At 39.3% G+C, this 72089-nt stretch overlaps 1 protein-coding gene and 1 long non-coding RNA gene across 2 annotated transcripts; one reads left to right on the top strand and one right to left on the bottom strand.

Annotated features, from left to right (window-relative positions):
- The first annotated feature begins 12102 nt into the window (after nt 1-12102).
- Nucleotides 12103-62868, top strand: LOC137153228 (uncharacterized). Its single transcript, XR_010919725.1, has 3 exons — nt 12103-12280; nt 15391-15491; nt 62721-62868. It is a non-coding gene; the product is annotated as an uncharacterized lncRNA (long non-coding RNA).
- POU3F4 (POU class 3 homeobox 4) lies at nt 30182-32525 on the bottom strand. Its single transcript, XM_067548364.1, has one exon. The coding sequence runs from the start codon at nt 32306-32308 to the stop codon at nt 31223-31225; it is 1086 nt and encodes a 361-aa protein (XP_067404465.1). The 5' UTR covers nt 32309-32525; the 3' UTR covers nt 30182-31222.
- Nucleotides 62869-72089: the final 9221 nt, after the last annotated feature.

Here is a 72089-nt window from a genome sequence, read left to right as displayed (position 1 = left end):
GCATGTGATGAGACAATCAGATGAATAAAATTCCTTTTATTGTAACAGATTCTGTGGGAGATGTAACTTACCACAGAGTCTCTGCAGCTGTAGCTTCTTTTAAAGTTTGTCTCCAGTTTTTCTGTCCCCGCAAGTAGTTTAGCTACTTGTAGCATACCAGACCTCAACCCCTCCAGGCTATGTTTGTCAGCCTCTAGTTGACTGATTTACAGTTCTGTCTGCCCTAAAATATCAGCGTTAGACAGAATCAAACTCTAATTGTTTGTACATAAGGAGACCCAGTGCATCTACTTATTGGCTACAGTAATCAACTATGCATAAACTGAACCCTGTAGAAAGAAGTAGAAATTAGAGATGGGCTTTTTTGCGGAAAAACCACACACCAAAACCACACACCAAAATTCAAGGGTGTTTAGCTGCAGGACTCCAGGTTAACCCCTTGTAAAGAGTTGCTAATCAAGAAACATGGATCTGGTTTAGGTGGGGCTATTAACCACAACCATATTTCAGGCATGTTGAATTAGGGATTCTGGTGCAGTCCATTTTTACTATAAACTAAAGCTAAAGTGAATATGTCTATTCATTGTGTAATGGGAAAATATTTACATAGGAGTTTTATTCATATAATCTCACAGGTCTGCCTGGCATTGTATGTAGACATATAACGAGATATGACATTTTAGATAATCTGGCGGCCTTTTCTGGCCTTAAACTCCATGACTTGGTCTGTCCTATGATCTCCAGTAATGTAGGCAGATAACTCAGTGAAGAATGGCAAGGACGTAGTGAAGAGAGTGGAGTGGAGAGGCAGCACTATACAGTGGGAAAGGAATATACAGTAGCTGCTGGGATATCATTGTCCCAGGAGGAAAGTAGATTGTGTGTTAGCTGGTATTTTTACATTTGTCATTTATAAATGTTTTTATGTCTGGGTCCCAGAGGAGGAGAAGATAGTGTTGCAGTGGGGATCAGCAATGGAAAGCTAGCCAAAGGGGTTGAGTTTTGAATTTCTTGTGAACAGGACTAAATTTATTGGGAGACCAGAATTTGACTGGCTAGGGAGAATTTGACAGTTCTGAAATTTCCTAGGCCTCATTGTTTTCACTGAGCATATGCTGATGGTGCAGATATCAGTTTGAACAGATGGACTAAGGGCAAGATTTTCAAAGACACAATGAGCAACTCCTACTGAAACTCACTGATAGTATTGCTACTCACATCATCTCCCTGCCTGCCACGCCCCCATAGATGTATATGCAAATTTAGCAAAGGACTTTTCACCGAATCATCATCTTCGGGGGGGGGGAGAAAGAGAGAGAAAGTGTGTGTGTGAGTGAATATTTCTACTGACTTCTTTGGTGAGCTTGCTGATTGTGGCAGAAATATAGTGTCCGTACATAGTCTTGAGCTGAATTTGTATCACCTATTCAAATGATATCTGCATTCCAAAGACAAATGAGGCTCTTTTAACCTTTTTTATTGCTTTTTATTCAAGACATTATACAATTTTCCTGGGTTGTACTTTCTTTATAAAAATAAATGAGAGAGAAGTAATAGCTCTACAAATAAGAATAGAACCTATCGGTGTCCAATCTTTAACCTATTAACTGCTTTTGAAACCCCTGAATATACAGTGAATATAATATACAAAGTTCCTGTCTGATGACATTTTGTCGTTTTAAAACAAAATAACTTTTATTAACCTCATGCATATGTGACAACTTGTGGTCTTGACATTTTAGGAAAAAACCCATAAAGGAGTTAATTATGATTAATCAAATCTATTCAGTGGTATTTCACATAACTTTACTAAATCTTAGCAATAGTGTGCAGATCAGTTTCACTATTGATAATGATAATTATGTCTCTTAGAGGCTGTCAAAAAAAAATAAAAAGCATCTTTTGTACAAGTCATCACAGTGCAAACAGAATGCACAGGCAGGCTCTACCCTCTATACCAATTGGTAAACAATCTTTGTTAAGCTAGTCTTGATAGTCTTACTTTGTTGCCACATTTTAATTACTCATCCTGTCTGTTTATATTCCATTGCATTTTGCTGAAGATACAAGCTTTAAAAATCATTGGTATTTAGGAAAATCCAAAGCTGGGGTGATGCATGCTCAGGTGCTAATTTATTTACATCAATTAATTTCAGGCCCCTGATGTAAACCAATTAGTATTCAACACTTAATGGAGTCATTATCTGTCAGATTAGCTTTTAGAAATGCTTGTCACTACTACAGGACCAGGCAGCAGAACTTTGCTAATAAAACTAGCAGAATTAATGGAGTGAACAGCATAGATAATGACTTAATGTGGAACATACAGTATAGAAAAGAGACTGATCAACTGTCTCCAAGAAATGAAGATATCATTGAGGCAGCTACTTTATTCCAAAAAAGGGTTTAGACGATGCTATTCATAAACATCAAGGGTGCCTGGCTAAGCCTTTGCGAAGTTGTGTGTCATAATAACTAATTTTCAACCTTTGCACTCTCTCACACACACAATCTTCCTCTGCAGCATGACATGGCATGCAAATAAAAGCTCCGCATTGTATCTACCCACTGTAATTTGAAGATGTGAATTCCAGAGGAATTAGGGGTTATTAGAAATGAAAAAAATCCAAGTTACTGATTGCTAGGTGGGCATTATTTCCAGATAGTGTTGTCCATAACCTCTTTAGGTGAGATCTAATTTGGGAAGAGACATTTTGCCTGCCTTCAGGGGTGTGGGACAGTGGAGAATTAATTTTATTTCACAGAAAATATCCAGGAGATTAAAATACTGCAGATGAACAATACAGGCATATCACTCTCAGTATTCCGATGAAGGGAAATCTCTCTATAAATCCACAAACAATAATAACCCCCTGCAGAGTAGTATCAGTGATATATACACTTTTCTCATGGAGATAAGATGACTGTATCTGCATATTATTTGGTTATTTGGGGTTTTTTTCTTTCTCAGAATTAATTGGGACAAAACTTTGCAAGCTTTCTACTGATAATTCCAGTTAGTTTGCCTGTGCATCTTTATTTATAATTTCAATGAGTAAAAAGTTCTATATGTGTAAATTTTATGTATGAAATTCACCCTTATGCAGAGGACAAGCACAATGCATGTACACCACTTAAATTCCACGCAAACTTTCAAAATAGGATAGAAATGAGACTTAAGTAATGCATAGACATTGTGCTGGGCCTCTGCACAGGGGTGAATTTCACTCCAAGTGAGAATTGGAGCACAGAGGAATACACTGTAGTGACCAATCTAGTGAGGTTTTTTCCATCTGTAATTTCTATTATTATGTTTGGCAGAAAATCTTGGAAAAGTTTTGTCTGCAGTGCCCGGCTGCATGCATATCATAATCATTATTGCATGCATTTCTGTGATTCCGCCTCCCCCCGATATATCTTGAGCACCCTACACCAGGAGTAAAAATACAATGCTACAGTACTTCCCTCTACTCCCTGAGTCATAGCCACTTCTTAAGGAGACCAGCCTTTCACTTTCATTAACGTTATACTTCTTGAAATTCTTAAAAAAAAGAAAAGAGAGAGGAAAAAAAGAAGAAAAGAAATAACTGTGAACCTGTTTGTTAGGTGGGTATTTGTAAACCTTCATCTCTTCACATTTACCACAGTCCTACTCCAATTTTTCTTTGGGGATTGCAAACTCCTACTGAAGGACCAATTCTCAGTTTCATTCTGGTTCCTTTACATCGCTCCACTGGATCCTGAGGAAAAAGCCCTCACATAAGGGGTTTTCTGTGTCATGTAGACTTGGCAGAATGACTCTCTGTTGCCCTCCTCTCTCTCTTTGTAGGTCCAGTTTAGAGCCAGATCCCAGACTGTGGCCAAGGATGGGAGGCTTGGCCAGTGTTGCTGCACCCTGGCTATTCTTGGCTGTCACAACAGCCCCAGTGGGGTCATTGCAGCCAAGCATAAATTAGAACAGCTTTGAGACTGTTCTACAGTAAGCCATTGGGGCCAACCAGGCCAAGAAAGTGCAAGGCATAATAGTGGCTTAAAGCTACCTTTGCCCCCAGTCCCATTGTTCCAGCACCAAACAGAACTTAAACAAAACTGAGAATCAGGCCCTTTATTTCCATATTTGCTAAGCAGTTCACTTCTTAAATATTCGTTTTCCTGGAAGTCTGGAAAAAGCCCATGTTCTGACAGTAACAGTGTTATGACTGTGTGCAGTACTAGTAGATTAGGAATTTGTGCTAAAATGTAATCACTAGTATTGTACACCAAGTATAACAGGAGAAACCTATAAAACAAAGCTCATCATGAGATCATTCTCAGTTACTCTAGACTAGTTTTAAAATAAGGAATATAAACCCCTCCTATTTCTGAGCATAAGCCAGTTACTTCCTGCTGGGGAAGTGGGAAAACATTTTTCCAAAAGGCAGATTATTTCTCGAGAACTACCACAAAAGGAGGAATGGTCCCTCCATATCTCCACCCATAAGAAAATCCTGGAGGGAAGAGCTTGGCCGGAGTGCATGAGGGGATGGCTGGCCAACCTCAAGATGACGCCACTGGTAAAGAGGTGAACATTTGAGGTGTGGTGGGAGGGAGCTGTCAGCAGGAGGAACTGGCAATTATGGGCCTGGAACACCACTTGGGTTGATGAACTTTTCACACATCTGAGCTACATTTTGAGTTCTGGAATGAAATCTAAACCTAGGTTAATTTTGAGTAGGTTCAAGTTCCTCTATGACTCTCCATATCCTCTCCTCATCTATGTTCCAGGGTGAGCTGTTCTAACATACAATTGCTTATGGTATCAAGAATTTGTTTCTGCAAGTCATGTTGCAATGTGATATTAAAAACCAGCCAGTTTATATCTGGGTAATTGAAATCACCTATGGTTATTGTACTGTTCTAGTAGGTTTTCTTTTCTCCTCCTTGGTGTTTCTCAATAGTCTCTGCATTTACCATCACTATTCTGATCTGAAGACTTGGTAGTTCAACCTCATTGTTATGTTGTAATCTATTTACAATGTGGGATTTCTATCCATATGGATTCTACTTGATAGTCCTGTCCAACAGAGATGCTCTTCAGAAAGAGTTTGCATAACCCTTTTTGGACAGCACTACTCTCCACTATGGAATGCATAACACTGATATTGTGCTTTTACATTTTCAAAGCACAGTAAAACAATTTACTAATTAATTTACAAATATTTACCAATTAATGCTATCTAATGGAGGTGTTGGTCTAGTGGACTGGCAGTCAGGAGACAAGAGTTCCATTGACACGGGGTGTGTCCCTGGCTGTGACTCATTTAACCTCTCTCTGTTTTCCTATCTATAAATGAGGATAATATTTTCATTTTTATTTTATTCTTTCCAAAGTGCTTTGAGATCTACAGATGCAAAGTGTTATGGGAAGTGCTAGGAATTATTATGGGTAAAAATGAATCCTCACAACAGCCTTGTGGGAAAGGCAGGATCATTCTATAATTCCCAGATTCAGATGAGGAAAGAGGGGTGGTGACATTCCCACACCCACACAGTGTGACAGTGGCAAGGTGTAGTAGAACTGGAAATGAAAAGTGCTAATCTCTTTTCTTGCTCAGTCCATTGTCCGTCCCTGCAACCTAAGTTATCTTTCCTTTATAGTTCACTGTGAAGAATTATGTGGGATACCACTGATTTGCACTCATCCCACAATGCCTCAGAAAGATATTTAGCTCTTCACCAGTGCCAGACATCCCAGCTTTTAGCTTCCCTTCATTGCTATAGAAGCATTTGTAGCTCTTATTTATAATGTGTGCCCATGTTATTTACCTCTTTGGGATGAAACTGTTACCTGATTGCGGTGATTATTCTGTCTCCTGCTCCAGGCACAATCATTATTTTGTCCTTATTGCGTACAACTAGAATCCTCAACTATATAGGTCTTTGAGTGCAGGTTTCAGTTTTTCCTTCTTTATAGCTGGGCTCTATACAGCCTCTCTGTGAGACAACAATAGACATTCTTGTTAGGTAAATGAATTTTCACACAAACTCACTCTCTTCCTTTGTGAAACCCATATATTTGTAAACCGAATAGACAAAAATGGATTCTGTATGGTTTTTGGTTCTTCCAGCACCAAGCAGTGTTGCTACACCTCATAAACAAAAAACACAAAGTTAATTAATTTTTCATTTGCACTCCCATCTAGGTATGGATTAGTGAGGCCAGCATTACTGAAAAGCTCTGAGTTATGGAGGGTTCCTACAGAGATTTCCCCCTTTTTAAAAATCTCTCTACTCACCTTTCCAAGCATAGTCCCTCTCTGTCAAAAGGGGTCTCCTCACCTTACAGCCTAAGACAAAGGGTCCCCTTCCCATCTACAGCATGAGTGTGATCATTCATTTTATTTTTTTAACAAGGAAAAAAAGGGCAAGATGAGTATGAGGTTCAGGCATTCTCTGTCCTCAAAGAAAAACAGTAGTTATTCTTTTCATACCATAACTCAGGTCAGAGCCTCACCTAAAGAGCTGTCCCGTCTTTCTTTTCACAGAATGCCAGTTGTCAGTAAACGTCCTTTGTGGCTGTAAAACAAACAATTAAAACGTTTAATAAATATATTATAAGCAAGTCAAAATGGCAAAATAATTTAGAATTCTTTCCCTTTGCCCTCCTGTAAATGTCCAGGGAGTGAGAGTAGTTTTAATCAGTAACATGGATTTGTAGAGTGGATTTTTGATGGTTAAAATGTGTGGATTCTGTAAAAAGTGACATGCATGATTATTAAAAAAATAAGTTGCATGCATTCAGAATTGCTTTGAATTCCTAATTTTCCAATCCAGATTAATAATTTTTCACATGAACTCTAGACATGTAATAATTTCTCATTTTTAACAGCTTTTTTCAGTAAATAACAAACAAAAACGTACGTGTGTGTGTGTGTGTGTGTGTGTGTGTGTGTGTGTGTGTGTGTGTGTAAAGCTAGTACATGTTTGGTGGAGAATGGTTATTGTGCTTTTTTGCATTTCCCAATTCTGTTTTATATCCCTTATATGGCAGTAGGGGGTGCTATTGGAATATAGTGCGATAGCTCTTCCTTGACACTTCTGTGTACTGTAGGAAGAAATCAAAACAGTTCTTCTGTTGTTTTTATATTAACACTTAAATTTTGATGATTGTAATCTGAGTGATAAAAGTTGAATTCCAAATATATATTAATGGCATTCCTCTCCCATAATATATAAAGCAACTGGTAAAATGTCCAAATTCTCCATTGCAGTACACCTGATTTAGAAATAGTTATGATCAGAAAAGGGCCTAGTCTAACCTGTTGTGGTAAGCATGGGAAAATTTCAGAATAAGAGTATAAGTACTAAAAAAAAAAAAAAAAAAAAAAAAGCTGCTTGTGCTTGCAACATGTAGGATCACATCAGTATTTTGAACTATAGCCCCACAAGGGAAACAAAAAGAAAACATAGAGAAGTGGTGCAGAATGGGGAGAAGGATGACAGATTGTAGAGTGGGAGTGAAGGAAAAAGACAAAGACAATTGCCTGCAGCCATTTGTTTATAAGAACATCTTACCTGTGATCTGTCCCTACATCTGGGAGAGGTATGATGCTGTCTTGGTTATATTTATCTGTTTGCCTACAGCCATATCACTTGGGACTGTGATTTCACCACAAATTGCAAGCTAACAAGGAAGAACCTCTCAGGGAAACTCAGGATGATGCTTGCAAGTAGTGGTATGGAGTTCAGTAGGCAGCATGCTTCCACTCTGTTAGTACTGAATCAATGACCCAGCATAATGCTAGGATACTGTGCTGCCAGAAAGGTGTCTTTTGCATGAGTTATAAAAAAGAGATTTTGACCACTTGTCATTAAAAATCCTATGACACTTTTCACAATAGAAGAGGTGTTTGCTCAAGTCGCCTGGCCAAATTCCAGCATGGCATTCTGCCTATCTTAATTTCCTTTGCAGTTTAAGCTGGAGATGGCATTTGTTTTAGCTTCCTGCCTTAAACTGTTAAGCAGTGTTGCTATGTGCTTTTAAAATAGCTGATGTGTTCTACCCCAGTTAGAGATGCATTTCAGTAGCAGATGGATTGATTTATGTAAAAGTTTGCAAAGGGCTTTGGGAAAGAAGTTGCTAAATGATGAAATGTAAAATATGTTTTCACACATTTGCCATGTCTGAAATCACCAGTAATAAAGTGAAAGCAGTATGTGTCTGCATTTCTTTATGAAACTTACATACCATCTATAGAAAACATAGAGATGAGTTTGAGCTGTTTTGGTTCAGGGCCTTTTTCCTTTAATGGATTCTCCTCCCATTGTCCTTAAATAAATTAACTGAAAAAAGCAGCATTTGACCTATAATGTAGATGGATGAGAAATAATAATAATTGGTGTAAGCTGCCTCTGTGCTCAATACACAGACGCTGTAAGAGTCTCATCCAGCTCTCAGCTTGCGACCCTGGGGTTTGAGCTCAAAATTCATGGTTTTACCCATGGAAGTCCCTGGTTCGATCCCCAGTGTCAGTCAAGATGGCAGCTGTTACATAAGTGGGGTATCTAACAAATTTTGTCAAAATACTTCATGAAGGGGAGTTAATACAATTTCCCCTCCTCTGCAGAAAGGGAAAGAGAAACATAAGGTGACTGGATGATTTGCTGAAGGTCATTCAGTAGGTCAATGGAAGAGCTAGGTCTAGAACCAAGTCTCTGTACTCCCAAGCCTAGCCCTACCCACTGTATTAGACTGCCTCCGACAAGGGCTGAGATAAGTGATGTTATGTAGCTGAGGTGTTGTCTGCAATGCTAGTTGGTTTCACAGAGAGAGAGAGACTTGTCCATTTTTTCTGATCACACACGTCTTTCCATTCCAGAACTGGAGTTTACTGGACTGGTTTACCCCCTCTTCAAGTGGAGGGATGTTTAGTATGTTGGAATTAGAGAAAGGAACAGGTTGTGTCACTTTAAAAAATTTTCTTGGTTGTAAACAGGTCTTGATAATTTCATGGAAAAGAACTGAAGGGACAGGAACTGCTTGCTGTTGTTCAACTGCATGATTGTTTTTCTTAATTGACAACAACTGGCAGTTTAGAGGCATGGATGCGCTACGGATAGCAGCCAGTCCAGGTTCTAAATTTACCAGAATTCTTATATTATGTTTTGAAAACAGGGCAAATAACCTTGGACATACTTCTGCCATAACAAACTTACAGGTCGGGTGGAAAGGGAGTTCCACAAATCACATAATGGCGTAAGTTCTCTGACTCATCTAAATCAACTGTTTAAAAAATAAAGAGGTACATTTCTCCTATCATTTACATTTCACTGAATGGGGAGAATTTTTTCCTACTGTTTTGTTTTTTGCATAGCAGCTTCATTCTAAGTTGTGCTAACGACACACGGCAGTGCTGGAACAAGGAGTAGTAATAACAAACACCACATACATGGTTTCCATCATCAGCACCCCACTATGATAATCGTCCCAGCACCTGTGACTACAAAGTCTAATATAGGAAACACCGAGGGGCTCAGATTAAATCTGCCACTTGCAGTGAAGGCACCAAAACAGAGGCGACATGTAACTGTTGATACTGGGGGGGGGGCACAATTTAAAGGTTCTGGGGGAGCATGTAACTGCCCCATGTGTTGCCTTTGGATCTAGAACAGAGGTTTCCAAACAGGAGTGTGGGCCCCCCAAAGGGGGGTGCAGAGGGACATTCAATGAGGGCAAGTGGTGACGCCAGGCAGCTTGGGCCAACCCTACATGGCAGGGCTCAGGGAGGGAGCACACCTTCACTCCCGACTCGCCTTAGAAACTATTGCTAAACAGAAGGCAGGGCAAGCCCCACTGCAGTACAAGGGGAGCAGTTGCCCCTGAGCAGATCACTGCTATAGGAGTGGGAGAGTGGCCTGTGCCCTGGGAACAGGTGTGGGGCGTTTGCCCCAGGGTGGTCTACAAAGCAGGCAGCAGGAAGTGCTGGGACACCAGCATTAAGGCCGGAGAAGCAGCAGTGCAGCTGGCTGTGGGCTGTGCATTACCCCTCTCTCCAGCCAGCTGCCCTGCTGCTTTCTTCCTCCCTCCCCATGCTGCAGGGACACATGGTGAGTGCCACTGCCAGGAGGAGCTGCTGCCTCCTCACTGCTGGGCATCCCTGCAAGAGATGACCTGAGGCCTTGTGTACTCCCACTGGCCCAGGGGGCAGAGTCTGCAGCAGCCCTTCTGGATGGGTCCTCACAGAACATTTAGCTGTTACTCATCCACTCCCCCCTACACTCACACCCATGCCACCTCTGCACTAAAAACTTAAAAAATATCTGAGATCTAGGTCTTTTGTGATTTCATACATATCTGAATTAGAGAAAGACCCAAAGTGCAGAGTCTGATCTCAACTTCCCTAGAAATTGAGGGTGAGAATCTAGGTTCTAGGTTTGGTCCATGATACAAAGAGATGCCAGCTGCAAAACTGGCTGCATGGGCCTGGAGCTTTGGTTCAGGTTCGTCCTTTATATAAAAAAGTAAATGCTGCTGAAAACTAACCAGGCCTACTTTGCTCAATGATATTTATACACCTAAAGTGACACCATCAATTTGCCACTTAATGCACAGCTTTAAAACTTGTAAAACCAAAAGTTTGCAAGTGCAATTGCAGGCACGAGAGCATGCAGTTGCTGGGAGATGTATGCCCTTGATGAGTGCTGGAGACAAAGGGTCTTTGGTGTCACTCCTTGCTATGTGCTTGAGGCACGCATTCTGTATCTCACAACAGTTCCATGCCCTGTTTTGTGTTAATCCTCACAAGTAACACTGCTGCCTGTGCAGCTTGTGATAAGGCAGTGAAATTAAATTGTTCCTCTGTCTGTTCAAGGTACAGTGCTGTATTTAAACTATTTTATAATAAAATACCAACCCTGTAATGGTCCTAAACAAGAAGAATCACCAAAACCACCCATTCCTCATCTACAGTGGTGTTGCTTGGGGCATAAATGAGAGCAGAATTTGGACCACACTATTAAAAGGTATAATCTTGACTACAGTTCGTATAGGTTTTTATAAACTTAACTGAGACAGTCAGTTCTTCTATTAGAGTGTACATTCTTCAAGACAAGGACTGTATGTTTGTAGAGCACCTAGCATAACAGGGTCCCAGTCCTGACTATGGGCATTTAGGCACAGTACAAATAATCTCTAATAATAAATTCTAATGTTCATGATATTGTGAAATGGCTTTGAGATTGAGTTTATATTGCTTACTGAGTCCAAGTGACAAGCTGTTTCATCAACCTGACAGCAACTTGAACACCAAATTCCTTTCCCCAATACAAACAAAAGCCGGTATAAGAAAATGGACCCCCCCCCAGCCATGCAGCACAATCCTTGGATGGCCAAAATGACATCTCTGAATTTCCACTTGTACTGCTCAAAGACTGTGTGGCTTAATAGAGAAAGTGCATATTTTATATTCCACCTGCTGTAAGTTCAACTCTTTTTAAGGCTGATAAAAAATTACCCACCACTTGCTAGCACAAGAAGCATGCCTGCTAGCTTCCCTCAAAACCTTTTCCTGCTTCTTTGCTTCTGCTCTTGGACTTAGGCCTGTCACCCTGACCTGGATTAAAAAAAACCCAACAACTATAAATTCCCTCCTTCCCTGCTCCTGTTCTTTTCCCATGTGACCTTGTCTCCTTCAGCTTCTTGCTTCCCCCACATGCCACTCCTCAATTGGGAGTTCCAATCTGATTTTGCCCTGGCTTCCTTACTGCTTCAGTTGCTAGCTTGTAGACTGGTCCTATAAGCAAGCAGGCAAGTGAAATTTCCACATCCAGCTAGTAGGGGATGATTTTCCAGCAATGCAACTCTAAATTAATTCTTACTGTTTTTCTAAAGCAGCACAATTACCTGCTCTGAAACTTTTGTCACTGACACCCATGTTAGAAATGGTTAGTTAGCTATTTAAATAGACACAGATGGACACTCCCTCCCAATTTAGAGCTCACACATGTATATTGATGAGTCCAAGGACTCTAATTATGTCTTGTTGATTATCTAATCTTGACCATTTAACCAGTTACCCCACTGATGTGCTGGAGGGAAATCTCAGATACCTGGAAACACCTAATTAAAATTCTGTCACCAAACTGAAGGAAGGGTGGTATTGCTTGTTCTGCCCCATGGAAGTCTCAACTCTTAGTTCCCCAAATTTCCCCTCCTGCAGAGAATTTAATGCTGGATTCATGAAAATATTTCTGAAGCTATTTTGTTTGCCTTTGGAATGGGCTAGATTGTACTAATTGTCAGGTGAGTGTATCTTTCAAACTTTTTCTGGGAGGAGATAATCCCAGAATTAATTAAAACAAGGAACTCTCCAACCATTGCAAATCACACAAATTATACTGCAGTCTATGCACAAAGAGACTGATTCTGTCTCCTACTTGTGACTCTGGCAGCATAAAGTGGGGGTGTGTGTGTGAGCGAGAGCGAGCACATCCCCTGGGAATATTTCTCCCCAACAGTTTATAGCATATATAAGGGATGTCTGCTAGGCTTTGTTTCCAGCCTCCAATGTGTGGGACAGGCAGGGCAGGAGCCAAGGCTCATGGAGATGGAAGGCAAAGAGTGGACCCTTGATGTGACCAGTGTGAATTGTTTTAAGGATGTTTTCAGGCTCCCAGCCTCGGGGCTGCTCTAACTGGTCTTGGAAACCTCTGTCTGACCCAAAATATGGGGAGAGACAAAGTAGCTTAACGTTGTCTTTAGCCCTCCCCAGGCCTGTACTCAGGAATATAATCTGCCCCCATCTTTGCTCCTTTTACTCCTTTCCTGGATTAAATATACTATCTCCAGCAAAGTGCAGATTTATAAATGATTGTTTGCTGAATGGTGTTTCCTTCTTTTTTGGCAACCCACCACTGATTTACCCCTTTCAAAGGTAGTTGCTTTAGCTGACTGTATCTTTACACATTTGAATTGTTCCTTTTCTGACTTTATTTTTTTTAAATGAAAAGAACTTTTTAATCAAATATTACTTATGGTGTGTACATTTGTCTTTGGGGCATTACTCTTCTTTACTAGCTGATGTGTAAGTAAAATCAACTATTGGTAATATAAATACACCCCTCAGTTGAACAAAAACTGATTTCCAACATATCAGATCAGAAATATTTTAAATATGGTACAATTACAGTACAAAAATGTTGTTTGTGTTTTTCTTGATATTTCTATATTCATTACACCCACAAACAATTCATTATTGATAATTAATATTCATTTCAGACATTTAATAGACAGTATTACCAAGGGGTGAGTAGATCAGCTTCCCAGTATTAAATAATTTTTGCCAATTTGTACTGCTCTGCTTGCTGCTTTACTGATTTCCCAGTTGCTTCATCTCTTCTGCATCCACAGTCAGACACTGGGGGAATCAGAGCAGCTCAAAATCAATAGATCAGCAGCTAGAGCGAGTAGAAATATGTGGATTTGCTGTGTGACCATGCACTTCACATGGAAGATCTATGAGATGATATATTTGCTCATACTTTCCCCCTGAAACACTAGATATTTGCACAAATATATTACTCAGAAAATTGCATAGATCTTAAACACTGTTAAGAAAGTGCACTTGTTGCCTCATCATGATCTGGTCTATCCAAACTGATACTCTTCATTGTCAGTATCATGCTGCAGTCTCTTTATCATTCTGATTTACAATACATTTTTACAACAAATCAGTATAGTTTTACATTGGTGCAGTAATATTCGAGCAGGATGGTTAAAGTTAGCGGTCAATTTGCATTTGTGTTAAGCCTCTCTTTTGAATGACTCCTAATGAGACCACAAAAATAATGTGTAGACTGAATATTACCCCTCAAAATCTGAGACCAAGAACAATTGCTTTTATTTTATTTGTTTATATATGTGAAATATTTTTGGGAGGGGGGGGAGTGTTTTCCTCTAACAAGACAATTTAAAAATATTCCAGCTTTAGGATTTTGTTTCTATTTAAAAATATACCTTACTGAAATCTTTGAAGGCTGTTTGCTATGATGAGGAAGTAATTACATTTCAGAAAGTGAGTTCAGTGATCATGAATGTGCTGGATTGCTAGCACAGGAAACCAAAGGCCTGTGTTAATCCACATAACAGAAACTGTGTGAAGGCAGTCTTGGCACTATAAACTATTCTTCTGAAAAGTGGGGATGTGTAGTGTGTCAGTATCTCACCCAGTAGAGCAGTGTCCTGTGTTTGTTTGGTGCCATAATTGTTTGTGTTAGATACAAAAACACCCCACACATTTTTGCTGCTTTCCACTCCTGCGGCACAGTAGAACCATCAGTGCTGCAGCAGAGGCAGACCTGGGAAGTGTTGAGTGTGACTCTTCACACCCGAGTGTTGCCGGCTCTGGCACTTTTGGCTGGGGCTGGACTCTACTCTGGCAATGTGGGCAAAAGCTCCAGCCCTTTCCTGAATTTGAGCCCTTTGGCTGCCTGCCTCAGTTGTCAGTCTCCTGGGGCTGAACAACCAATCAGAGCTGCTGCAGACATCATCCTCCCTTCTGTAAAATTGAAATCATTCTCACTGGACTGGAAGGAGCTAAAGAGCCCCTCAGCTCAGGGTGATTCTCCTGTAAGCAATGGGGACAGGATGTTGAATCTGTTTCTTCCCCCTCCCTTCCTGCAACGCCTGTCCTAGGAAGGGACGGAGAGGGGTGAAGAGCCTCTGGAGTCACTGTCCCCCCCTTCTAAGATGAGGTGTGTGTTAGGGACCCTGGTGCAACTCCTCCTGGCCTGGGAGATGGGATAGAGAACCTCAGGAGGAGCAGAGGCGAGGCTGGAAGGGTGCAGAACTGCAGTGGGGTGGGGTGGGGCTGAACTGATGTGAGAGCAGAGCTAGGAGCTGCTTTGGAGGCTAGTGGGCAGAATTAATGGCTGGGCAGGGGACAGGCAGATGTGAAGGTGAGTGGGTGCACAATCGTCTCACCCGATACATTTGGGATAGTGAGTAACACTAATTGTCTCTCTCATGCTGGGGATGGACAGGGACAGATCACACATCACAAGGCAGACCAAAACCACAAAAAAAAATGTTTTAAAACATCTCATGATTTTTTGGCCTGACTCATTATTTTTGATGTCTTGAGGTTGGCAATTCTGTGCTTGTTTGCACCAGTTGTCTGCCTTCTGGGATTAAACAGCCAATTGGAGCTGCTGCAGCCATAGCCCTCTTCCCCTGCCCCTCTTGTCCATGCGTTCCCAGCAGCCTTGGTGGACTCTCACACGTCCAGTAAGGCTGCAAGGACTGAGCAGGATGTTCCTGCAATTTCATCTCTGGATGGTTGGGGGCTGCTGCGGGACCAGCATTGAAGAGAGCCACAGGTATCTTCTCTGCCTTCTCCCCCCCGCCCCCTCCAGGTATTCCCTACATCTCCTGGTGGCTAAAGCTGGCAGAAGAGAAGGAAGGAGGCAGAGGACCCCCCAACTGCCTCAGTCACTGTGTTCAGCTGCTGAGAAAGGTGAGGAGCTGATGGGGATGGGCTGAAGGGTGGGACTGGATTGGACTGGGGATGGAGAGGGGGGACAGGGACTGAGCATGGCTTGCGAAATGGGGGAGGCTGAAGTAAGCTCCACAACTCTTCCACCCAAACCTAACATCTACCTTCCGGCTCCAGACGTTCTCATCCAGCTGTACCAAACCCTGCCTAGCCCCTCCTACTGAGAAATCATCTCATTAGACTCCCCTGGCACCTGCACATCTTCTCCCTCATTGAGAGGTGCAGGGAATTATTTCCTGCCTGTCCCACCCTAGCTCCCATTGTTGTAGGGATCTCTGGGAGCAGAACTGGTGACTGGTCATCTCTGGTATGAAAGGCCCCATGTGGAGATGCACCGAACTTGGAAGCCATGTTGAGGAGTCCTGAATTTAATTTGAAATTTCCCAATATTTGAACACAGCTTGGAGAATCCTAGCAATATATATGGGTTATTTAAGAGACTGGATTAAAATTTCGGTTTTGTAGAGCTTTGTTTGTAAAATGCCTGCTTTTCATAAGTATTTGTGAAATGAAACACACAGCTTCTGCAATGACCTATTTAAAATATATCCCTCTTCTTATTTAACTAAATAATCCTTTCTGTCCTGTTTTTTTTCAGTGACTAGATATCTCACTTAGTCCCCACTGGATACAGCATAGTATTTACATTTAAATACATGGTTTGAAAGTTAAGCAGGATAATTCTCTTTTTGTGGTTACACTACATCTTTTAATCTTTTGACATGTATAATATTTGATTCATATAGTTCTTTTTACTCTTTATAAAACAAATATAAAATGATGCTAGTACTACAGCACATAATATAATAAATTGAATACAATGTTTGCCATATTTAATGTCTTATCAATGTTTCTATTATAACACAAATTTCAGTGGTTTATATCTGCCATTTTAAATTATGCACCGTTTACAAGGCGAAAAAGTTGTCAGACTGATATATTTTTAAAATTAAAAATGGAGTAATTTGGAAGTCATTTGATGGCTAATAATTTATTTTAATGAATTTTGCCCGTTTTCCTGTTTTGCAAATTTTCTGTGAACAGACGTTTGTAGAGGGAATTTGATGTTTGGAATTGTTCAGTGAATGTTTTTTGTAAATATTTTACCAATAAGTAGATGAACCATTTGCTTCAGCTATTTCTTCAATTATTTATGGTAGATAATTAGCGCTTTTTTTTTTTTTGGGGGGGGGGGGGGGCGGCAGGAGAAGTTAGGTGTTTTAAGAAACTGGATTCACCATGAAATTCACAAGGCAGTTACTGTATTGCGGAACCTAGTGTTTTTGTGTTCAGTGGGAGGTCGGCAGGATTTGGTCCTTACTTAATGTCTCTTTCAGGATTTTACATTTTGTTAATTTCTCAGTATATTCATGAAAGTTGGCATAGAGATTAAAAGCCTAGATGTAAATTGTTTTTATAGAAAATACCATAAATAAATTGAGGACTTTCAAAATGAAAAAGCAGAATATAGATATATAATATAGAATAGATGACTTTTTGCTAATCTCTTCTCAAAAGCTTGATTCTACATCTGCTCTGTGGGTGGATTGTCTCCAAAAAGCAATTTCTATAATGGAGGCGTTTAAAAATAATAAACTGGGATATAATACTCCACCTATCAGAGAACCCACAGGTACCACCATCACATTGCTGGGTATAATTGGGTAATCTAGAATTGTACCCCTCAAAAAATAGAAAGTTACATTTTGTCAAAAGTGGTTAAGATATGAAATTAATAATTCCATAGAAATTGAGACCTATGATGGGTTAACAGTATCTTATTTACACCTACCTCATCTGAGTCAGTATAATATGTAAGAAGAGATTATAGTTGCTGTTAAATTTAAGTAGCTATAGATTTAAAAAAAACTTCTTCACTCAATCTTCAGCACCATTTGCACAAAGCATAATTCTACAGTTTTGGTGAAATTCATCCAAGTTCAGTGAACAGTAGTTAGAAAAAAGGACTGGGTGTCAGGTCCTGTTTCTTAATATTTTATATTCTGTAAAGTTTTTCAACTTTATTGCTCCATATAATCTGAAACTGCAAGGTAACATAAAAAGACCTTCAAAGAATGAACAGTGGTTCTTTGTGTGGTTAAAATGAATTCTGCAGAAGCAAGAAAGTTAGCATTTGACAATCAGTCTGCAGCTGACTAGATAATCTAGTTGTTTGGGAAGCAAAGTTGGCTGTTTTTGTGATTTAAAAAAAAAAGAAATACAAAAATAATTCGAACATCTTCATAAGAAAGCTATGCAAATTCTCCTTCAACCCCTCGCAGCTTCCATATGAGCATGCCCTATCACTGAACATGGAAAGTTAAACTCTGAAACAGATAATCAGACCCAGTAAATCTTAACTTCCAGAGTGAGAGAGACAATTAAGTAACTGAGTTCCAGATCAGGTAGTGCATTAGAGATTGTAACTAACACATTGACCAGCACTAGGAAACGAGTAGTAGCCCTTGCAGGTCACGGAGAACTGGTATTGTTCTGTTCATAAAGGCTTGCCCAACTCAGATGATGAACTCTAGTGCATGTTCTGCACTGACTAAAACTTATGAGTCCTCTTCAAGCATACAGTAACCCTAGCTACAGCACATTGCAGTAATCTAGCCTTCAAGTTAAAAAGGAATGGACAACTATAGTGATGTCTACATCCAAGAGGAATGTTTGGAGGTTTGTGGCCAATTATAAATGGAAAAAAGACCTTGTGTGCCATAATGTCACTGAGCATCCAGAAGCAGTGATGGATCCAAAATGATTCAGAGACAGCATACGATTGGTTGTGCATGTACCTTTTATTTGACGTTTATGTCTGACTTTTGTCAATCAGTCCAAAGCCTTTACATATGTTGTCATGACAGAAAATCACTAAAACACTTCTGGGTGTTGTTTATACTAGGTAGGATTAAAATATGTATGTGAAGGATATAAACCTTCATGCTTCAGGACATAGCCAAATACTAAGTGGTGGGGGCTAGGCAGAAACATTCCCTGTGGAAGGTCATTCTACAGTGATATACACCATCTTCTGAAGCATCTGGTTTTGGGCACTGTTGTGAACAAGGTAGTAGGCTAGATGGAGCACTGGTCTGATATGTTATAACAACTTCTGAGCTGCCAGCCAATGCTCTCTGAGTAAATATAACACTTTGACTCACATAAATTCCATGATATGGTGATTTAAAGTTTTCCCCTCTAAATATTGGTGTATTGTGTCCTTTCCCCTCACTATTATTTGTTCACTTTTGTAAGATATGTAGGTGTGTTCTGAGTTTGTTTGGGAGAGGAAGGGATGGGGTTTTGACTCTTTTTTCCCCTTGACACTTTTTTTTCTCAGTGATGCTTTACAGTTTGAGGTGTTTTGGCAGAATAGTGCCCCAGTGATTCTGTCTAGCAATACCCAGTCTGTGCCAATCCTCTCCTGCTTAACACATGCATCTAGCCCTTTATGATTCTTTCCTGGCTCTCCTAACTGCTCTTCGTGCCATTCTAGTTCTCTTCCTGATCTTCTCACTACCTTGCCAGCCTCCCATCTTCTCACCTGGCCAGTTCTATTACTCTGTCCCTCTCCTCATCATTCTCAAGCCCTGCCGCCTTTCTCCCATGTTTCCTGATTCTCCCACAATTCTCATGCCTCTTTGGTACTCGAGTCCTCTCCATTTTATAATGCTCTAATGTTGCCCCTGATCATCTTTGACACTCCATTGGTCCCTTGTGCAAGCCTCAATCACCTTTGCACGCACACTTTGCCAGAGCTCATCCAAAATCAATATGCATCTCACATTTAATCTTACAAAGAAATTAATATGTCTTTAATTTTGTGCATAACTTCTACTGCCCAATGTGCTGGGACTGTCCAGATAATGCTGGGGTGCATCTCCTTCCCTTGTTTACCCCCTCCTCTTTTTTTTTTCTTCAAATGCGAGAGGGTAAGATTAGTTTATCCTGATTCATCAGAGCAGATGAGGAAATGCACAAAGCTCTGCCTCCAGGTTAGTCGGAGTTCCCAAAATGAATAATTTCATTTTTGTAGTTTCATTTCTATTAAGGCAGGAGCAGTTTAACAACTAGTTTCAGAAGAAACAGCCGTAACCCATATTTTCAAAGAAGGATGTTAAAAATGCTTAGAGATAAGAATGGGGTTGGGATGTTTCAATATGTTGAAAGCTGTTCAGTTTGTAAAGGACTAAGAGGAAATATGGCAGAAGTATGAGAAGTACATCATAGAGAAGGACCGCTTCTCTCATACTTACCCTGTCCTCTTCATACAAGAACAAAAGGCCCTCCATAGCTGCTTTTTGGGACCCACAAAACTTGCAGTTGTCTCTGATTTTTGGGATTCTACAAATCATCAAGCATAATATCCACTTTTTTATTGCCCCCCCCCCCCCTTCAAAACTGATGGGTTATTCACGAAACCCCTACAGGCCCCCGCCTCTGGGGCTCATTGAATCCATGGCTGCAAGTGATTTTTTTTTTTTTAAATGGAGACTACAAATCCATTTGATGAAGGTGGGAGTGCATTTGGACCGCATCAAGCTCCTTCCTGTCTTCTAGCCAGCTGTCTGCACGTAAGCTGCCTCCTCTGCTGAGCTCCTGGGCATCTATCTTTCATTTTTATTATGATTTTATACTACTGCCCATCATTGTAGTATCTGATCACCTTCCATGTAATATTGATTACCAAGAACAAAGTCCCTAGTAGACTTCTTGGTGTCTTTGCTCTTCACCCTTTTGGTGCTGGTGGGAACAGGGGAAAGGCAATAAAAGCTCTACTTAAAGTGGCATTATGTTTTTGTTTTGTGGGGGTTTTTTTAGGACAGTCATCGAGGGATGTTAATGATGACATCTGGCCTGGTAGAATAAGCATTGGGTCTAATGAGGAATTAATGCATTCTGAGCCTGACAGAAACTGGTTAAGTTTGGCAAGGGAAAAAAATTGAAACGTAAAGGTAACATATTTAAAACAGGAAATACTTTTCTACCCAATGTGTAATTAACTAATAGAAGTCACTACCACCTGAAGCAGTGAAGCAAAGAGTTCAGTGAGATTTGAAAGAGATTAGGCATTTGCGGGAATAACCTTATCATGCCCAGTAACACTGTCTGGGATCAATAATCTTTCCAATGTTTATCCTATGATATTAGGGCATAACTAATCACCAGCTAGAGATCAGCAAGAAATTTTGGCTACAAGTTAGGTTTCATAATTTCCTGTGAGGCATCCAGTATTGGTCAGTGCTGGAAACTTGAGAGTGGATTAAATGAACCCTGGGTTTGTTCCATTATGGCAAATCTTTTGTGATATGTAGATTTGCACTACCAGTGGGTTAGATTTGCACCACTTATCCATTCCTTTTGCTACTATTATCAAAGGAGTGAATTAATATTATGCTGTTTTTGTAGTCTTATTGCAAATTTTGCCTTTAAAATGGATTCATGTTTTGCCATTTTTCTGTTCTCGTTACAATGTTTATTAAGAGAATGAGATATCATAATTTTAATGCCCAGGATAGTCTGTGAAAGACTATAAACATTTAATAGACTCATAAACATAGACTTTAACCTTTTCAATATTCTGTATTTTGATTGGCTACCCATTCCACTTCATCCCTACAGGTTACCAAGGCTGTAAACAGGAAAAATGGGAATGGCTAGTGAATCAAACAGCAGAAATACTGAAAAGGTCAAAGTAGTACAGTTTACTATTTTCCTCAGAATATATGAGGGCTTACAATTTTGATTCCACGTTCTTGTGACTTAGATTGTGGCAAGAAGAAGAAACGGGACACAACAAATCTTCGTATGAGCATCATTATAATGTGGATGGAAACTGGAACATAATTAACTCATTTTTCTTTACCAATTTATGGTGGTGCTAGGTTTCTGCACCTCCCTTTCATAGCTTGACAGATACTGGACATCCACAGGAAGCAAAGCTGCAATTTTAGAACAAATACTTCGTTTGGTTATGGAACTGGGAATATTTCTCCCAGACTTGGCCTAGTGCTAAAATCATTATTCAGCATCCTTTTATTCTACATAACTCATTTCATATAAAAATATATAAAAATATCCAAGTACTTTTTCAGTCAAGGATTAAATAAATGTTATGCAGTGGAAACACATTGTGAATTTGAAACCTCAGATAGGCTCTAAACAGAAATAAACTGAAATTAGTGCACAGTATGGCAAATGGACAAAATACCATATATACCAGGCAATGTCAACCTTTGTTTTCAATCAGATATGAACACTAAGGCACTGTAACCAGCACTCTGATTTATTAAATTGGCTTTGGATTGCTACTCACACTATTTTTGTTCAAGGAACAATTTCTGAAGCCATCTAATATTACCCCTGTTTGGGAAAGAAAAAGCACTCAGACAGCAGGTCAGCAAGTGAACTTGTTGGTAGTGCGCTGGTGAGCTCTTCGTAAGTAAGGAGGGGCATAGTATTCGGCTTAAGAGGGATAGAGGAAACAAACAGCTCATCTCAGGTTTACTATAAGATTTAGAGATGGTGGATTTAATCCTTATCTCTCTAAATACAAACAAGCTATAAAGTCAGATATGGGACTACAGGGATCACAAAAAGATGAAAACACCATTTGGTTTTAATTTCAATAATAAACTAAAAGATGGAAAATTAAACATATTCTTAACTTGTGTTACTGTAAACTTATGTAATTAATTGCATATCTTGTTTTACCAAATGCATATTTAAAGAAAAAGTCCCTCTTTCATACCTGTCTGCTGCATCCTGATCTAGGTCTGAACCATGATAAATCTGTGAACTTGAACCCTTGTTCCAAATCTGATCCAGATACAAACACCATGGCCTCAACCCATCACATGAGCAGTTATCTCATACTTAGGCTGATAAAACATTTATCTAGAGAGAGAACATATAATAGTGTGATACAAAGTATATATTTTTATACAAACAGATTGTTACATTATACAATAATTTCATCACATTTCACCAAAGGTCTATTCTATTTATTGTCAAGTGGGCTATTTGCCTGCCTGTCAAAGATGAAGTTAATGTTCCAACTCCAGTATTATTTGCACGTCCAAAAGTCTCGCTGAAGTTACTAAGAGTTTTGTGAGAGCATGTAATACAGAATTTGAACCCCATATGTCGTATGTACATGTCATTCTTGCACGCTTGTTTGATTCATCTAATATTACCCATTATGGGATTTTTCTATTCCATTTAAAGGTACATCAGTGGAAAAGGCCTGGACTCTGCATTCTTTACTCAGGCAGAACTCTCATTGGTTAAAATTGGGGTTTCCCTTCATGGAGAAGTCCAATAAAATGTAATAAGGATTAAACAGATAGGGTCTAAACAGCTATAGAATTTTATAGAGAATGATATCCTATTTGTAGGTTTAGTGATCCACAAGGAATTTACAAATCCACTTAGAAACATAGCTTGTCCATCAAAAATAGTCAAAATAGCCACCATGTTTGTATGATACAAACAGAGAGAAAGCGGATAATGTAAGTTTCAACAATGTGAGGTTTTTAGTTATTAGTAATTATGTTATAAGGACTTAAAAGAACACTTAGTATACCAAAATATTCTTAATTCTCAACAGGATTCTGAGATGTGGAAGTATTTTTGTTTTGCATTGTTGTACCATAGCAAAAATGTCATGCAATGAGATCCATTGTTTTTCCACAGTAATTGCACAGAATATCTGTTTTGGAGTAAGATTCCCAACACCTGCTGGTGGGCTTTCAATCTGGCTTAACTAGATCACAAATTACTATCTGTGGATATGTGTAACAGAGACTGATCCCTTAATCCAGACAGAACTACAAAACCTTCCACACTGCTCAGATTACCTGCCATTTGTCCTGAGTCTGAAATGGAAGGGAAGTTGAGTTAAGATTTAGTTAGTTATCCTTCAATATATTACGGCCAGTGAGATTGTGGGGGAGAGGAAGAGGATGCTATTATTGTTTTAAAGGCTAAAGGTAAATATGAAAAACAAAACTTCCTATATTGGGACTAAAGGGAAAATAATATGTCAGATTTAAAATAGCAGAAATTGTACATTGGATAAATATTTGTTCGTGAGGTGCAGAAATCAAAGACTTGTATCATTAACAAAACAATCTAATGGCAGAATAATACAGTGACATTTTTGTCCCATAATAATAATGAACAATAATAAAAGAAGTTGTCTAGATTCTGACATTTATTTTTTGAAATATTTGTGTATTTTACAACGTACTTTTGCGCAGCCCAAATTTTAAGTGCAATTTTCATGTTGCTGCATCCTGTCACTTTCTAACATGCAATTGACCAGGAACAGTGCAGGCTCCAGAGCCAGAAGCATGGAAATCAATATCACAGTAAAAAGGGGTTAGCATAAACAAAATTTATCTGTAGCTTCTTAGCTTGTTATTGACAGGCATTAAACAGCAAATATTCTTCCTTTCCCTTCTATTTCTTTCCAGTGTTTAATAGATATTTACAATTTTAATCAAGAATTTAATTCTGCAAACATACTGTCTAGATGGGAGTAGTGCTTATTGTGAATGGGGCAATGTTGGTTGGAAGCATTATGCTTGGTGAGTGAGTGAAGGATTAGGCCTCACCTGTGCAGAGTCCCACTGAAAGAAAGTCCTGTTGCAGATGGGTGTGCTGTGCAATTACAGATCTCTTTGCAAGTTCTGTTTTATCTAGGTTCTGGTACTGAACACCTCACAGAAGTATCTAACCCTCTAAGGTCGCAGTTTTATTTCCATTACTCACCCTATTTTCAAGGGGCTTAAAAATTTGATCAAACAATCAGTCTTGGCTGAAATTTACATGTAAAATCTCATTTTAGGTGCAAACCTCTCATTATTTCATTTTAGCATATTAAAACAAAAGTTTATTTAGTTTAGTCATTTTCATGTTTTACAAGTTTAGCAAAAATTGATGCTCACTTCTTCAAGAATGATTTTAATTTAGGAATTATTTAGCATTTAGGCCATAGTATGGTCTAATTGCTTTTGATATTATTTAAAAAATAAAATTAAAAACAGCTGAAAGATGGTCATTTAAAAATTGGCTATTGTACATTTAAATTAAATTTTATCCCATTCTTAAGGATCTTAACTACAGCTATCGCATAGCCTAAATACATAATTACTGTGGAACCTTTATGATCTATCGAGTACATAATACATATTGTAAGAAACGGGAAAAATGCAAATTTTAGGTTCTGATACCCTCATATCTACGTGTTTGCATGAACCATATGCAAATGAGTAGTTCAAGGGGACCACTCACATGCATAAAGTTATGTGCATATATTTTTGTAGGATGGGGCCTTTGCATCTGATCCCGCAAACACGCATATGAATAACTCATAGTGGCATGGGTAATCTAACTAAATTAGATGGGACTGCTCACAAGTTACCTGTTTGCGTCTCAGGATCAGATGCTTAGCAAATAGATTGCAAATGGTCATCAGCTCCTATTACTGTGCCTTTCTTACCTTGCAGTGGGATGAGTTAATCCTATAATGTACACTGACCTCCATCTGTAGATCTCCCACTGATATCAGTGGCAGTTTTGCCATGTGAATCCAGGGCATAACATGGTCAGATTTCATCCTGCTCTAGTTGAAGCTATGTCATCATTTCCATTAAAAAACAAAAAGCCTTATGTTTAAAAATGTTTAAAGCTTCTTGGTCAAATTCAGTCCAGGTGTGAACCCATTGGTTCATATCCTGAATTAGCTCTAGAGGTTCTTCTAGAGTAAAGTGAGACACTGTCCCTAGCTCTCAATGATTTTGCTTTAAAGTGATCAGTTTGATAAGGTGCTGTCTTTCCTAAAAGGGAAGAGAGCACTGCTACCAAAATGGAAATTTTAAAAAGTGTCAATTTTTTCTCCTTTTCAAATAACATAAAAACGCAAAGGTGATTCAGCCACAAAATTATTAAAATATGGTTAAGGGTCTCTATTAATATCACAAAAGCAATGAAATACAGTGTTACCACTGAAATGCATTTTCCAATCTATTCTTTTTTGGACTATGTGAGATATTTAAGCACTAAATTAGTGCTTTCCCTTAATTTTAATGGCTATGAAGGACGCCTCTTAAATCGCTCATATGCTAATACTTCATTGGGAATGATTCCTATGTAATGACTGCAGGAGCAAAGCTAATTCCATTCTCAAAAACTTCAACCACATTCTGCTCTCAATCCACAATAATTCCAGTGGAGTCAGTTGCTCAAGTATCGGGGTGATGGGCAGCCTCAATAAAGCCAAGATAGCTCTGGATTTACACTGATACAACTGAGAGCGAACTATGAACCTGTTCTTATACTTAGGCCTATGTACTTCCTCATGCTTTTTTTTTTTTTTTGCAACTTCACAAATACAGGATTTCAGGATTCATCATTTCTTAGATATTCATCTTAACTTTGTTTTTCCTTGTAATTGGTTTGTCACACCTTCAGCATTAGTCAGGCATCGTATGTATGTTTGTGTGTAAAAAGTATACGTTTTTTATTTTTTTGTTTTTTTCCAGAAGGCAGCTCCTCAACTCCATTTGGGGAAGTTAATGGAAGCTATGGATTCTCAGCACCTCTGAAAATCAGGGTTAGATGGGTGTGTGCGCACGCATGCGCAAGAGAATAGAGGAAAGGACAGTGATCTATACTTAACATTAGGTGGCACAAAAGAGTTTCATTTTGCTCAGAGGGGTACTAAATTAGAGAGGGAATGGTGTGCAGAATTTTTATTTTCTTTGTGGATTTTCCTTGCTTGTGGTTCCTCCCTCCCTCCCCCCCTCCATATAATAGGTCTTTAAAACACTTTTGTTTTGTTTTATTTAATCCTTCCCATATACCCATCAACAGCAACTCTGGTGTGTGGACAATTAAAAACAACAATAAAAAAGCCCCTGACCACACACTAATAAAATACACACAACATCAAAGTGATCCTAGAAGGACCCAATTCTAGCTAGAACCTTCCACTCTGAACCAACACCTTTTTGAAAAGCTTTACTCAGCTCTGAACTGGAATAGTCATGAGAATCACTTAAAGTATTCACTGATCTCAAAAGCTTTTGTTAAGTGTCCTTACTGGTGGTATTTTAAAAAAAAATGTCAGGATGTACCTACTTGTGACTAACTTAATACACAGATTACTTTGCGAGTATTTTTCATCTTTTCTTTTCTTGTGTTGGGGAGGGTTCCGTCACACAATTTAGGGTGTGTGTGTTTGTGAGTGCTCACGCTGGATATGATAAATTGATGACTTTGTAATTGTTTCCTTTCCAGTCTCTTTTTAAATTGTTACAAGCTATGGTCCACACTGCTGAAATACTTACCAGTATGAGGAACTTACTTTTGTGAGTAGCCAGATTGAAGTCAATAGGAATACTTGTGTAGGTTAGTCATGGAGGTTAGTGTTTGCAGGAGGCCTATGATTTGATCAGGGGCCTGAATCTTGCAGTGATTACTCAGCAACATGACCACTGACTTCTCATGTGGGACTTTGACCTAATGAATGCAGGCTGACCACTTTGAAAGCAATGGGAATTTTGTCATTGACTTCACTAGAAACAGGATCAGGCCCCAAACTGTGACCTCGAGTGCAGTGTCAGCAGTCAAAAGATTGAACTGGTTTTTTTTAAATTGATTCTTATGATTGGAAAGGGGGCAGGGGGGACCCTATCTGCCCATTGTCTAAATTCCAAACCCCTTTTTTAAATAAATACAGCATTTTCTGTTTGTAGCCAGAGTGGAGTCAGGGCAGCAGCAGCAGCTTGAGATATGAACAAATGGAAATCTATGAATGCTAAATACTTTCCAGGGAATGGTGCTTGGTTTATTAAAGACAAACACAGCTCTCTCCTATCTTCGGTGCTTGTTGTTTTTTGTTTTTGTTTTTTAAGGGCTTGATGCAGCTTATCAAAGAAGGTATTTCTCTCTCTTTCCCCTCTTCTCCCCCTTTAAATTGTATGTAGGACTGTCTGGTATTTTTATTTCCGGCTTCAATTTGAGAGACTATATATGAAATTGTATTAGCAATTCAGCTAGGCTTTGTTTGCTGTTGTCTAGCGGTTCCTTCCTCCCTTATTCTTACCCAATACCTATTCTCTTCCTATTGCTCTGATCAGGTGATGAGGATGTAGCTTTTCAGTTTCACCCCATTAGATATGATTAGCTGTCATTGTTCTTTTTCAACACTCCACTTCTTGTTCACATGGAACAGAATAGCAGTAATATGGATCTGAAGTAATCTGAATCTAAAGCTGCCTCCCTTGCAAGAGCCATCTACAGAAAGAAGCACCTACTAAGACTCAGACCCAGGCATCTCTTCCCCCACCCCCCTTTGGTTTCTAGGGGAAATGGGGAGGGTGAGAACATGGGCCTGTGCTGAGAAATATGTAACAAAAGAAACTTCATTCATGCTATTTCGTGCTGTTCTTAGGGGCAGGGGGGAGGAGAAGAATGGATTCACCATCACACTTGTATCAGTATGCTTATGAGTGTTTTAAAAAAATCAGTTCAGTGTATTGAAATCTGGATTAAATGAATTTTAAGAAAACCTAGTCACACAGTTAGTTCCTACTTTACCATCAGCCAAGTGACACAATGATATTTACTATGAACCTAAATAAGGCTCAGCCTTTACAACTGGGTGTATAGGTGTATATACAATAGGCCTGTGTGGTATGGGTCGTGTGTATATAAATCTTATGTGAAGTGTGTGTGTGTGTGTGTGTAAATACAAATGTGTTTTGTACATACATATATCTCTCGATAGACATAGTTTTAATTTAGGGTTCAACTGCACCGTGTTAGACAATCCGAAAAATGTAAGTCTCCTGTTCATCTGACAAGCTACCCTTTTAAAACGATTGCTCTATTCTTTCCGACAACCATCACTACTTCCCAGCTACCATATGAGATTCCTTCCATACCTTCAAAGAAATAGGACTAGACGCGTAATTCGAAATGTGTCTACAGCTAGAGTGAGGAACTATATGTATAATACACCCCCCAACATCAAGTTAAATATCTTCCATCTGTGTCCGTCACTTCTGCCTACGAATCCCTCCCTTTGCCTAGCGCCACCTCTACATGGTGGTTAGGAGTAGGCGAGAGACCAAACAATAACGCACCCGTGTTTAAAACACAACCAAAGGGCTCAAGTCATTCCAGCGTTTCCCCCCCAAGCCGAACCCAGCAACGCGCTTTCTCGCAGCCCCGGCGCCCTAGCCCCGCCGGGCTGCAGAAATAAGTCATGCCTCCGTCGTGCCACATACACAAACAACACAACCCCAGCTAGCCAGCGGCCAGCCGGGGCAAGGAGCGCTGGCTTCTCCGCACGGAGAAGACTGCGGCGGAACGAACGAGACCTTCCCGAGAGGAGAAGAGGTGAAAAGATGCCCCTAGAAACCCCCGGAGCCGGGTCAGAGACTTGCTAGCACTTTTGTCTCTGCTGCCTGGGGCGGGGAGTGTTCAACCCCAACCAAAAATACTTGGCTTTTCGGTGCCTCTCCTCCGAAAAGCTCTGGGGATCCTGAAACAGCGGGCTCGCCGTTCACCACCCAAGAAACGAGGAAATAATCCTAAGAGATAGGGCCTCAAACGAGCCAGTGGTGCTCGGCCAGGAGCTGAGATGGGTTTGAAATCTTCCCCTTGACACATCACACAAATAACGCAACATTTTTTTTTTGTAAAAATGTTTATTTAAACCTTTCCCCCCCCCCCCTTTTACAACAATAAAATATTGCGTCAATATAAACCCCTGGACTAAAACTGGTCGACAATCAAACATGACAGCGAATCGTCTATTTTTTTTTATTATTATTATTTTTTTACACCCATTTCGGCTTTTTGAAACCGTTTTTGAAAACGTAAATGCGGAATTTATTGAAAATAAATAATTGTTGGCAACTGCAACAGGCAATTTTGAATAAAATAGTTGAAAAAAGCAACCTTTAATGAAAATAGCGTTTATTATACATCCGTTACTACGTGAATAAACTAAATGATCTGTCTTTAAATTAATAACTTCCAAAACCCGTTGAATATACAAAACTGTACAGGTATAAAGTTGGCAGAGAGAGGCAGGTCCTCAGTGTCGAGATTTTAGCGCTTACTGAAAAATACTGGAAAAATAGAAAGGTCCAAATGAAAATCTTGATGCTGGGGGGCGGAGGGGGAGCTGGGGGGGGGGGGCAGTTCTGCAAGTTGTGAATTATATCTGCAGCTTTAGGAATGCAAGACAGGGGCAGCCTGGGCCTTCCGTGCCAGCTGCCGGTATGTCTCCCCTGCCGGAGCTCGGCCCGAACCTGGGGGGGCAGGGCGTGCTTGCCTTTAGGTAGTATGGGTTTGTCAATAGACAGTGGGGTTGGATACATATTTGTGTGTTTATAACATACGATTTTCCGTGTGTGTGTGTGTATTACACGCACATACACGTGTTTGTGTACACTCCCACATATATAGTATGTATATACCTATGTACACACACACATACTACATATATATGTGTACACACCCACACAGCCTATATCTCTACTGCAGGATGGGAAGAAGGGGAGGATACAGCACAGCTCTTTCATATGCCAGAAAAATGGTTACACTTTTAACATTTGTATTCAGTTGCCTTTTTTTTTTTCTTTCTTTTTTTTTTTTTTTAATAATAAAAGCTTTTCAACAAATCTAGCATTTCCCTGTGAGACGAAAATAAGCTCAGCGTGAATCAAAGGCGGGCATTTTCCCGACATTCATTTAGACACCTCAGAATTCCTCTTTTAATATTGAAACAAAAATACAGAGAAACTGATTTCTGAAGCCAAAGCGCAGAATTATAAAGGTGTTTTACTACAGACCATCGCAGTCTGGCGCTGATCAGAAGCCCAGTACATCTTCAGCTAGAAAAGAAGGGGGGCAATGCCTTTATTTTATTTGCAATGCTTAATTTAAAAAAAAAAAAAAAATTTCCTCGGTGCATTTTTCCTCGGGGGATTTTTCAGAATTGCAAGCTCGCCATGGCGTGGTTTTAACATGTTGTTTGAATGGAAGGGAAAGCGGCAACAAATCAGTCTGTTGTTCTTCAGCTGTGTGTTACAGTCAGGGGAGGCACAACTTCCTGCCTTTGGGGTGCAGAAGGGGGACCCCCCCCGTCCTCTAGTATGGAATTTGGGGGAAGGAAGGGGAGATAAACCTTTTTCCTTCTCCCCACTACAGTAACAGCGATATGCCCAATACACGGCGGGGCGGAGGGGGATGTCGGCTGATCAATTCGGTACAAATTATGCCACAAATATTGTGTACAGTTTGTAGTAAAACACCTCAGACATTTAAAAACGCTATATAAGTCTTTAAAAATGCAAAACTAGTCTATTGTAAAACAGATTCACCTGAAATACAGCTGATATAACCAAGGCGCTGGAAGGTTATTCATAGGCACACATCTGTCTTTATTTTTTTTTTCTTCCTAGTGGAAACGGAAAACAAACCTTGTTTGATAGTAAACAATAGGTACTGGTCAGCGAATAGAGAAAATATTGCCCAGGCGGCGGGGCAGGAAGCCCCATGCTCGAAGTCTTCGATTATTTGTTTTTGTTTCCTCTTGAAGCATAAGTTAAAAGCCTCGTAGAAAATCCGCGCTGCTCCCAGTCCTGTCTGCGAGCCGAGCCCTATAGTCAAAGATCATGGCAGGATGTGTCTGTTTTCACGTTATGAGAATAAACCTCATGCTGCTGCTGATCCCCTGGCGGGGTCATTCTTTTCTCTTTTTGTCTTCTGTTGCAAAACCAGACACGCACCACTTCTTTCTCCAGCTGCAGGCTGTCTGCCAAGGAGGAGATCTCTTGGGCTGCAGGTTTGGGACATTTAAGAAAATGAGTCTCCAGCACCCCTTTGACACTCACCTCTATCGAGGTTCTCTTCTTTCTTTTCCTGCCCTGGGCTGCTATTTTGTCAATGCTGGTCGGGCTGCCTGTGGACGAGTCGGCCTCTTCTAGCCACTTGTTCAGCAGCGGTTTCAGTTTGCACATGTTCTTAAAGCTGAGCTGCAGGGCTTCAAACCTGCAGATGGTCGTCTGGGAGAACACATTGCCATAGAGCGTCCCCAGCGCTAAGCCGACGTCCGCTTGCGTGAATCCCAACTTGATTCTTCTTTGTTTGAACTGCTTGGCGAACTGTTCCAACTCATCCGAGGTCGGCGTCTCCTCGTCAGAGTGATCCTGACAGTGATGGGAGCCTATATCTCCATGGTCCGTGGTGTCCCTCAGCACCGGGTGCAAGCTTTGGGTGGTGGCCGAGGCCGGAGGGGGCGTTAGACCCCCATGGTCCAGCATGCCACTGACGGTGAAGCCCGGCTGCGAGTAGACATTAATCGGCTGTCCACTGGAGGTGAGCGACGAGTTGTGAGCCGGGCTGGCTCCCCACGCGTTCGGATGATTCGTGTGGGGCGAGTGGTGAGACACATGAGGCGACCTGTGGTGGATGATGGCGCCAAGCTGGAGGTCCTCTCGGCCCGGTTTCACGTCTTGCTGGTCCAGAGGGCTGGTCGCTAGCGTGGATGACCAAGGAGCCCCATCACTGAGGCTGGTCACCCAGTGGTGTCCGAGCGGGTGCCCATTGCTGGGAACGCCCTGCAGGTAGTCACTTTGGAGAAGTTTTTGCGGGTTTCGGAAAGGACTCCCTTGCTGCATGCCCGCAGAGTCGGCATGGACTAAGGAGCTGGAACTGAGAATGCTGTAGGGATTAGAGGCAGCTGTGGCCATGGTTGGTGTAGATCCCCTACTAGTTATAATGTGGCAAAGGGAGCAGCTTCAGCCTTTGACATCTACCAGGCAAGGGAGCCAAATCAGCAACCACTTCGTTAGTGGCAGCTCAGCTGGCCAATGGCAGCGTTTCATCTGTCGGGAAGCTTTGGCTGCACCAATGCGGGGCGAGGAGGCAGGTCGCGCTGTCCAAATTAGGTTTGCGAAACCCAAGAGTTAAAGTGAGTCTGAAGCAGGAAGTGAATCAATCTTCAGGCTCCATTGGTTGCTGCTCGCTGGCTGTCCACGGGTCATTTGTTTAACTCTTTCTGCACTGCATGCCAAGATTTGTTTTTTAAGATCTTCTGATGAGAGGGGAGGGGGGACGGGTGGGGTGACAGGGCATGGTTTAAATTTGTAATGATTCATTCCAGGTACAGCAAAAACCAGAGGTTAAATGCCGGCACCCAAGACTGACAGTCTTTCCTTACCGCAGTTCACACGGACTCCTCAATCGGTCCAGCATTGCAAATTCAGTATGAAGATAATTGTGAGATGATAAACTGCAGACTGATGTAAACAAAAACATCCCCCAAACAAACACCCAAACAAAACACCCAAACAATCCCCCTCAGACACCTACAAGCCACCGCTTCCAAATATTTACGCATAAGCTACATTTCCTGTAATCAGGAAAATCAGTAACTATACCCAGCTCGGTGATAGGATTTAAAAATGAATGTTAAAGGGAATATTTCCTAGAGGGCAGATCTTTTATTACACATTTAAATTTTATTTTGTTATTCGTTAGCCATCAGTTAAACTCGTCCCTGATGTAAATACAAATCTTACGAGATGTTAATATCATTCAGTTATTCTAAAGTTTACCTCCCCGATCGTCTGGTCAATTGCAGTCCTCGCTCTTATGCCTGTTAAATGTCATTTCATATCAGCAGTTCGACAACTTCTAAATCCCACAGCCAATAAGCACTCCTTCTAGGACGACACTTCTGCAAGGCTCCATAATACGTACAATATATTTCCTCTTTCCGGATAATTTAGTCCACTGGGATACGTTTTGCCCATTTAGAAAATAAAAAGGTACTTTCCAATATTTGTTTAAATAAATTATAATGATTTTTCTTCTCCATCAAAGTTTGAAATATAAAAGAAACTAATGAGGTGTATCTTCACTAAACACTCTCCTAGGTGTCTGAATATTATGTTGCTCTGTGCAAGAAAGGAAAGGCATTATTTCGGTGGCCAGACAAAACAATGAGAGGGAGAGAGAGAATGGGAAATGCTAAATTTTCTCTCAAGTTCAGTTTCAAACCATCTGTAAATTAGGCTGGGGGAAAACATTGTGTTTCACGCTTCCTCTTTCAAATGTTGTGCTAAAGAGTAGAGGAAGATAAATCTGGGTATTTCGGATTTGTTTTCGTGTTCAAGCAGAGAAAATTAAACACCTAATACCTTAGAAAATCTCTGAAGTTAAAAAATGACCTTTCCTTGCATAATTTTGGAGGTAACCTAGCTGCGTAATTATATTTGCACTTACAGAAGACTGCATCAGAGTTCCCTTATTGGTTTGAAATTCCATTAAATATATTGCAAGAGCTCCTAGGTTAAGCTTGATTTAAATTTGCATACATTTTCATATATTTAGCAGAAATAAAAGAAGGCTTGCAGCTACCAGAAAGTCATTAAGGCATTAGTTTCTCTGAGAAGACAGATCTGGAGAAAATTCAGGAAAATGAATATATATATATATACACACATATATACAAACAAGGTGAGCTTTCCTCTGATTCCTTTATAACTACTCAGCTTCAGTTTCCTCATAATAATAATAATAATTAATTTATTGTCGAAGTTTAAACCAGCACGTCTGATATTTGTAAATTTGAATGTAATTATTAAAAAGATGCTCGTGGTATGATGGTTGAAATAGATTTGGATATTTCTAAAAAATAAGGTATGGAGAAAAATGTTCATTTCCTCTAGGTTTTCTGTGGACTAAGGAATGTGCTTTCACATAAAGGGTAATGTCATTCTTGTCTTGCTCGTGCTCCATCTTCAGCGTTTTAGCCGCTTTTAGCTGAGAAACTTATTTTAGCTTATTTTATTTTTTGTATTTATCCTGAGGCCCCTTTTGCAGCCAAGTGGGGTCCCTGCCCCCCTTGGGTAGTTGCAGTGGCGTTGGTGGCTGCACCCGTGCCTCCATCAAAAAGAGAACTTCGGGAAAGTTTTCAGGTGCAGTGGAGGCAGCTCGCGTGGAAAGTCCTCGGGAAGCGCGTTGGGAAGGGTCAGTTGAGAGGTCAGAAGATGAAAAATGTCTCTGCAAAAGAGAATGATCGCCCTTTTGCCCATTTACAAGCGACACTTCTGACGGCAAAGTTTCTAGCCAGACCCTGGCTATTCAGGCTGCCCTTGATTTCAGATGCTATGTTTGGAAAGATATGAAGATAGAACCACACAAGTCTTGTATAATAAATATTACCGGTGCCTGATGCCTGGGGGTGAGGGGAACTAATACTGTAGTATACATGTAACTAAATTATTTAAAATTAATTTTCACTCTAGATTCTAAAATAATTTCTCCAGTCCCTCTGATCCGGAAAATAAATGCTCAGACCAGCCGTTTAATTAAAGAAGAGCCTTTAACAGGGAAATAAAAACCTGAATATCAGATTTTAATATTTTTTTAAAATGTAACCAACTAAGCCAGAACCCAGCGCCCATAACATTCAGCTCTTGGTAGCGCGTCTGATCTCGCCTGTAGGAGACTATGCTTTATTTTAAAGTATTTTTTTATCTGCATATAGTTAAATCTTCTTGCTGTTCTAACTAATCTGCTGGAGAGGGTTTCTTTAGCTCTTTCCTGTCAGTCTAACTTCCCAAGTGTAACAGATGCCGCTCTCAAGCGGTCCTTTCTGCTGCTTTTCTTTATTCAGCCTCGCATATTTCTCCCCATGATCTGGGTTTCCATAGAGAGAGGAATAAAAGGGGGACCATGGCCACAAATCCCCTGTCCCATGCAGAATAAAAGAGCCTTATTCAATAGACGACCCCGTCTGGACATGGGAGAAAAATAAGTACATGCAAAGCTACTGTTGCAAGAATTTGTAACTTATTTTTCATAGACTGAGACCCATTAAAGTAAAAAAAAGTTTCTGGGTCTGGACTCCGCTCTTCAGCTGTTTGGCTCTAGATGCCTTTACACTCGAAAGATCCATGTTTACCCAACAAATAACTAGATTTAATATATTTTTTCTGCTAAATCTCTGGCATGAATAAGATCACAATAGCTCAAGGAGCCTGCCGTCTTTGGGAAGCTAGAAGTCGCTATAGAGAGAAACCACCATTGAAGTGGAAGAGCTGTAATTGTGTCGAGTCCACGCACTTTCCAAAGTTAAGGCAGGACAGTGGAGTTTCTCAGGTCACCTAAGTACAAGGCTCAGACTTGCTTTCTAGTTGTTGTTGGGCTGACGGCGGTACCAAACAACAAGACGTTCAATCAAAGTCCGCAGGGCCGGTGGAGTTGCGACTCATTGTTCTTGTGTGCACTTTTAATAGAGCTTGCGGAGGGCAGCACTGTTTCAGAGGGAGGGAATGGCTCAGCCAAGCCATGAAACACAGATTTCCCTTTAAAAAGCTGTTACTGTAAAGCAACGCGCTCGCCTGTGTGTGTTCTAGCTATGTCTATAGACCTGTGTCTATCGTGTGAGTCGCTGACAGGAGCTATCCAAGGAGCATTGAGACTGGCTTTATTATTGCAGATTTGATTTTGTTATATTTTGAGAGAGGTTGTCGTTATTCATCTGCAGGGGCAAAGTGGTCTGGAAAGGGCTCGTTTTGATTGGGTTTAATACAGCATGAAGCTCCAAGCAGTAAGCTGCGGCTCCGTGTCGTGACCCCTACATTGAAAACTTCACCTTCAACACAAGTTCACTTTAGAGACAGTTCGAGTTAGATTGGACTTGGTGGGAACAGGGTTACGTTGCAAAACAGAATCAATCATAACGGGGGATGGGAGGGACAAGTTAACTGTTTCTTAAAGCAGGAGGGAAGTTTTTCATTGTGTGCACTGAGACTCTGATGTCAGTCTTGAACCCCGGCTCCCCGGCAGCTCGCCAGATGTACAGCTGAAACCAGGCTACTGTACTTCCAGAGTTAGCTTTTTTAAAAACCCAGCCTGCATGGGGGAAGCTAAGGAGGAAAAGGAGAATTTATAGAGTATTGCCAGAAATTAGCCAATACCGAGACAAGCACAATTAAGTCCCTTTTTTGGGTCTCTGTTGGCTGTTCTTGAACGTGAGCAAAACCTCTGCTGGGAGGGAAATACAGCATACTGCGATCTCAGCACCACAGCCAGGCGAAGGACAGACACTGCAAATTAAAATATTCCTAATGTAAGTTTTAATGCAACCCCCAGAATCTCTAAGAACACGAGTCCTGCAGTAATAGCCCCAGCATTGATGGCGCATTGTTGTGGTGTGGGTTGGTTCTTCATTATGGACAGAGGATGGGGAGGGACAATAAAGCAACTCACTGGCAGCGAAAATCACAAGGTAAATACCGTTTGTATTCTAACCGCTGCATTCTCCACCTCGGTTTCATGCGACTCTTCGCCGCCGTGCTCGAGTCACCTGTTATTTTCACATGTCCATTGCTAAGGTCTGAAAAATGTCCACACAAAAAGTGTTCATTTGTGCATTATCACGCCATGTGACGGGCAGTGTGGTTTTTAGCTGTGGTGAATTTGTAGCAGGTATTGTAGCTAGCATTTGGTTAACTTGCCATTTAGAGAGAAAATATTCCGTAGAATCGTTCCAGAGTGCACATTTCTACCATAGAGCCTGTCTTGCCTTTCTTTTATTAAATCAGAGCATTTGAACGTCGGGTTTGTTGTTCTTAATCCAGAAATGTGAGTGGCAAAAAAAGACCCCCAGATTTTGCAGCCTGAAGTCCTAAAATGTTTGAGGCTGCAGTACACAGTACTTTGAAGTGGGCGGATCAGTTTCTCAGACGTCTGTAAGTCAGTTATTTAACTATATGCCAGTTTTTAAGGTCACGTAAAGAATTACATAGAGATTGTTAAGGTCACAGAGAGCTGCACACAAAAGCAGTCCCTTTCACGTATGAACTTTTATATTGTGATTCAAATATATCTGCGTGCGTGTGGGATGGGATGGTTTCAGAATTAACTGAAATTCTGTGATTTTTTTTTTAACGTGTTCACACATCTTTCAAACCCATGTAAGTCAACAGTATTGATCTTTTTAGCCGGGTAAATGTGTAGGCAATCATTTACCATATACACTTAAAGAAACAGAAACTAATTCAGTCTCAAAATCAAAAGCCACGTGGTGCATAGTTTAAAAATAATTAAAATTCAATTCCTTTATGTACAGATTTCTGTTCAGGCATATCTAAACCAAAATGGATTGGATCTGAAAATGCACTAAATGGTGCACTGTTTAACCTCTGTTGACTAATGGGACATCCAAGACAAATAGCTCTCTTTCTGCGATGACAAATACCTGCATTGTTGTTTATTAGCTAGGCGAATAATTTCAGTTTAATTTTTTTGACTGTGCATTTCTCCAGCGTTAGCACGCAGCATGCAAATGATTCCGCGGTGCTGATGATCCAGAGCACCCTATTGTGTCTATTGCACTTTGGAAGTACCTCGTCATTCTTAGGGTTTTATATATATATATATAATGTATTGTCCAGCTGATTAGTTTTTTTCTGGGAGAGGAAATGCTTAGGGTCCAAGAGGAAGTTTGCTCACTGTTTCACGTACAGTGGAGCAATCAGTCCAGATATTGAAACTGAACTTTAGGGATCGCTGGGTCATCTTAGACCTTTCCGAGGCAGTTGACTGTTGTGTAACAACCTTGTTCGTTTCTTGTGTTAGTGGCTGTCGGTTCAGGTGTTTGGGGTGCGAAGGGACTAGCGTAAACCTGCCTTTAGCACATCACAATGGATCGGTGGAGCGGAAGGAGGCTGCAGGACCAAAACAAAGATTTCACGCAAATGCCAACCACGGTCTCAGGGAAGCGCACAGCTGCCTCCCACAGCTTCCGAGCCGGTTTTGTGTCCTGAATGAAATGACGGGAAACTCACCCTCTGGTGCAGAGGAGGGGGCTGTGGATACTTTGGGGGTCATTCCTGGCTTTGATTACCTTTTGTAACAGATCCTTTGCAAAAGACATACAGCCAAAGCAGCAAGCAGAGCGTGGCCCTTCGCACTGGGGGGCAAAAGAAGGGTGAAACGTCTCGGCTTCTCCCGGGAGCAGGGCAGTGCAAATGTGTGTGTGTGTGTGGTGGGGGGGGGGGGTGACTTAGCCGAGCAGCGCAGGCTCCTGGTGCCCGCAGCTCCTCGCAGTAGAAGCACAGCACAGGCACCGGCGGCGCTTCCTTCCACCAGCCCCGCCTGCCACCGTTTCCCCAGCGTCTCGGTGCCTCCCGACATGGATCCTCCTCTGGTGGGTAGGACTCTCCAGCCCGCTGCACCGAGAGCTGCCGCCGCTCCCCAGCAGGCGCTGGCGCTGGCAGTCCCCCGGACCGCGCGCTGCCCCTCTCTCCGGCCAGCCGGCGACCATGGGAGGGAGGGGAAGGACCGCCGCGTCCGGCGAACGCTGCTGAGATGGGGGCGGCGGGGGGGGGGACATCCTCGGCGTAACGTACCCGCATTTCCAAGGGAGACTGCAGCCACGAACGGGTTAATCCTGGTCCTGTCGAGGGCAGCCGTGTCCAGCCTTTGAGTTTAACCTTCCTAATCTTCGTGAAAAGAGCAATTTTCTTCCCTTGAACAATAAAGGCCCCTAATAAAAATCCCAGACGCTGCAAAAAGAAGTTGCTTACGATTTTAATATACCCCGATGATGCCCTGAAATGCTAATCTAGTGAGACTTCAGCCAACTGGAGAGAGACTTTTCTTTCCAGATTTCTAGTTTCTGTTACATCCTCTGGATTTTTATTTGCTACTGAACTCCGATTAAATCCAATCAAGATTTCATTGCTCTTCCCTTTTTAAATGAGACTCTAAGAGCTGAGATACATACTCCTGTACATAGGGGATACAGAGATGGGCGTATTGATCTCTCTAATCTTGCTTTTTCGCTATCTCTTTATCTAGCTAATCGATCAAAGAGTGAGCACATATGGGGTGAATATATGTGTATATAGGACATCAAATCTAAGCCAAGTGCATGTTCCTCTCTCAAATTCTCTGTAATACACTCAACAAGGCAAAGTTAGATTTAATATTCCTTCGGAAACAAATTCATCTCAGCAAATGAAAAGCAGTTTGAATAATAGGTTACAAGGCCAAGGGCAAGCAAAAATACAGAAGGTAAAATAGACGTAAGGTGGAAAAAATCAGTCTCTTCGCTGCTGGGTTTGCAGGTTTGTAAATGTTCTTTATGCTAAAAATAAAAATGTCTAAGTCCCTGACTGGAAAAGAAGAAGGAAGCAGACAGATAAACACTGGAGATGAGACTCTTTGTCAGCGTCATAGTTGTGAACTGGATTTTCAAAGGCCTTTCTCTCAAGGAATGATTGCCCCTTATGAAATAGAGCCAAGCCTATTTGCTAATTGGATCGAACCCACTGGCACGTTGAAAAACAATTGGTACCAAGTTTCTGTCTCTTCCCCTCTTCCCTCCCCCCCCACAAGCAAAGAAAAAGAAAAGAAAAAAAAAGTAGAAAAACCCAGTTCCCTGGGGTAGTTACTTTCAGGGAAGTCCCCCTTCCAGTAATCCGCAATAGGATTTTAGTGATTTAAAGCGAGTCTTTGCTTGGAGTTAAAACCGGAAAGAACTGCAAATGCACTCTGAAAACTTTTAATGAAATTACTGGCGTTATCGATTTGATTTTTATTGGGCTTCAGACGTTTTAAAAAATGTCCCTGGCGGTGGGGGGATACGGGGGGTGGGGGGGGGGGGCAACGCCTTCTGACCTCTATTGGACATTAAATTATTTCATATTTTAGAAAATAAACTCCATATATTTAAAAAAAATCTTAGAGATAAGGAGGCTCACTTGGGTGTTTTGAGAAAATCCAATAAAGTTTAGGATTTATAGATAGAGAAACTACAGGTACAGTTTTATAGGCCTTAGATATTCGTCTGGAAATAAGATCTGGTAATCATCTAATAGTTATCTGAATAGGAAACCAGCATAATCTCTGCTCTGCGCATTAGGTGAGGTACCAGTCTGTTTTGTCAATTTTTAGGATTACTTTTGTAGGTCATTATTTATAAGTTTTTCACACCTCCCCAGTAAATGGTGGCTGTGAAAGGTTGTCACAGAAGAGAGACCTCTTCCAAACCACTTGTTCTAGCCAGCTTCCACCGTTGGACACTACATTTTTAAGATAAATGTTCAAGTGTTTGGGTTTGCTCCCTCTACAAACTGTTTAGAAATTACTAGTAGTGGATAAGTAAATTGCAAGTAAACCTAGTGAATTAGGATGATTCTCTATCAGTTTAATTTATGTTTTATAGTTAGTTTAGCCTTCTGATTTGATTGCCTTAGTAATGTGAATTGCCTACAGCTGCTGATGATACAGCTTTAATTCTGTTTTAAAGGTCATGTAAACATGTGCCTGTAGCATAAGGAATGCAAATTCAATTCCCTTTTAATGCTTCCTCACATTCACTTCACAGCCTTCACCTAGAAAATTAGCCGGATTTAATATAAAACTGTTTAATGTTATGATTTCATTAAAATACCCCCTCTTCTTTTTTCAGGAAAAGGGCAACCCAGTAGACTGCCTGCGCCTTGCGTCGCATTGCTTACCACATGCCCCACACAACACCAGCACACCGAGAGACAGAACAACACATTTTGGCTAAGATCAATATACCTTTCCCTTCCTTTCCTGATAAAGACTCATTCACTTCAATTTAGGCTTGTTTAGCTATAGGTAAACAACATCCCCCTAGAACTGGAGCATCCAGCAACACTGCCCATTGTCAGAACGAGACAGAAAATGATGCAGGTGTACATTTATGGTATGCTTCTGCACAGTTGTTTGGGTCCAGATGCTAGTAATGAAAGTTTAGGCTCGAGAAGTATACATGGAACACAAATATTTGATTTCTAATGAGGCTGATTTAACAGCGGGGTACGTAGTCTTTCCACCTTAGTACGAGGAGAAGCTGTGTAAAGATCCCAAGGTGATAGGCGGAAAACTAAAATGTCTGTGCCTTGAAGACAGACGTGTTCAAATTAATGTTTAAACAGAGTGAACCCGAGTTCATACAAGATCGCTTCATCCTACTGGATTGAAAACTTTCTCAAAGGTTTATAATTTGTTTTCCTTGGGTATGGCGCTGGGTACTTTGGGCGCGTAACCTATCACGAAATACAAAGTCACTAGCGGAAAAGATGAGAGATTGCAAAGAGGAGAGTATCTGGAGAGGCTGAAAATAAAAAGGAATCTGTCTTTGCTGAAGAAAAGGGGGAAATGCGCCCCCATCATCTTTCCAGAATCTTGGTCTGGCTGTGGGGTACCTGCTTGCTCGGTCCATCCATAGCCCCTTATCAGCGGGTTATCACTGAGGGATCGGACACATTTTCTGCCGGCTAAAGCTTTGGTGAAACTCAGCTATTGCCCTCTCCGTCGCTTTGTATATATAAAAAAATTGCTTTGTCCAATTTCAAGTCCTGAGAAAAACCCAAAACCAAACTCAGAAGGTGACGACTCGGGACCCTTCGGTGAGCCTTTCAACTAGCTTCCTTCACAAAGGGGAGTGGGGAAGGGATTAACCCCCGAAATGGTATGAGCTTTTCTGCTTTGCTCACCGCGTTTCATCTGCTCACTTTAGGACGAGGGCTAGTGTGCAGAAGCAGTGACTGTTTCGTGCGGATTCTTACTAGGTACGTTTTAAAATGCTCTCTTGGCACGATAAACGAGCCCCTAGTACTCGTTACATAATGCTACTGGAAATAGTGTAAGTGCCTAGAGTCGGTCAACGCTGACTCTGGGTCATCTTTGACTTTTATTTCTGGGATTTCTTTCTCTCAAAAAAATGCCCGTAACCCCCACTCCCCCCAGACACCAAAAACAAAAATAAAAGGAAATCAACACCTGGATCTACAGCCTAACAAGCGCACGCAGTTCAAAGTTAACATCGCTGCTTTCTTTGAGCGTGCCTAGGTATCCCGAGGATTCATCCCACCACACGGTATGTTCCACAGTACTAGGAACAGAGGGAGCCCAGTTCTACTCCGTTACACCGGTCTAAATCCGGACTGGCTCCGCTGGAGTTGCTCCGAATTTACAGCGGTGAATCTCGGAGCAGAGGGTGGGTCTCCTCATTGCCTTGTCCCGCTCCTGTGTCACAATCTGACTGTTACTTTGCCGTGCTTTTGTTTTAAAATAGACCATAGTGCAAGTGTCTGTGATCTTACGCGAGCCTTTCCCATGAAGCGCCTTCTCCAACCTACGGATGTCTCCCAGGCTTGGTATTTTCCCAGAGCAGCAGAACTGAGCCCTCCCCGGCCCCGTCTCGCCTGTATAGTGCCCTCTGCACTAGTCGTTCTTTTCTCTACTGGCCTTGATTTCAGGGCGCGGATTATCGCCGCGTTCGCAGGGTGGCCTAACGCCATCCGGAAAGGAGCGGGAGCAGGAGTTCAAAATGTGACTCGAACCCCCAGCCCCGCCCTCCCACACCCCACAATAAATACAATCCACGAGAGGTGGACTGGGGCGAGCAGAGCTCGCGAGCAGAGCTCCCGAGCCGCCTGATTATCACCTGACTGCTGCCTGTGAGCAATTGATGTCACTTATGTGATCCCGCCGCTCTAGGTGTCGATTTCAATGTAGGTACATATTTTCCTTTGATGGGGATATCGGTTCCATTACACTGTCAGAAAAATACGGAGATAGCCAGCGCTTTTGGAAATTAGATATTTCAGGAATGCTCAATATGCACCAGAAAAGATCCCTGCTTGTGGGTGAGTGTAGCTGATGGGACTCTTGGAAACACTTGACCTCAAGTAGCAAGAGTAAGTGTATTATAAAAGGGCAAGAGAAAACAACTTGCCACCTCGGGATCACACTCCTTCTGGGTATGCAGGTGTCCACACTCAGGATAACTCATTGTTACTTATTTTAAATAAATCAGAAATTACCTGTATTCCTAAAAAACAAACCTGACTGTCCTTTATAGCATTTAAACTTTTGGTCATCAGTCATTAAACCACTTTGCATTTGGTTATGACAATTTTATGTTTATCTGCAGTTCCCACATAGATAAGGACAGTACTTCATGTCTATCTCCTTCACCAGAATAAATTATTTTCCCAAAACCTTAATTCTTGTAGTAACACCTCATTGGTGATTCTATTAATGTTGCACACCTCATTAAGTAGCCCCAAACACAAGGAGGTTTAAATGACTTTATTAAATTAAAAACAGCATAGAAAATCACCTATGGTACTCTCATCAAATAATTACTGTAAACTATATACATGCAGTGCGTGATTCTTTTAACAAACCTATTCATAAAAAGTGCAGGGATTCATCGATTCCAAGGCCTGATGGAACCATTGTGATCCTCTAGTCTGACCGCCTGTACAACACAGGCCATAGAACTTCCCCAAAACAATTCCTAGAGCAGATCTTTTAGAAAAACATCCAGTCTTGATTTACTTACTACCAGTTGCATTAAAATAACTTAGAGCAGCATAACTTGCTTAAAACATTGAACCACACTCATGAACTTCCTAATATGTTCTTGTATGTTTCACTGTGTGTTTTTCTTCCTTATCTTTTTTATATCTGAAGTTCTATTCCCTCCCCCGCCCCCCAATGTATTTGATCATTTTTTCAAATCCCTTGGCTAAACCAATCTCTTTTCATGCAGAGGATAAAAAGAGAAGAACTTCAAAGTAGGTTCAGGTAATTAACAGCTGAGGGGAATATAATCTAAACCATAGGCCCTGCTTTGCACCCAGGTCTGCTTTCAGAGCCAGCCGGCAAGGGAGTGCCTATTCCCAATAGCATCCAAATCTGCTTCCTCTGAACAGCTTTGCCAGGCCTCCAGTTATCACATCTGCATTTCAAACACCGTGTCTCTGGCATTAATTATTAATTAGCCTACAGTCACCCCAGAGGTTTTAAGTTCCAGCCTGCACATACTTATTCATTGACCTCTATCTTAGTTTTTGTTGGAAAAAACCCACTAGAATGCTTAATAATTTCCTTTCTCTCAGACCCTCTGTTCTAGTTTCATGGAGGGGAAACAGTATATTTTCATAGATGGAAAATCACAAGGTTGTCTAGAAATTTATTTAGAGTAAAATGCTATGTCAACGGTTTGAACAAACCCTTTCAAAAGATTTAGTGAGAATTTTGTGTACATGATTTTGCAATTGACAAATGAATTTATGGATTTCCCAGAACTGAGATATGGTGGGATACAAATAAAATAGAGCTCAGCTCCATTTGGAATATCACCATGGAGTTTTTTACAAAAATAAACTGGATGTAATTACTGGATAATGTATTTATATGATCAATCAAACTATGCTTATCTGAAGGCTCTGGAGTTAGACTACACTATTGACACCACTAAGAATGAAAAATAATGTTGCAAAGCACTCTAATCTTTTGTCATAAAATATGCATTTCATTCTCAGGAATATATAGTGTAAAAAGTCTAACTTGTCATTATTCAGTTATATTCTTCACTTAGTTTGGAATTTCTTTTTATGTTCAAATACCAACTATATTTCTCACCTCTTCTTTCTTGACCATTGTATACCTTGACATTAAACTGCCAGTTTTAAGAATGCAGAACAGTCAGATAGGAAATTGGTTATATTATTAGAATATTATCAACTTTGCAATGTTGAGTGAAATTGCAAGTGATTGCTATAGAAGGGTGTGTTGTGTACTCCATATATTCTTTTGGAAATGCATTTTAATATTACAGCATCCAAAAGAAACTGAATGAGTCCTATATTTAAACCTTCTTGTAATTATACACAAATAAACTTCCCTAACTATTGCCATGTTGTAACATTTTTATATGCTGTACTATTTCAAATTATTATTGAAACATAAAACATTTCCACTGTTTCCTAAAGGAGCGTTTACTGTGCAATTACAAGGGCATACTACTTAATTTGTTTGTCAGTCTAGAATTGATTTTTGAAAGCATTTACTCCGACCACAGTATTCTTCTGAATTTATTTTTAGTAAACTATATAGCATATATATGTGTCTGCTTGATGTATAAATATATGCAGTTAAGCTATGTCAATAAAGAAGAGATACAGATAAAATATCCCTTACCATGACTTGTGCTTCAGAAAACTATGACCTTCAGAGAGATTTAGTGCCCAATCCGGAATTCTTTAGTCAGGGGACTCTCCCATTGATTTCAATGAAATTTTGCCTGAATAAGGGACTTCAGGATTTGGCTTATTATGTGGCCTCTTATTAATTATCCTATGTCGCATAAACTGGTCTGGAAAACATTCAAAGTTCATCTGTTAAATAGTAAACATTTTAACCTTCGTTTCAAATATTAGGAACAACATTCCTGACTGAGGAGAGGAATATTTAACATCTCAGATTTAGTTCAGAGAAGAGTATTATATGCTTAGAGAAATTTCAAAATAAATCAAAGCTTAGTGCTGAAGAGGGGACCAAATCTGAATTAATGTAATTATGTGTACCAAATCTTCTGTTCACTTCTCCTACAATAACCAGGGACACTAGTCTGGAAGTAGGGATAAAATCAGAGGTTTTTTACATACCTTACCATCTTCATGCTTGTGAGACTTAGATATTAAGCCTCTCCATAGTCTGAATATTAATTAGGAACAAGAATTGAATTTATTATACAAGGAAATGGAGTGGGGAAAATTATGGAAAACAAATTACAAGGCAGGGTGGGTGAGGTAATATCTTTTACTGGACCAACTTCTGTTAGTGAGAGGGACAAGCTTTTGAGCTCTGTGTAAACTCGAAAGCTTGTCTCTCTCATCAACAGAAGTTGGTCCAATAAGAGATATTACCTCACCCACCTCATCTCTCTAATATCCTGGGACCGACAAGGCTACAACGATTCTGCAGATTACAAAGCAGTCAGTTTCAGAGTAACATCGCCAAAATGTTTTAAGATGATGAATAAATTCTATTGGCACCAGAGAGGTTTCATAGATTGAGCATTAAGGATTCTGAGTTGTGCTGGCGTTACTTTGACACATCCTAGCTGCTGTAGCTTTATGTTTTGATCGTGCCCCAAAGTAGTTGACTTCTGCAGAATGACCTTTGATTAAATACAATAAATCATGTAAGGTGGGCTTTGACATAACATCACTCTGTGTATTTGGGAATGCAAATAATTTGAAGTGTGGGTTGGGAGGGTGTCTAAATAAAACTAACTAAAAATATACCCAGAAAAGTAATCTTTAAGCACTCTAGAGAGATCACTCATTTGTTATCAGAGTGGACTGTAGCTTTCATGGATGTTCTATTGTATGGCTGATTTTACAGTATATATACAGGGCAACACTGAGAAATTCCATTATATTTGGTAGCCTTGTCTAGTCTACGCAGAGCTAAATACAAGTGATTCATGAGTCCATCCTCTTTCTCACCTTGTCACCTTCCCTCTTAGCCTCACTTCTTTCTCTCTCCCCCTTCCGTTGTTAATTATTTTTTTCTTCATTAAGATTATATTCTAAGTAGGCCAATGTAAGGAGATTTTGGAATGCAGGCAGATCCATGCATGTAGAAATCCAGTGGCCCTAACCTCCTTCTTTGGAGGGAAGAGCATAGCTGTACGCTGACTGCATTGCATCCCGTAACTTGCCTTGGGCTGAGGAAATAAGAGCTAATCAAAATGTTCCAAATTTTTGAAATTTTGATGGAAAAAGGGCAAGAATTTTTTCTCACAAATTTTTCTCACAAAGTTCTTTGCCAATTTTGGACTAGCTCTAGGGGAAGTAGATTCTATTCCCCAAACCCTGCAGAGCTTTCATCACCTGCTCCAATGACTTACACTTTGGGGAATATCTTTTGGGGTTGTGGTGACAAGGCAGAGGGAAAAATGTGTGTAAATGTACAGGACAGGATTTCACTGGGCACAAAAGAGTGTGTTACTCTTATTACCAGTGATGAGTTTCTGTAAGAAGCCTATTTATTTGCGTTCCTTATATACATATTTGCACTTTATTATTTTCAATGAAGGCACAAATGTTTTACTAAACTGGTAATACCGAACGCTTGGTTACTCTGAAATCCCAATTTACCATTGCCCCAATTCTGTCCTTCACTTACTTTCTTAAAGTACAAATGTTTGCAGCAATTTTGTAGTGCAGACCAGCCTCTACCAGGGACTGAGCTGTAATCATGGTATATATTTTGTATATTACGATTTGTAGCATGCTGATTATATTTTGTTTAGAAAAGTCATATGATTAATCCTGTCTTTAAAATTATTTGCAAAGTAATTAGAATTAAAGGGACTGTGGATTTCTTGGGCATTTAAAGTCCCCAGAATTGTCTTTTAATGAAAGCACTGCAGTAGTTGCTGTGTTCCAGGAATCTTGTCCAACTGTGTGCATCAAACATTAGGTGGGAAAGTCTCTATGCAAAGAACAGCACGTGATACAGTAGATCACTACAGATAATAAATATGTAGGATATTGGTTTAAATGCCAATGGATTCTTATTGGATTATGAACAATAAATGGCGCCAGACCCTCAGCTGGTGTAAATCAGTGTAATTGTTAATGTACCACCAGCTGAGGATCCGGCTTATGAGATTTAGTCTACACTGTTCTAAGAAAAAGATCCCTGAAAGGATGTTAGAATTACTTTGCATAATGTCTGAAGTCATCTACAGCCATATAAAGATACAATTTACCTTCTGATTATACTGGTATGGTAATGATGCAAGCTGAACTCCTATACAGAGTGCATGACCTGGAGATTGTACTATTAATGCATATACAGAGGTCATCAGTAAGAAGTTAACAGTTGGAAGTAAATTAGATATTACGGATATTTCTAATTCTTTGTGATAACAATTGGTAAATGTTGTCTTTTCTGTGGTGACCAGCGTTTGACAACCCCATTACACAATGTGTTTTAGCAAGAGGTGTGTAGAATGGTTTTTATTCAGATGGTTTTAGTCATATTTTAATATTCTAGTTTGAACATTCCAATTCTCTGAGCAAGATTGTATAAAGGTTTATGCTCACAGGGGAATTTTAAGATGTCTTGAAGTTTCTTTTAGAGATTTGAGTTAAAATGGGCTTCTTCATGGCCAAATTCTGTATTGCACCATTTGATCCAAAACCAGGCCCATTTTAACATTGTTAAAGCAGCATTAATGTGTTCCCATGTTCTGGCTGGCAGTGGCCCAACACACAGCCTCCCTGCTAGTGACAGGAATAGTCTGAATGTGGGGTTCTGCAGTTATTACTGCCAGTAGGTGTATGTGCACAAATATACGGACCATGCCTCTTGATTCCATGGCCCCACCCTGGACCATCCTTGCACAGCTCCTGTTGTGAACAGCTTATAAAGCAAGGTTGTGGGAATCAGAAGCTGCTGCTCCTGCTGCCTCCCCTCCCCCACCCCAACAGGTTTTTTTGACATGTGCCTGGGCATAACCAGCAGCCAGAATTTGGCCTATTATCTGTAAACTTATTAACGGCCTCCCATTCTTTGTGCAGTTTTTCTCTACAATTTTAACCTTTTTATTCACACATAAATCATTTAGGTGTTCTATGTATTGGTTCTTGGTTACTGTTTCGGGGTATGTATGCAATGCATTAATTGGGCCGGATCCTCAGGTAGTGTAAATCTGCCTAGTGCCTTTGTCTTTCATGGAGCTAGGCCAGTTTACATCAATTAAGAATTGGTTCCATTGTGATTGTGAATAATATGTTCATTGGGAATAAATACATCATATCCAATGTGTGAACAGCTACGATTTAAAACTTCTTTTTCTCACAACATAAAACAGGGGATGCAACTGTAGGAGGAATGAGAAAGGTATTTTGAAAATATTTGCCTATTATTATTATTATTATTATCATTACATATACTTAATCTTAAAACTGTATGTGTGTGTGTGTTTTGTAGTCACCAGAGTTTACACCTATCCAAATCACATGTACTTCTTGAAGATAATTGTTTTGGTCATTTTGGAGTTAATTGAATTTCTGGGTAATAGTAAAAAAAAGTGGCATATAAGAAGTCTTTCAAGATTAATCTATAGGTTTTAGTTAGGGAGAGAAATAAGATCATTTGGAATATTTAGTGTAAATAATTCGGTGCCACATGCTGGTGAAGGTGGGATTAACAAAATAACCACCAAAATGTGCAGCCTTGTTCTTCCGAAGAATATGTGGCACCACATTCAAACCAATGAGCTCCCACACTGCTCCTATTTTGCACTCTAAGGAAACGAAACATACATTTAGGTATTTGCAAATTGGAGAGGTATGTTAAAGGAGCTCTCCGGTGTGGCCTCATCATTTGTCACTTTTATAAGATATTAAAAGGGCATTGAAATGTATGCTGCTGGATGTGGGAAAGCTAAATGGGTGTCAGCAAGCTTCTTCTAACAGTTTAATATCATGACAGTGTTGTGTTGTGGAGTTACATTTTGCTTACATCTTTTGACCTTAAATTAATGGTACTTTTCATATCCCTTTTGTAATCGATCAGGTGTTAGAATACACTGTAGGCCAAATTCTGGGTTGATTTACAATTTACTTATTTGTGATTCACCAGGTGTAATTCAGCATAGAATTTGGCCCTATGTTTCCAGTATCTTGGTCTCATATATTTTCAATTGATTTACTCTGTTGCAGAAAAGAATAGTATAAAAATTCTCAATTTACTAAGTACAATCCTGTATCTCTAACCATGGGAAAAGAGTCCTCCAACTGAAAATGAGAAAATAAACAACATATCAAAATACTGATTTCTTGTTGTCACAACTTTCAGGCTTCTAGCTATAGAGTATGGACAAAGGCAAGACATGAAGGCCAGCATTGCTTTACCTGTTAACAGCTCTGTCTTACTTTTTTTCTTTCCTGTATAAAAAACATATCCGGCTAATAGGACAGTCACTTTCCAAGTGTATTTACTTCAAGAGGCAAGAAAAGTTGATGACAACAACAATAACAATAAGATATGGAACAATAAGACAACAACAATAAGATATGGAAAAATCCTCATCTGTCAGTTAATGTAGTAATGATCTGACACCATAACAAATCCCGTTTTCATATCTCTGTTCTAAATGATCATGTACTGCAGTTTCATTATTTTCTTGTGAGATTCATAGCAGAATGTTTCTTTTATATATCCTGTTTTCATTTACTGAAGAGATGGGCTTGGTTTGTAAAATATAAATATTGATAATTAGACCTGGATCCCACATTTTTGCATTGTTTCTATTTACAGAGACATTGCCACAAAGTTGCCGGTTTATATTGTGTCACTGTATTATATTTTGTATTACTACTAACGTGAGTTTGTCATTTAACACTCCTCCAAAACAAAAACAACCCACTCCCCACCCGACCACAACAACTTGGTGGCTTTATTTATGTTGTTTCCTACTTCCTCACAAGACTTGCTCCCCTCCCCCAGCAGCTACACTACAGAGCTTGTTGTGCAGGGACTCCATTAATCCTACATTTCCTAGATGGTATCTGAGGCACAGTGGGTTTCCACAGAAATTAATTTGTCCTGACAACAGACCTAAAGATTGGAGTCCAGGGATCACTTGGCAAATTCCCTTTAAACTGAGCACAATAATAAACAGAAAGCTGATAACGACAGTTCTAAAAGACCACACAGAGGAAGGACCCAGAATAGACTTGCTCTGTGTATATCTGTGAATACCTCTGATAACTAGCATACAGAAGCTTTACGTATGATAGGAAAACAAGTATACTGCTTCATGCATGTTTTGATATTACAGCACCAGGCAGAACTCAATTTAGAAATATAAATTTCTAGCTAACTGTTTTAAGATATATAGTAATTTAATACAAATAAAATACTAAATAGGAAACAGTATCTAAGAAGCTGTTCAAATTTGCATTTGAACTTCATAATTGTATGACCAGGTTTATATAATTTTCTGTACTTTAATGTGGTTCAAATTTTATCTGAATATTCTGCTGTCAAACATTTTAAGAAGATAAATAACTGATAATATTACATTTTGTAAAGAATGAATCGAAAATTACAATTACCCATGATTTATGACAAATATATTTTCTTTACAACCTTTTGTAAATGTGTTGACTTTTGCATTTGGTTTGAATTGTCCTTCTACGTAATAACTCCATGTAAGGATAAGAGTAGCTTAAAAACATTACTATTTTTCCCTCTTCGTTTGGTGCATGTCAGAGAGTCATTGTTTTTCCAAAGTTTAGGTTTTTAAAATAATATTTAAACTGCATGTTGAAATATATACCAATACATTAAGTGAATTAACATTAATTGGATAACTTAGCACATATAAGAAGTAAGAACATTTCAGCATTTTGTTATTTGTAAATAGAGAATCTTGGATTTTTGGGGATGTTTGTAATTTATAGTGTGTTAGTAAACCAATCCCAGGTCAATTTATGAAAAACTATCATAATATTATGAACTGAGACTGCAGAGTGAGGTAAAATATGCTTAACTTTTTTCACCACTCAGGCATAGGATATGTAACAAAGTGAGTGATGCATTATAAAGAGGGAAATGTAGAAAGACAGAGAAAATGGATTTTGGTCCCTGAAAAACATTTTGTAAGTAGACTAATTTTGCTTTTAATGACCAAAATACATTATGAAATAACAGCCTCTCAGTGCACAAAAAAGAATATGAAACTATGCTAAAAGTAGGGAACTAGTATGGTTGACAGGTATGGTTATACACCTAAATTGCATGAGTCACATATGATTACTTTTAATGTCTCAGATATTTCCTTCTAGATGGAAATTCTTTAATATACTTTTACATGAAATCCTCATATTCAATGACAATCATTAAGCACAATATATTTTCCACCAATTTTTTTTCAAGTAAAAACGTGCATGTGCTTGAGATAAGCAGAAATATTAAAGTTGCAAATCTACAGTGCCTGGGGAAAAAAGATACCAGGTAACTGACCCAATGTTCCAGTATGAAGTGACAGCTCAGAATGAAGGGTCATGTTGTGGTTGTTTCTATATCACTACGTAAGGCTGGGTGGCAGGCTGCCAGTAGCTGTGTAGTTAAGGGTTTGGAATGCATGCTGACCTTGGCATTTGAGATGCTGGGAATTTATATATAAAAGTTCTGTCTTACATACTTTTCCAGCACAGTTAATGGGCCCAATTCTGCTTTCATTATAGGCAGTGACAAAACTACCATTGACTTCAATGGGGGCAAGATCAGGCCCATTCTTCAGGTGCTGAACTAGCTGCAGAGGTGGGGTATGTTACTCCTCACGTGTGATGTATACTGCATCCCCTTCTTGAAAAATAAAAGCTCTCTCTCATTATTGGCTTTAAATTAGTTTGTACACTAAGAATTAATTAATTGCTGCTGACATACTTTTAAAATTAAATTCAGAATGAGTGCAATTTATATTTGTCACACTTAAAGAACTCTATTGTACTGAAATACAGAAGATTTGAAAACAACTATTTAAATGCTCTCAGGCTCCTCTTTCTTGTTTCTGATGCAAGACCAAATTGACTTGCTATGCCTTTTAGTTCATAGTTCTGTAACAGAGCAAATGCACCAAAAGTAAATCCCCCTTATATCAAAGTCATTCCATGCATTTCAATATACAAGCTATTAGGTATTTTGAATTTGGACCAATCAGCCAATGTTTTTCTCCAACAAACAGTTTTCTAGTGTGCTTTATACATTTGATTTGAAGGACTGTGTATTATTTGATGTTCTTATGAGATAAACAATAAACTTTTGAATATGTTTTTCCATTTGAATAAAAGCCTATGGATGCTTCACCCTGCATCCTAAAGCCTGATTTCCCTCGGGACTCATTATCATGCAGCTCACATTGTCAGTCACCTACACTGTTGAACTTGCTATCACATAACCTTCAAAACATTACTAGTTATTATGTGTCATAGGGCAGATTTATGATAAACTAACTTTGAAACAATAATGAATTCTTGTTCTGTTCTGTTTCTGGCAACATTTCTGGTAATGTCATCAGATTTAATTTTTAAACTGTGAGTTACATTTTCCTCTTATTCTGTCATATAGACCAGCCCCCTCCCCGACTGAAATATTTCCCTCCCTAAACATGGTTTATGATTATTTGAGCACTGCCTATAAAGAATGTAAATGAAAACACTTGTCTTTAAGCTACCAAACTGCTCACTAAGGTTCATTATGGCTCAGATCCGTCCTTTGTGATTAAACTTTTAGAACTCTCTAACTTGGTGAAAGTTGAAGAAACTTAACCCTTATTTCAGCAGTTAGCCTTGACCAACCAGCATTGTGAATACAAGGAGAAAGTTTATGGGCGTAAGTGACAGAAACATTTCTCAGTATCATTCGTGCTGCTAGTGTCTTGAGATTTCAGCTGAGGCACTAGTCTAGTGGTGATAAGTGTCAATAGCATCATTATCTTAAGAAAACACAAGCATGTTTTACCATGGCCCAGGACATTGATCAAGGTTTTCAAGAGGGAGTCCCTGAGGTTAGGCCTGTAAGTCTATATATTTAAGTATCTTAATAAGTGGCCTGATTTTCAAAAGTGTTGGGGCACACTTGAATCCCATTGAATTGGGTCAGTGCTTACTCAGCATTTTTGAAATGATAGCCATTGGTGTTGTGACCTGTTGTGAGATCTTAAAACAGATATGAAATTAATACTGATAATCACTTTATAACTAGCCTGTAGGTACTTAGTATGGAAAATACCCGCAAAGAAAATGTGCAGTAAAAAGTATTCTGTGGCACAAGTCACTACTGTGGTTAATTTTGATACAAATCCGTTGGACTCAATGGAGCTATGCTGATTTACAACTGATGAGGATTGGGCCCGTAATGTCTGTAGGATTTGCACATCCTATGAAGTGAAGAGAGCAACAATGAAATTCTGAAACACATTTCAAAGACCATATTGATTTGAGATGTTGCTCAGATATACTAGAGAGAACTGCATGGACAGAGTGTTTTCACTAAGGTGGAGTTGGTGGTTTAGGACTAAGGGCTGGTATTGTCACCTTGGACAAAATCACTTCCTAACCTGGCTATGCTTCTGTTTCTCCAAGGGCACTCGGGGCGAAAGTTTCATATCATTCTGTCTATTAATATTTATGTAGCAATTCAGGAGGTAATGCATTGCTAAAATATAACTTGGAAATGCACCAAATTTAATCACTTTTAGTGCTTGAAATTAAGTATTTCTACGCCAGCTGAAGGGGGAGGGTAGCAATAATTAGAAGAATTAGAGATAGTTTTAGGTAGAATATAAGCTGCTTTATAAATAAAATATACTAAAAGCATCCAGAAATAGTTAGGGCCAGATCCTGTAAACATTTACTTATGTGTGTGTACTTGTGTCCCATCCAGTCAATGGAGCTCTTCATGCATCATTTGGATGCATAAGGAGTGGCAGGATTTAGCCTTTTGTATTGTGCAATTCACTTCACCTTAAGGCAGCCAGAATATTTTTATCATGGGCACGACTTACTTTTGCAGCTATCTGCTTGCATCAGAATAGTAATATAAAGACTATGAAAGACCACGCTCTCTCCCCTCCAAACTTTGTGCAAAATCAGCTATTACTGGTGCTGGCCCTTTTAGGGTTAGATACTAAGGCTATGTCTTCACTGACGCTGGCAAATTCACCGCCGTCAGATCGACTTCTCTAGATCGACTGAGCGGTCAGCGAAGACCCGCTCAGTCGATCCAGAAATCAACGTATTAAGACCACCTTCTCAAGTAGCATAGCGCTGCATCGATGGGAATGCAGTTCCCGTCGGCGCAGTGCAGTGAAGACGGCGCGCAGAACGGAAGCACAGAAGTCATCGAGAGTTACGCACGTTTTTTGCATAGTTTGCATAACTCCTGTCGACTGCTGCCGAATCTCCGAGGTAAGTGAAGATAAGCCCTAAGAAACAGTTTCCAAAAGATGTTTTAACTATTGTCATCTAAGGTTCTTATACAACATTCCTTATTCACACAAGATTGCCATTGGTTTCAATAGGATTTTGTAATGAGCAAATAGCGCTAACCTCAAACTAAAGCAAAATAAATTTAATGGAAATAAAAAATCAATTAAAATAGTTTTAAAAAATCTGAAAGAGTAAGAAGTCCGAGGAGAATGTGGTACTCACAACAAAATACTTTTTCCAGGTCATTGGGCTTTATTGTGTAATTTTTGGCAGGATTATTAACTACATCATGTGGCTACATCACATCATGTTCTGAACTATAACATGAACAGAGCTGATCAAAGTGAAAATGCAAAGGCACAGGGCATTTTAAAAATGCTTTATTCTGAAAATCGTTCTAAAACTGTAAAGAGTTTACATTGTGAAAAAAGTCTAATTCTGTAAGTACTCAATCATTTCTTTTGGATGGAGCTGTTAGAAAATCTGAATAAACAGCCCAATATCCTCACTGCTGGCAGATTGCCTGTACATTGGAAGAAATTACCGATCCAAATATCTCCAGTATAGTTTAACTCTGCTTTCAAATATTTTTTACTCTTGACGACTGAAAGTATTAACTACTTGAGACCAAATCTTCAGTTCTTGTAAATTAACATATCTCTGTTGATTTTAATGGCGCTTTCTCAGTTTATACCAGCTGAGGACTTGAGTCTTTCTGTACTTTATTTCCCTAATTTTCTCTCTTCCTACATCAAAGTAATGCTATCAGTAATATTCCTAATAATACAAACCTCTGGATTATTTGATAGCTCCAACTTCAATAACATATAATCCAAGTAATTTGAATATTTCTATTAAAGGTTACATTTACCCTATACAAAATAGGGTTACATAGGACTTCAGCGGTCCCACTGGCCTTATTCTGCATAGGGGTGAATTTCACCCCAAGTTAACAGTTTGGTGTACTAGCATATTACACATTTTACATTTCTATGAAACAATAGCTCTGTGGAACAAGTGAGTAAGTAAACTCATCAGGATGTCAACAAAATGTTAATGTCATTTTTTTCTAATTTTAAATGCATATTAGTGCTCAAGAAAGAGAGAAATGGGAGTGCTGTTTTTCAAGTTTTTAAGGGCTGTCAACTCTTCTGCCCTCAGTCAGAGCACAGATGTGATGGGGTGCTGTATGCAGGAACAGAGGAAGGATGATACCTTATATGTGTACTGGAAATATGCAAGATAAAAGCAGGATTTTGTATGTCCATTTTAATTTATATGCTTAATGTAAGGGTGCATTTTATGTAGCTGTTAGATTTTGTGGTGTGAACATTTGCAGAATGCTAGACCCCCCAGATGAATGCAGGAAAGTGCTGTGAAGGTTTCCATACGATCTCTTACTTTAGGTGATACAGAAGAGAGCAGTTTTTAGCAACAAACCATGGCCTGGGACTCTGTACATAGTATACTTCCCATAGCAAAATAAGTAAAAGTCAGGGTGTTCCATGATTTATCCCTGCTATTGCTTTGCCATATTAGAAAGGGAGTGTGGCAAAGCAGAAAAGGGAAGGAAGCAGGGAACTCTCTCTCTGGCATGCTCCAATGGAAAACATGCATTGCATGGATTTGTCCAAGTAAGTTAATGCTAGTCAGAAGATTATTAACTTCCTGTTTCCTTGGAAGGGTGGCATAAATGTTTGTACAGTGGCCAGGACAATGGGGTTGGGACCTCTGGATGCTACTATGATAGGAATAATAACAGTAGCTGCTGGGGGCTGGGAGATGCACACTTAAGGCCGTCACTTGGACAAATGCTACTCTCAGTTACACTGAGGTAAATCTGAGTAACTCCACTGAGGTTTCGCCAACAGATTTACACTGGTTTGATTGTGAGCCGAATGTTGTGCATCCGGTCCGGGCTGGGCTTTCTGTTTCTGTATGTCTGTGTATCTGATCCTTTTGTACTGCTGCTGGCCCCAGGTAACTGCGTAGACAATATAATTTTTCTGTATGATTGTGGGATCTACTGTTCTTTTTCACAAAAGGGCTTCCCTTCCATTCATACTTTACATAGGGACTAAGGACATGGCCCATAGTTTTCTCACGTGTATCTCATACCTGCTACTCCAATCATGAGCAAAAGCTGCCTTGTGGTGACAAACTGTGTTGGTTTTGTGCATTGTTTAAGCTCAAGTATTGCTCTAATTCACTGATCTATACTAGATGGAAAACACAGCCTCTGGGCTGCTATAAACTATGCTGTCGTAGTCACAAAGAACCATTATGCCAACTGGAGCACACCCTGTGGTAGGGGCTGAAAGAAAGAGTGTGTGTGGGTGGGGGAGATGAGGATGGGGGAGTATATGGATTGGTGTAAAGGAGCTACAGAACAGTAAAGAATCTGGCTCATTATATATAGCTGATATATATACAGGTGTTATGATTAATCAGTCCACAAATAGCCTCTGTTACTGGTACCTGAGTTATCACAGTTATGTGCTGTTTCAGGCATAGGACAGGTACTGTACTGTACACATGACGTATCTCAGGTACTACTGTGGAGTAACCCTGTGTAAATGTTGACTCCCAAACGCTTCCAAACTGTTCAGCTCAGAAGGGTTGGGTCTTTGCTTCTCGTAATCCAGATCCATTCTAGTATTTTATCTTGTGTTGCAGAGCAATTCTTCAGCTCTGCTTCTCTGTGTAACCCACTGATAAATCATTTACGATCATTCTTTTTAAGAACAGTAAAAGTGTCACATTAGCTGACTCCTAGAATGATTGCTTGTCTTGTTATAGATATCTGTTGACCTGCTTCTTTAAAGTTACAAGTCTGCAACTAACTGCTCTCTTAAGCCAATCTACTCCCTTCTTTTTAATGAAATTGTCCCTTTAGCCCTTTTCCAGAGCTGACTTTTCAACAATAACATTAGAAACATTGTGCTCGTTTCTTTCCTCTGCTAACACCTTGCCCAGAGCTAACTTGCAGCTTCACTCTGTCAGCTGTAAGATATAGATATACTGTTGTCTTAATTACTCATATTTCTCCTGCTGCTCATAATTCTGCTTGTTCCACCAAAGAGCTCTTCAGAGAGCTTTACTGCTTCCTTTTTCCTTTCTTTGGGGGTTTAAAGTTTGTCAGATGTATAAATGATCCTTGTTGTACAGCCTTGGTTATGACAGCATCCTTTGTGGTAGAGGTTTAGGGGATGGGAGAGCTTAATAAGAGTGCTTTTGGATAGGAGCTCTATGGCAGAAAAGAACATATACCACCATGCATAATAAAGCACCAGACACTGCCTATGGCAAATCCAGTCTCTAATGGCTATCGAATCAAATCGAATAGTATCCATCCATCCATCCATTCATCCCTCTTACAGTTTAGAAGCTGGTTGTCAGTGGTAAATGTTTATTTGATTCTCACTCCTTATCACTGGTTATTTATTGGCAATTTATTTCTTCCTACATCCAATCTACTAATGTACTTCTGCGTAAAAATAGTGTTGAAGGAGGACCAAAAAGTCCAACCCCCCCCGGTGGAATAGCTCTGACACTTAATCCTTTTTGGTTTCAGCTTCCTCTTTATGAATGTATACTATTGTTTCAGTTATCTATATTAATTAACTAACTAATCCTTCTGCTATTGCCAGTTGAACACCCTTGAGTAAACCGATGACATGATGTCCCTGTTTCATAGGCAGAGGTTCAAATAAGTTTTGTCAGGCCAGTGAGATCTCTAGCAGGGAACATCCTTGACCTCAGTCCTTCATTTACAATTACTTGATATCTACTCTGAGAATTGTGCCTTTTAGAATATAACAGTTTAACTACAGTGGCATGTACGGTATTTTTCATAGATAGAATATATCTTAGTATTAGCCTTGGCTGGTTTATGATCCAGTGCAGAAAGTACCATCATGTTTTTATTTTGCTTGAACAGATTCAATGGGAATGAATACATTGGACATTAATACATCAGGGCTTGTCAAGTCACTATAGTTAAGAGTTGGTTACTGTTTCCATTATAAGGCTTTCTGAGATGCTGAAGCTGTTTGAGATGATTCAGGGCTTAGAAGCTGCTCAGTTATGTGTGTTCTGCTCAAGTATGGCCTGTACTCCAAAATGTGCCTTTGATTTTTCTGGTTTTGTTAGGGTGGTTTTTCTTTTTTTTTCAGTTCAGTTGTGAACATGTTGGGCAAGTGTATCTTGGCAATCATTACAGCAGGGGTGGTCAATAGGCAGATCGCGGACCAAATCTGGATTGTCAGACGCTTTTGAACAGACCCTGAAATCTTTTTATTTACTTATTATGATCATTATGGTTGTTATTTTTTATTATTTTCTCTGGTGTCTAGACTTTGACTATACCTTGACCAAAACATTTGGACCTTGAAAAAAAATAATAGACTACCCCTGCAGAACAGCATCAGAGAAATGAAAAACAATAACACAAGGAATTACCCTAGAATTGTCTGGTCTTAAAGCGACATTAAATAAAGGTCAGTAGCCTACAAACAATAGGCTGCAGTAGGTTCATGGCCAGACTCATCAATTAGCACAGGTGTGACTAAAGAGGCTGTTAGAGGAGCTAAATGGAAATAGATGAGAGAACTTAATAAGCATTGGAACTAAAAAGTCATTCTGTTTTGTATGGAAGAATTGTGGGCTAAGGAAAAAAATCTCAAGTTAGCACTGACTTTAAGCAAAGGAAAATGGACAGGAGTTTTAGTAAGGGAAATAAAACATTGAATAGAAAAACAAGTCTAGAAAAACATGTTTATAGTAATGGATGTCAGAACCAAAAAATGCCATTTGAACAACACAATGTAAGTTCAGACCTAGGACTAGCCATGCAAAAGTAAAACAAAAGTACTGATGAATTTGGCACTTCTGGGGGAAAAAAGTGTTCCTTGCTGTGGACAGCGTTAGAGTACATAAATAATAAATAAATAAATATATCCAGGCAAGGAAATGTGCAGCTTAACCTGGACAGCTCCTGAACTGGATTGTTTGTAGTAGTAATGTGCATTTACTGGTATATGATAACTTTCCTTTGAGATTCTCAGAGTGCTTTACAAACATGGGTGAATTGAGCTAGCTGGTTAAATGCTATTACACTCATTTTACAGATGAGTAAACTGCCGTACACCAAGGTATGCTAATTTTTTTCAAATATGGCCACTAACATTGAGTGTCTCAACTTTTGGATGCCAAACTTGAGACACCAAGGTTTTGATCGTCAGAGATGCTGAGTCTCCACAACTCCAGGGGAAGTACATGTTAACTCTGGATCAGGGGCACCATTTATGGGGGTGGGGGAAATAGGAACCCCCCCTGAGTTTTCTACAGCGGGTCTGATCAACGCGCATGTCCTACTCCCAGGCAACCTGAGTGTGGAATGTGAGTTCAGCAGAAGAGAGGGCCTGCTCCCAGCTTGTGTCCCTGGGGCAGGGAGTCAGTATTTTGTTTACAAACAGAGGCAGGGTTATTAAAATAAGAAAGGGCTGGCGATTAAATTAAGGATCTGAAAGTCTTTAGATGAGCCTGTAGACAGGAATCCCTCTGCTGGGAGATGGTGGAGGGGAATGTTGAAGAGAGAACATAGGAGACTCAGAAGAAATACAGCCACACCCTCTGAGCCAAGGTTACATTCAGAAAAAAGGGAGATGTGAGATATCTGTGAGTGGGGGCACTGATGGCAATAGAAGTTTTACCTGATTAAGGACTGGAAAATATGATTCCCCCAACCTTTTTTTCAAGAGGTTGAGCTGCCCTGTGTTCCTGTGCCTGTTTATTTTCCTTTCCTGCCTGCGGTGGCCCTGATATACCTCAGAAAACTCAATTTTTTTCTCAACTTTAAAATATGAAATTTTCTTGGTGTTTGGTTTTAAATATTCTCTTGTGAGAACTGCAACTCAATCACTGTAGTGTTGTGTTTAAGAGCCTTCTGGAAAGTAACTAACCTTTAAACAGAACAAATGACAAACAGAAAGCAGTGTTGCCAACTCTCATGATTTTGTCATGAGTCTCATAATAATTATTATTTTCCTTAAAGTCCCGGCTCCTGGAGTCAGTGGATATATGATGATTTCAGCCTTGTTTCTTAAAGGAAAAGTGAGTTTCTAACCCTGGTGGCTGTGGAGAAAGCTTCAAAATGTGACCTCAGTGCATCCTAAAGGCTCAAAAAGCAGAAGGCAAATAAAAAGAACACCAAATCTATTCTTTTTACATAATCTCATGATTTTTAAACCAATCTTACGATTTTTGGTGATCCTCTCTCATGATTTTTGATTATTTGGGGTTGTCAATATTGTGAAAGTGACTTGAAAGTATCAGTTTCATTCTGTTTAAAGTCAGTTTCTAGTCTATTATTGTAGTTAGTATGGGGACACTCCCTATAACCGCAGGCAGGTGCAGTATAAACTCACAGGGTCTTGCCCTAGTAGGATGCTTCCAAAGGTGAAATGATGTATTCCAAACTTGGTGAACTGCAAAAAGTAAGTAGCCTAAATGATAGAAAGAAATCTAAATTTTTCTATCGCTGCAATTGTTGTATTCAAGAGTTTTTAACAAAGTAAGAATATATATTAAAATTTTAAACCTAACAATCTCCCTTAAGTGACTTGACACAAGATGTCAGAACATGTTAGTATTAGATGTGAGTGGTCTAATATTTATTTATTTTTTCTTTCTTTATATAAGAATTAGATACAGTGCTCCTATTAGTTAATTTCTAAGTTGTTATTTGCCAAAAAGACGTAGAATTTTCAGGTGCCTAAATAGCCCCTGGAATTATGGTTAAAGTTGCCTCCTTCCCCAAATCTGAAATGGCACCCATGCTCTGGATGCTCAGCACCACTGGGAAACAGGCCCAAATGTGTCTCAAACTGGGTGTCCAAAAATGAAGACATCCAGTGAGTGGCCACCTTCAAAAATTTTGGCCTAACTTGTCCAGAGTTACACAGTGTGCCAGTGGCAGAGTCAGGAATCTCTCTCTGTCTTGAATTTCAATCTTCCTGCCAGCATTTTGACCAGTGTATAGATTCCCTTAAAAATTAAACTGTAAACAGAACTGAAGTATTTATGCCTCTTCAGGTGACATTGCTCATTGCTTTGGGGTTTTTTGTTGCATTATTGCTATTTAGTTGAAAAGTCCAAGTCATCAGTATAAAATGTTTTCTAAGGTCACAATTAAAGTAATTTTTTTTAGAAGTTCACACTTAAGGAAGAAGTTGATTAAAATGTGATTTGTGTTTTTAATATATAACATTCAAGTGAGCTTTTATGCTTTCAGGTAACTCGGGAACGGAGCCTTTAAAATTATCTTCTCCCTCTACAGCGAATAGTGGATTGATGAGAAAGGGATTATGTCAATAAAGGAATTTCTTATGCATTTTTTTCTGTTGAAATGCAAGGGAACATTTTGTGAAATATATATAATATTATTTTTAATTGTCACTCCTGCCCAGGCACTCAGAGCACTCTGTGGTAATATAATAAAAACACTATGGCCCTGATCCCACCAGAATTTATGCACATGCTTACTTTATGCACATGAATGTTCCCATTGACTTTAGTGGGATGATGCATGAGTGTAAAGTTAAGCATGTGCCTTTATTTTTGCAGGATCAGGGTCTTAAATGGCCATTGCAATAAAAAGTCAAATGAGAAGAACAATCAGAGGGAGTTCATATAGGAAAGGGGAAAAGATCATAAATCAGAAGACAACAGTGTCAGAGTGATGGTCTAATGGATAAGGCATTCAGGAGACCAATGTTCAATTCCCTGCTTTTCCAGATTTCCCATGTGACCTTGAGCAAGTCACTTAATTCACTCTGTGCCTCATTTCCCCACCTGTAACATTGGAATAATACTTCCCTACCTTACAAGGGTGTTGTGAAAATAAAACCCACTAATGACTGTGACCCTATGGTAATAAGGGCAGTGTAAGTACCTAGATAGATAAGAAAATGGTCAATCAAACCAAATATGGGGGGAAGGGCCTGAGGTGGTGTTTAAATATGGAGTGGAATGGATGTAAAAGAGCGTGCATATCATACTTTATGGTCCACTGCAACATGGTTGCCTAAGGTGTGATCCCTAAAAGGCAGGTGGTGTAAGTCTGTTCTGTTACACTACAGATATTGTTGCAAAATATAATTAGGTACTAAATATTTGAGATTTTAAAAAGTTAAACATACCTCTTCCCAGAAACAAACTTTTTCAGGAGTTTATGTAGTATTTTGGGTTAAGAATCTTGCTCATTTGGCCTGGGTGGTTAACCTGAAGGGAATTATTTTTTTTACTGATTACAAAATTGCCGCTTACTATTTATAGTGGCATTAAAATATAGAAATGTTGGGCAATGTCATCCAAAGAAGCTGGGCAGGGAGTTCTGTGAGGCTAAACATGAGAAGGTACTTCAGGCAGGAGGATGAGGAGCTGGGTAGAGATACAGTCTTGGGATCCCCAGGGCAGAAAACCCCAATGCAGAGGCATCTGTGCAGAGGACTAGGTTATCTATATGTACCAAAATATGCACTAGACAGACACTCCCAAGTTTTTACATCCCCAAATTTGAGCAGCATGTAAATTGAGGGGGAATGTCCCTCAGGCTTTAAATATCTCTTAATTTGACACCCACCATTATGTGGTTGAGAGCTATTTTAGAGTCACTTGGTCAAATTCTTCTATAACCCCATTGGGGGGGTGATATTTAGCTCCCTATCTATGTTTAGCCTTACAATACATTTATACAACAAAAGTAAGCCATTTTCATTGGTTAAATCAAGACTAAAAATACTCAAAGTCATAAGATGTAAGGTTCCATAGTAACGTTCAGAGGAATTTCACTGAAAATAGTCAAGGGGGATGTAATATTATGGGAAGCAATGAAACCTGGGTTTGTTAGGACTAAGAAAGGTGTTGGTTTATATTTGTTTAATCAGACATTGTCCTCTTCTCCTTATGATTGTCTTTTGTTAGGACATAGCACATGCTTCCATGTTTTCTCAACTGATGAATGAAGCAGAGCTCAAGGAGTTTAGCTGAGATTGGCTTCCACTTCAAGAAAGATTGCTTCTTGCTGACTGAATTATAATTTTAAAACATGAAAGCTGTTCATCAGGAAGCCAACACTTTAACTCCTTACATCTCTTCTGCCTCATATTTGGTAGGTGAAATCCTGATCAATTGAAGTCAATGGGAGTTCCGCCATGGACTTTAATAGGACCAGAATTTCACTCAGATGATCTAACATCAGTTTGACACCATCAATAATATTCTCAATAACCCACTCTTGCATATTTTGATAGTCCAAATCCATTTAATGTATCATCCAAATTATTTAAATGTGTTCATCAAGCCTGAAGTTGGATCCATCAGAGTGCCTATCTGAAGCTCCATTGACTTCATTAAGGCCTCTCCTGAATGGAGACAGAATTGCAGGATCAGGCCCTTGTGAGCAAAGTTTGGTGTTCTCACATATTGCAATATTTCATGTTTGATGAAGCAATTGCTTTGTGGCAGAAGTGAGTAAATAAATGCACAGTCAATTCACACAAACTTTGACTATGAAATGTGCATAGTAAGTCATTTACACATTATGTATAAAATCATGTCAGATTATTCCAGAGGACTGAGCCATGAGAAACCTTTGAGTTTTGTTTTGGCTTGGAAATTCCAGCTTCATGCTGCTCGTGTCCAAGGAAAAGTCTGAGTAGGCTGCTGGCTGTGTCCCCTTTGGGAAAGACAAGGTGGGTGTGGTAATATCGTTTATTGGACCAGCTTCTGTTGGTGAACGAGATGAGCTTTCAAGCTCCATGGAACTCTTCTCCAGTTTTTGGGGTACTAAGTTATTTAAAAGCTTTGAACATTTCCACTTGCATCTATCACCTCCTCCAAGGTACAAGTATCAGATCAGGATAAATTTATGTAGCTCTTTGTTAACATGATGCACTTTCAAATCTGTTACCAATTGACGGATAGGCCCAAATCCAACAAAGCACTGACGTCTCTGTAAGCTTAAGACTGGTCCCACCATGGTCAATATGTTCACCTTTTTACAATGCTAACTAATCCTTAGGAAATTACAAAAACAGACACAAAGAAAACACGTATCATTGAAGTCAAGACATTTACTCACGTTTAAAGTTACTCACGTGCTCAAATACTTTGCTGGATTGGATCCTAGTGAGCTGAAAGGTTGAACCCGTATCTGAACCATGATTGATCAGTTATCTGCCAAATGAAAACAAGGTAACTTCTTTTCAACCCCTATACTGTGTCATATTAGATACATTTCTGGTTTTATATTAGTGGGGGTTTTTTTGTTTTCTTTTTGCCCATTTTGTAATTTTCTAAGGATTTATTTTGTATTGTAACTAGGCAAACACATTAGCTAAAGTCAGATAATATCTTCTGACCAGCTTTGCCAGTAAATCACTGAGCTATGTAATTGAGTTTGTATAAAATTATGCATTGTAACCTTGGGACTAAATAAAATTGAAAAAAAAATAGGTCTTTTAACTCATACCATTTTTTCAGCACACGCTTTTTAAAAAAATTCTTCTCTTTTGCCCTGCAACTTGATCATGTTTGTCCTTCTTTCAGAGTTCAAACGAAAAACAAACTACAGTATGGAAGTGATGAAATCTAACAAACTGATGATAATGTCTGATTTGGCTTGTAGGTGGAGTGGAAGACAATGCCTTCATTTATGGTTAACTATAAGTGCTACATTAGGAAGATGATGGTATTCAGACACACACAAACAATTTGATTCAGACAGATTGGATGCAAGATTTCAACCAGCATAAGGAGAACAGGTGAGAACCCTTGAGTATGAAGCTGAAATAATAAGTATTCTGGTGGTCAGGGAAAATATTTCTGCTATAAAACAATAGGCCTTCTATTACATATTAAAACTCTTACTTAAAATCTGCCCAAAGACTTCTTATAAATTAAATGGAAATACAAACATGTTCATCAAATGGGGAGGCACATTTGCAGATAGATCCTTCACAAACAATTTTAGCAGTGTTAATTAGCAGGTTTGCTATATTTTAATTTAATTTAATTTAATTTAATTCAGTGATTCCTTCTATCTTCACAGGTATGTTTGCAAAGAAAAACTGCTGACCCTGATTTGTAACTTCCAGTTTCCTTGTTCACTTAGGTTTTTGTTGTTGTTGATTTCCAAACTATTTACAGTCAAATGACAGGGTCAGCGCCTACTAGCAGCATGGCCAACAGATGTAGCACAGAGATGACAACTGGAAGTTTCAGTGCTCTTTTGTTACCTGAGCACTGACTGATGGTTGAGATGCTGGAAGTCTGAATGTCAAAGGGCACCAGAAGGCTCTTATAGTCTTTGGAGCCCAAATCTACTTGGGGGGAAAAGGCAAAAAAAATATGCTTTTCACTTACCTTTATGTAGAAGTGAAATGAGCTGTTTGCTGGAGAGGAAAAGAGGCCCCCTCTTGTGCTCTTAGGAATTTAATGGAGTTTGCACAACAGCTTTTGGATGAAAAGCAAGTTTTGAAAGCTGTCAAAGTTTATATATTTAATGTTTGGAGATTTGGTGGTTTTATTTGACAGTGAAACTAGTTATTGATAGAGAAGAAAAATTCTGAGTCCAGAACAAAAACAGTCCATCTGTGTGCTTACTGAAAATTTTCTCCATTGACATTGTTTAAGCTCTCTGTGGCTTTGAGTGCTTGGAGACTATTTTTTTTCTTTATCTCAGAAAAATGATCACTAATACACCAGGTGTTGGTCTCCTTTTTCTCCACCGCTTCCAGAGTCTTGCAGAGGTATGGGTAGGTAATTAAAACAATCATTGAAATATTTCAAATCTGTGTAGCCCTTAGTTAATTTTTAAAATTTGTATTTGAAGAAGAGCAGTAAAATTAACTTGTATCTTGCTCAGGAAAGTGCTCATGACGTGAGAATGGACTTTAAGCATTGCCAACAAAAAGAATGGCATTAATATTACACTTGCTTTTATCTAGGGTTATTCAGTTGCCTCTTTTATATTGGAAATTAATTTTAATATCTCAGAAGTGTCTACAGACTTATTAATACTATGTTCCCAGTATACAGTCAGATAGGTCCACCTAATATACCTGGTACTCAGAGGAAAGAAACTTCAGAAGGAGATAAAGTGAGGCTTGCCCCGATAACTGAGTGATTCTGCCTCCAAATAATAAATCTATATTCTACACATTATCCAATATGTCAATTTAAAAAGTGCCATGGATCATCATTTTGAAGAAAAAGAAATAAGAACAAATGTACAGTTTTGTCTTTCTAAAAGGAAAGTTACTTTGGAAACTCAGAGCAACAGAAACTTACAAAAAGGCACGTCTTTATTTTGAAATATCTTCTTTCCATATCTCTTTGTTTCTTTAATATTTCAGTAACTGACTTTTCAAATCTTAAAATTCAGAAAATTATAAATCTGTGGAACAAGACTTATTGGTAATTCATTCTTTTCCATCCTTTAACAATAAACCTTAAACATCATTATGTCAGTTGAAAATGAATCATTCAAATTATATAGCATAAGTGAAAAGTATACATCATGAACCGTGTATTTAACAGGTAAGTATGTGGGTTCGAAATATATGATATATATTTATATATAACCCAACTGTTAACTGGAGAAATATTTATGAAAACACCTATTCCATTAAAGACTTATGAGATACAAAAGTTCACATCATTCATTGATAAAAAGGGTGTATTTGAAAGAAAGCACAGAATATGCTGCAGAAATAGCAAAAGTACTATGTTCAGGTGTGACAGTTGTAATGGTTTTTTCTCTAAAGCTGAGTTCATGGCTGCAGCATATGTAGACAGGTTGGAGGTGTCCATGAAGAAGCAACTGACAAATTCATTCATTTTAATTTTTTTTTCAGGCGTACATGTGCTTTATTTATATGTTGTTTTTATTACCTCCTAATGTCACTGCTCCTTCCTCTCATTATTTTGGTTTGGCTTAATTTGGAATTGTGGACCTTTCTGAGATGGCAGTGCAGAAAACACTGGTTAGTGAATTTTCAAAACAAGCTTAGTTGATGAGGGCCTGTGAAATGACCTGTTTTCTGAAGCATGTTTGCATGCCCCAGTTGCAGAGACGTAAATGCTACTTGAGAGCGCATGCACATATCTACATACACATGCACCTGACTGTATACCTATGTAAACACCTATATACATGTGCAGAGGAGCACTTTTACATATGTGCCTTTGAAAACCTGGGCTAATATTTATTAGCTAACAAACAATACAAAACAAAAATATCAGTAAAGATAGTTCTAAATAGTGATATTTCCCTCCCCACCAATAAGTTTTTAAAAAGGACCTAACACTATTTGTACAAATATTTTCCAGTGATTAAAGGCAGTGTAATCTCTTCCTTTTTCTATGTTTTTCTGTGGCTATGACACAGATATTCTAAAGAAATTCATAAATATGAACAAAAATAAAAGACATATTCATCTGCATCTTTGTTTCAGCACAACCTCAATTTGACATTGCATTTTTGCCAGGTGGAACAAAGAGCAATAAATTAGTTTTGAACATTTATGATCTTGTATTATAAAGACTCTGCAACAGACGGTGTTCAAAATCAATTGTCAAAGTGATGGGGGATTAATAACTCTGGCACTGTAACCTTTTACATATCTATAGACTGGCTAAGGGCACATTTCAAAATCAGCTGCCATATTTCATTATTGCAACTTATATTTAAAATACCTTTCTGATGCTTTTTTAGAAAAAAGAAACAGATTAGTTTTTAGTAGAGCTGAGTGAATAACTCATAATGAATAATTTAGCTGATGAATTTTGTCTTCTATTCTGTTTGTGGAATGTGTTAGAAATTATTTGGTAAAATTTTTCATGAGTTTCATTGACTATGTGGCTTACTCTTCAAAATCAGAAATTCAAGCTGTATTGCTTAGTTGTGACTGACTACAAGTCACCTGGTATTGTTTCTGTTCCCTGACGAGTTGAGGGCAACTCCTATAATCAGATTTCCGGGCTGAATGTTTGTGAAGGGCAAATTTAAAAATCCATGTCCACAAGAATGCAAGTTTACAATTGGTTTTAATAAACAGAATGAATAGTAAAAATCCAATTGTGTAAAGTGGTTGGAAAGTAAACACAAAGAGACATCAATATGGCCAAAGCAAAGTCATTTAAAAATCCAAATGAATATTTACAGACATTTTTTGTAGCATTTGCCCAGCTCTAGTTTTCCCCTTATTTGCTCAGATACCTATGTTGAAAGACCACCAAGTTTAGATGATAAATGTGGGGAATTGTAAAGGAGAGCTGTGGGTGCTAGGTTCCAAACACTGACAACTTTACTAAATAATTTTAGCTCCCCAAACAGGGTGGCTTGGAACTGAATTTTGTTTCATAATAATGACATACATTCAGTGATAGTTGTCTGGTTCCGGTAAGACTCTGGCTTTCTTCATCCCGCAGCTAATGACTTGGGCCACATCAGTAGGAGTTCCATTTGTCAACTATGGGGGATATGTGGACTAAGTCCCTTTTTATCTATGTGTATTATTTTGGCTTGCCTCTAACTACATTGAAAACACACAACATATTTTTCAACAAAATGCACATACATAATCTCAAGAGCCATGCATCCCATTTAACTGTCATTTCCTGTGATTAACCTTCACCTGACCTCACTCCCTAAGGCAATTTCATTTCCTTTTGCCCCTACATTTGAATACTGCACTCTATCAGGTAAGTACATCTGTCATTGAAGAGCTGGCTATTTTATTAGAGTTCACCATAAATGTTTGTTATGGAAAACTGTATGCAGAATCTTTCACTGTTGAGCACAGCTTAGTCGAATGCAGACAGACCTGTTGTGAGTGGTTACATGCATCCTTTAGAAATGCGTGCACTCTTGACAAAGAAACTACATAAACATAGTTGAAGAAAACTGTGTTATCAGAGTATGTGGATATATGTTTTTATTCATTGATTGTAAGGTTAGAAGGAAACATTATTAGAATTAGAATTTCTCATATAAACTTTTTTTTGTTGGAAAATGCTGATTCACTGAAACTGAAACTGTTCACAGGAAAAGGCCAGTTTTGATGATACGACTGATTATAAAAAATTTTGAATAAAAAAGTTTTGCTTGTTGAAGCATCCTGTTTCAACATTTTTTGAATGAAAAGTCTTGATTTATTGTTTGAAATGACATTTCATTTCAAAAGTTTAGTTAAAAGGTAATTTATTAAAGAAAAGGTTGAAACAGAAACAAATTTTCAAAATTATCAAAATGCAATGTTTCAATTAACCTGATCCTTTTTTTTTTTTTTTTTTTAATTGGTTATCTGTTCATGAAACATTTTGAGACTTCAGTTTTTTGTCCCAGGCATAGGAAACATTTTTGAAATTTCAAAAGGAAAAACTGTCTCCTGCCCAGCTCTAACCATTATGTCATCTAGTCTGACGTGCATAACCCAGACCATAGAACCTCACCCAATAGTTCTTGCATCAAGACCATTACTTCTGTTCAAGCTATAGCATATCTTTTGGGAAAATATCCAGTCTTGACTTAAGTAGTTCCAATGGTTAATTACGTGCACTGTTAAAAATATGCACCTTATTTCTAGTTTGAATTTGTCTAGCCTCAGCTTCCAGTCATTGGTCTTCTTATGTCTTTTCATACTAGAATAAAGAGCTGTATACTACCAGAAATCTGATCCCTGTATAAATACTTGTACACCATGGTCAAGTCACCCCATAACCTTGTTTTTGATCAAGTTAATAGATCAAGCATCTTTAGTCTCTCACTATCAGGCCCATTTTCCAGTTCTTGACTAATTCTTATACCACTTTTGTGGATCTTTTCCAGTTTTTCAATTTTTATATCATTTGGAGATGGATGGGCAGCTTCAAGCATTGTCAACCTCAACTATGCAGATATCTCAGGATACCTCCCAAAATGATGAGTAGCTTAAAATCATTTATTATTTATTTGTATTGTGGTAGCACCTACAAGCTCCAGTCATGGACCAGGGTCCCATTGTGTTAGCTGCTGTACAAATACAGAACAAAGAGATGGTTTCTGATGCAAAGAGCTTACAATCTAATCGCTTTCTGGTTTTTTAGCTTTTAGGACATGTTTTCCAGCTTTTCTCTACAGTCATGGGGACTAACAACTGACTTTTGTTTTATAAAATGAAAGTTGGGATTCTCACAGCTCCCAGAGCTAGAGCATTACAAAAAAGAAACCACCTCCAATATCACAAGACTTGTGATAAAATCATGAGATTGGTTATACAGGGACCCACAGCTGGTTTATATTGGCATAGCTCAATTGACTTTTTGACAGTTTTTTGCTTTTGCTTAAAAAATATCCAGTAAGGAAAGTAAGGTAATAATGTCTGTTCGTCGTACTGTAGGTTTCGTACAATTTAAATTTTGAGACAAATCTTACCTGATATTGTTTTAAAGGTTTTGCAAACAATTCTCTACTGCAAATATTTCTATGAAAAACTCTAAAAACAATATGCTCTTGATGAATGCTCTTTAATGACAGAGATGTACTTACCTGGCAGATTGAAGAATTAAATGTAAGAACAAAAAGAAAATGAAATTGCCTTAGGGATTGAGGTCGGTT

The sequence above is a fragment of the Emydura macquarii genome, unplaced genomic scaffold, assembly GCF_026122565.2.
Source record: "Emydura macquarii macquarii isolate MOO-44397 ecotype Brisbane River unplaced genomic scaffold, CSIRO-AGI_Emac_v2 contig_1253, whole genome shotgun sequence".
Lineage (NCBI taxonomy): Eukaryota > Metazoa > Chordata > Testudines > Chelidae > Emydura > Emydura macquarii.
The sequence above is the reverse complement of the archived record's forward strand: the minus strand, read 5'-3'. Positions and strand labels throughout refer to the sequence as shown.

Coding starts and splice junctions, on each gene's coding strand:
- POU3F4 (XM_067548364.1), bottom strand. CDS start 32,308: ATGGCCACAGCTGCCTCTAATCCCTACAGCATTCTCAGTTCCAGCTCC.